At 38.7% G+C, this 71,712-nt stretch overlaps 4 protein-coding genes across 11 annotated transcripts; 2 read left to right on the top strand and 2 right to left on the bottom strand.

Moving 5' to 3' along the window:
* Nucleotides 1-20,865: 20,865 nt before the first annotated feature.
* Nucleotides 20,866-25,129, top strand: LOC122020053 (serine/threonine receptor-like kinase NFP). The gene is made up of 2 exons (XM_042577774.1): nt 20,866-22,122; nt 24,190-25,129. The coding sequence occupies exons 1-2, from the start codon at nt 20,923-20,925 to the stop codon at nt 24,964-24,966; spliced, it is 1,977 nt and encodes a 658-aa protein (XP_042433708.1). The 5' UTR covers nt 20,866-20,922; the 3' UTR covers nt 24,967-25,129.
* Nucleotides 25,130-25,401: 272 nt separating this feature from the next.
* On the bottom strand, nt 25,402-28,936 carry LOC122021970 (ATP-dependent RNA helicase SUV3L, mitochondrial-like). Of its 3 annotated transcripts, none has more exons than XR_006122730.1 (3): nt 26,750-28,936; nt 25,911-26,017; nt 25,402-25,727 (listed from the first exon to the last, which is right to left on the bottom strand). XR_006122730.1 is itself a non-coding variant. In XM_042580158.1 (2 exons), exons 1-2 carry the CDS (start codon nt 28,900-28,902, stop codon nt 26,014-26,016), a joined length of 2,157 nt encoding a protein of 718 aa, XP_042436092.1. In that variant the 5' UTR covers nt 28,903-28,936; the 3' UTR covers nt 25,402-26,013. The 3 variants fall into 3 exon arrangements, 1 of the variants encoding a protein (XP_042436092.1); XR_006122731.1 differs by having other exon boundaries at nt 25,942-26,017; XM_042580158.1 differs by having other exon boundaries at nt 25,402-26,017.
* A 547-nt stretch (nt 28,937-29,483) lies between these two features.
* LOC122021972 (heavy metal-associated isoprenylated plant protein 45-like) lies at nt 29,484-38,954 on the bottom strand. 6 transcript variants are annotated; one of them, XM_042580163.1, is made up of 5 exons: nt 38,403-38,954; nt 32,751-32,914; nt 30,218-30,528; nt 29,942-30,078; nt 29,484-29,852 (listed from the first exon to the last, which is right to left on the bottom strand). In XM_042580163.1, the coding sequence occupies exons 4-5, from the start codon at nt 30,066-30,068 to the stop codon at nt 29,581-29,583; spliced, it is 399 nt and encodes a 132-aa protein (XP_042436097.1). In that variant the 5' UTR covers nt 30,069-30,078; nt 30,218-30,528; nt 32,751-32,914; nt 38,403-38,954; the 3' UTR covers nt 29,484-29,580. The 6 variants fall into 6 exon arrangements, with proteins under 6 accessions (XP_042436097.1, XP_042436099.1, XP_042436095.1 ...); XM_042580165.1 differs by having other exon boundaries at nt 32,751-32,886; XM_042580161.1 differs by lacking the exon at nt 38,403-38,954 and adding an exon at nt 33,006-33,913.
* LOC122021971 (heavy metal-associated isoprenylated plant protein 9-like) lies at nt 31,053-32,737 on the top strand. Its single transcript, XM_042580159.1, has 5 exons — nt 31,053-31,191; nt 31,259-31,400; nt 31,470-31,645; nt 31,721-31,811; nt 31,893-32,737. Exons 1-5 carry the CDS (start codon nt 31,171-31,173, stop codon nt 32,372-32,374), a joined length of 912 nt encoding a protein of 303 aa, XP_042436093.1. The 5' UTR covers nt 31,053-31,170; the 3' UTR covers nt 32,375-32,737.
* Nucleotides 38,955-71,712: the final 32,758 nt, after the last annotated feature.

Here is a 71,712-nt window from a genome sequence, read left to right as displayed (position 1 = left end):
ATTTAAAATAACTTATTTAGTCTTGCTTCAGTCGACTCTAGGTTCAGATAACCTAGTTCTAGGTTCAGATAACCTAGTTGCAAGGTAAGAAAATTAGCTATGAAATCAGTATTTTATTTTCAGCAATGGCACTGTACTGGATTAGATATCCATTGGGTTGGGCTCCCACAGTCGTCCCTAGGTTTAGATAACCTAGTAAACCCTACTAGACTCGGAACTTGCAATCCCGGGTTTAGTTAGGGATGCGTGCACAGCAAGTACAGTTGCCGGGTCCATCAGCAGCATGATTATTATTTTAATCTATTATGTAAATAGTTTTCAAAACTTCACAAATTAGTTATGTGAATACAAGTTAGACTCAGTTTAGCATTAATTAGTTTAGCTTAGGTATCAATTCAGTTTCTTATTGATACACATGATAGTTCTATGATTAGCTTTACATGTTAGCTTTTCAGTTAGTTTCTTCGCTATTTATGAGCATGATTAGTTGTACATGTTTAGTATTTCAGTCAGTATGATTCCTTTATTGGTTTAGGAGCATGATTAGCTATGCATGTTTAGTATTTCAGTTAGCATGATTCCTTTGCTATTTATGAGCATGAGTAACTATACATGTTAGCTTTTCAGTTAGTTGATTTCTTTGCTATTTATGAGCATGAGTAGCTTTACATGTTAGCATTCAGTTTTAGCATGTTTTTATTTATATACATGCATATCGAGTTTTGTGAGTAGGATAGCGCTCACTAAGCTTTTAGCTTATAGATACTATTTTCCTCCTACTGCAGATAAAGGAAAAGGAAAAGTATAAGAAGGAAGGCGACAAGGAGATGCTGTGACAGTGTGTGTGATGCCAGGACTATAGAGAGATCCAGAGTTCGCTAGCGAATTTTCAGGACCTACCTGTTTAGAGTTTTAGTTTATGTTATTATGAAGTTGAGATTGTAATTGAGTTTATTTCCGCATTGTAGTTTGATACCTCCTATTGTTGGAGTGATATGGTTGTTTGCCATTGCTAGAGTAGTTTCATATTTTTATTGTGCTATTATACTGCGTGGTTGTGAAATTATATGTTCCAGCCGCCTGTGGCTGAGTATACATGTTATGTATCCCAGTTTGGGGTCACCGGTACAGGGGAGACTCTGCCGAAATTTTTCGGTAGAGTTTCTATGTGATTTTTAATCATACCGGTTAAGTAGAGTTAGTAGTCAAGTAACGGTCACCTTTAGAGAGTAGTAGTAGTAGTAAGAAGGGTGGTCGTTACAGTTGGTATCAGAGCAGTTCCCATTCTCCAGCATCACACACATCAGCATCAGCCTTGCCGTCTTCCAAGTAAGAATACCTTTACTCTATTTATGTTTCTTGCTTTCATGTTTAGGGATAATTATAGCATGCTTATGTGTGATAGCCTCTAACATGTTTATAGTAGCTAGTTAAACGTGATTAGATTAGTTATGTACATCCTCTATGTCTTTAGAAATGGCACGAGGACGCCCAGCTAAGCAGGCACCAGCTACTGAGCCCCAGCAAGAGGCAGGCAGTTCAGTGCCCCTCCCAGACCTTACAGCATTAGTGGCTCAGTTACAGCAGCCACCTTAAAGGCTAATCAGCAGAATACTCCCACAGTCACCCCAGAACAGTCCAGCCCACAGCACCAGTAGCTCCAGCAGCGGAAGCAAAGAGAGAGGCTTACCTGATCCAGTGGCAGCGAATCAAGCCCGAGAACTTCTCAGGCACCAGCGAACCATGGGATGCTCAAGCCTGGTTCAAAACACTGGAGAGCACGATGGAGCTTCTAAACTGGCCAGAACAGGAGAAGGTGAAGTGTGATGCACGCATGTGGTGGGAGAGAGTCAGAGCGAAGCGCCCAGTGAACCAGATGACATGGGCTGACTTCGAGAAAGAATTCTTCGAGGAGTTCTTTCACATGCGGGTCACAAACCGCCACTACGATGAGTTCACGGAGTTTCGTCAGGGCAACCTATCAGTTGAGGAAGCCGTGAAGAAATTCAACAGACTGGCTCGTCTATGTCCCGAATTAGTCAGCACAGAAAAGGAACGAGTTCGGCTGATGCTCAAAATGTTGAGGCCGGAAATAGCGATGAATGTGGCTGGTGGCATCCATAGGCCACAAACCACAGAAGAACTAGTGAGTAGTGCTCTGATCACCGAGTACTACCAGAACAGCATCAAGCAGCAGAAGCAAGTCTCCTCAGAGTCCAAAGGCCAAGGAAACTCTCACACTCAAAAACAGCAAGGCCACAGCTCTAATTGGAAAGGGAACTCCAACAGCAAGCACAAATCAGGGAGTGACCCAGAAGGAGGACCATCTAGCAAGCGACCCAGTTATCCAAAGTGTGCTACTTGTGGGAAATTCCACCCAGGGGTTTGTCGCAAGGGCACACGAGGATGCTTTGAATGTGGACAAGAAGGGCACATGGCCAAGCAGTGCCCGAAAAAGATCGGTCTCCCTCAGCCACAGCAGATTCAGTATGCAGGCCAGCCAGCTCAGTTATATCAGATGCAGGCCGCCCTAGAAGGTCCACCTATCAGCCAGGGCAGATTAGAAGCCCCTCCAGCGATGGCGAATGCGAGGATCTATTCACTCACCAGAGAGGACGTAGCCAATGCCTCGACAGTTGTCACAGGTCAGATTAACATTTTACAGTATAGTGCTACTGTTCTATTTGATACTGGGGCAACCCATTCTTATATAGCCAGGGCGTTCGCCGAAAAATTAGCAATACCCCCAGAGGTACTCAGTAGTCAGTTTCTGACAACATTACCTTCGGGAGAAGTTATGGCATCCACGCACTGGCTCAGAACAGTGCCCGTCATGATAGCAGACAGAGAACTCTTTTGTGATCTGATAGTGCTAGACATGACTAACTACGATGTTATATTTGGAATGAATTTCCTGATCAGATACGGTGCCTCTATACAGTGCCGTAAACAGAAAGTCATATTCCAACCTGAAGCAGAAGCACAGTTCGAGTACATCGGAGAACCCAAGAGAAAAAAGGGCAAGTTAAGTCCTCGATACGTAGGACCCTACCCCGATCATAGAGAGAATTGGGAAGGTAGCTTACAAGCTAGACTTACCTCAAGATATGTCAGCAATACACAATGTATTTCATGTCTCCATGCTAAAGAAGTGTATTCACGACCTTAGCCAAGTGATTCAGCCTCAGACAGTGTAGATCCAAGAGGATCTTAGCTATGAGAGCAGACACAGATAGTGGACAGAGCAGACAAGATACTAGGAAACAGAGAAGTGTCATTAGAAAAAGTCATCTGGTAGAACCAGAAGCACGAGAAAGTTACTAGGGGAGCGTGGAGACAGCATGAGACAGAAATATATCCAGAATTATTCTAAGTTCGAGGACGAACTTTTTATAAGGGAGGGAGAATTGTAACGACCCAATTTTCCTTATTTCGAGTTCCAAATGTCCATAAAAATATTTGGAAATACTTTTAAAATATTCTAGAGATTTTTAGAAATTTTTAGAGTATTTTTATGTAATTTTTGGAGGTCGTTTAATAGGGTTACAATAAAAAGACGCCTTTTATTGTAACGACCCGACCCTCTTGGCCCATTTGGCGGCCCATTTGGCAACCCTCGGGTCACTTGGTTACCAGGATTCATAAACTCTAATACTTAAGCCTGGAGGTTTAGAGTTCGAATCCTGGGGGAGGCAAAAATCCATTGACCAGGGGTGGAAAGTCCTAGTGAGTAACGATACGGCCAAGGGTCGTCGGTCGACGACATGAGAGGTCGCCAAATGGGCCGACGACATAAGGGCCGACGGTCGACGACCCAAGGGTCGCCAAATGGGCCGCCAAATGGGCCAAGAGGGTCGGGTCGTTACACCGTCGACCTGTCTGGACTTCGTGCCAGCTATCCGGTCATCCCGTCGACCTAGCTGGACTTCGTGCCAAACGTTCAATCAGCCCTTCGACCCGTCTGGACTTCGTGCTAGCTATCCGGTCGGTCCGTCGACCTAGCTGGGCTTCGTGTCAGACATCCGGTCAGTCCATCGACCTGTTTGGGCTTCTCCTGAACACTTTGTAGAAGTGTTAGATCAATATGAAACTAACTTAACCTACTTTGTCATTCATCAAAACTGAGTTAGACCGTTAGTGCTAACCGCACCAACAATCTCCCCCTTTTTGATGCAATGACAATCCGACTTAAGTTAGTAAAAAAATATGCAAGTGAACAAACAATGATAAAGTTTTTAAGTTAGTCTTATTTGGTATTTCGTTGATTTGTTTTTAACTAACTTAAGCCACCTAACCCTCCCCCTTTGACATTTATCAAAAAAATAGCACAGAAAAATAAGGGAAGTAAAAAAAATCAAAGAATTAAAGTCAGATTGACTTGGGGGAGTCTAAAATAGAAAACATATTTTATTTAAAACCTTAGCTTTTAGTTTTCTAAAAAAAAATAAAATTTCAGATTGACTAAGTTTTAAAAAGATAACTTTGTAAAAATTTTGAAAGATAAAATTTACAGATTTAACTTAATTTTTGAAATGAGCTTTGCAAATTTAAAACATAATTTTCAAATATAGCATTTTTACAAAAGGGAGATTATTAAGGCTAAGTCTAATTTTCAAATCAAGTTTTCAAAACTAAGTAAGATTTTATTTTTCAAGACTAAGTTTGTAAAATCTAACTTTTTAAAACAATTTTCAAAATTATGTTTGGAAAATCCAACTTTCAAAATCAACTTTTGAAACTAAGTAAAATATGTTTTCAAACCCAAGTTAGTAACATCCAATTTTTAAAATAAATTTCAAAAAACAATTTTTTTTTAAGTTAAAAAGATTTTTAAAATATTTTTTAAGTTAAAAAGATTTTTAAAATAATTTTTAAAATGATTTTTTAAATAATTTTTTAAAAAAAATTAAAAGGTTTTTTAAAATGATTTTTAAACAATTTTTAAAAGAATTTTTAAAAATATTTTTAAAATGATTTTTTAAATAATTTTTAAAAGGATTTTTCAAATGATTTTTTAAATAATTTTTTAAAGAATTTTTAAACTTTATTTTTAAAGAATTTTTAAAATGAATTTTTAAAGAATTTTTAAAATGAATTTTTAAAGAATTTTTAAAATGAATTTTTTTAAAAAAAATTAAAATGAATTTTTAAACTTGATTTTTAAAGAATTTTAAAAATGAATTTTTTAAATAATAATTTTTAAAACAAAATATAAATTGGAATTGAATTTTAAATTTGATTTGGTTTAGTTTAATTAGATCTAATTCATTTTTGGTTAGATTCGATTCGACTCGATTTGGTTCGATTCGATTCGATTTGATGTCCTTAGTCATCTCACCCGATCTAGATTTTCAATCAGGGAATCCTATAATTTTTGTGAGATGAGTTAGATTGAGTTTCAAGGTTTGGTTTAACTTTGTGTTGGATTCAAATTTAGCTTTGGACTCAACAAATAGGCATTTTTTGGATAAACTTCTAGGCTATGGTGAGTCACTTGGACATCATTAAAGTAATCATGCCTTCGAGGTTTTCTAAATAGTCCTATCCACTGAACTTAGTACAAAACCTTGGTCTAACTGATTAGGATCCGTAAAGGGTAGCTTCGATTAGTTCCACTAAGCCAAATGCACAAAGTCGAAGCCCTATCTTCCTAGACATGCATAGACATAGTTTCCCTAACGTACTATCATCGAAAACTTCACCAGTACCATTGGTCAAGTTAAACTATTTTTTTTTGAACTAGTTCTAATTACCCTGCCGGGCATATTGGTTTTGGTTACCCTGTCGGGTAGATTAATTTTGGAGGTGCCAGCTATTCTGGAGCCTCCCACTGAATTATTGGTCTATTATTTTTAAATTATAAGTTTGTGTCTGTTACTTTATAACTATATTTAACTTGATGATAATCTATTTTTTTATGGGTTCTTAAATTTTTTGATTTTGATTTTATTGATCTAGGTTTGTGTTTTGGTTTTTGATTTGGTTTATTAGATTTTATATAGTATATTTTATCTTTAGGTATGTAATATTGATTAATTCCTACTTGTGGTTAAGCATGCTTTCGGAACTCATGCTTTATTTTGTTGTTTATGTTGAGTTATTAATGATTTAAATATTTTATTTGAACTTGACTTGTAGTCAAGTCCGATTTTGTTGTAAATTACTTTTTGATTATTTAAAATAAGATCTAAATTTTTAGATCTTGTTGTAAATTTTTCTAGAATATCTTTTAGTTTATTAATCTTTATTTTTAATGTTGAATTTTTCTCCTCAAGTGTTAAGTCTTGAGTTGAATTAGAATTTATGATTTGTTCATTGAGGTTTTTGATTTTTCTTAAGGAGCAATTCATTTTCATTTTCTATTGTAACTAGTTTCCTATTTAAACAAGCAATAATTTTTTTAAAAAAAAATTATTCAAATTAGAATATACCTCTTCGGGACCTTCGGAAACGAGTGCAGACTCATGACTTGATTCGGGTTCGGACCCGTCTTTCGATTCGTCCTCCGATACTGCTTCGCAACCCATCAGCGCGAGGTGACTCTGGTGCTTCTGATCTTCAGCTTCCGATTCTTCTGGGGACGAGTCTACCCAAGTTGCTTTGAGAGCCTTCTTCTTGGTTGTCTTCGTCTTGTCGTTCTTCACTCTTGGGCACTCGTTCTTATAGTGACCCTTCTTGCTGCACTCGAAGCACGTTACGTTCCTTGGTTCGGTTTGGGAGTTGATCTTCTGCAGGTCCTTTTTGTAGAAGCTCTTCTTCCTCCTAGTGAACATTTTTCTTACCAAGTTCACCAAGTACTCTTCGTCTTCAGAATCCTGGTCAGACACATCTTCAAACTCAGGCTTGTTTTTCGTCCTTTCCTTGAAGGAACCTGCAAACAAGGCAACACCTTTCTCGGTTCTGGCGTTAATTTGCTCGTGTAATTCTAATTCGTAAAATAATTCATCGAGTTTTAATTTGGATAATTTTTTTTAAAATTTTGTAGGCATCCACGATAGATGGCCACAAAGTATTACGCGGAAAAGCATTTAATGCGTACCTGATTAGATCGCGATTCTCCATTTGGTGGCCTATCACGTGGAGTCCGTTGAGGATGTCTTTAATCCTGGCATACAGTGACTTGCCATTTCTCCTTCTTGCATTTTAATATTAAACAATTTATTTAAAAAGAGATCATGCTTCGTTACCTTGTCGTCGCTTGTTCCTTCGTGTAGTTTAATCAATTTATCCCATAATTCTTTTGTGTTTTGGTGTGGTCCTTCCTGGTTCAATTCTTCCTTCGTCAACCCGCATTGTAGTGTATTGAGGGCCTTGAAGTCTATAGAGAACTTTTTACTCATGTCCAGTGTCCACTGTTCCGGGTCCAGTGGATTTCCGAAGTTGTCGACTGGTGCCTTGTAGCCTCTGGTGACGCTGAACCATTGGTCAAAATCTATCTTTAGGTAAACCTCCATCCGCTTCTTCTAGTATGGGAAATCGTCCCCGTTGAATAGGGGAGGGCGTACTGTGCTGAAGCCTTCAATTTGAGACATAATTATCCTGCACACAAATAAACAAACAGGCAAGAAGTCCCAAAGACTTGGTCTTGGATTAATATTACGGTATTTAAGAAAAAAATAACTAAAGCTGAATTGGTATTGCACCAATTCAAATTAATTGCGACGAGAAGATTTCCAAAAAGGTAACAATACCAGTTTGGAATATAACGAAAAACTAAAAATTGAAAAAAAATAAATAAAAAAGGTTTCACCCCTTTGTCTGATTGGTGGTTGCACCAAATCAGAGCGGTACATGCTCTGATACCACTTGTTGGATCGTGAATTCGATAAGGGGGTGAATATCGATTAAAAACTTTAGTACGCAGCGGAATAAAAAAAACAACAATGCTAATACAAGTATTTTTTACTTGGTTCGGAGCCTTCAGCGACTCCTACTCCAAGGCTCACACTCGTCGAGTGCTTTCGTTGGGCAATCCACTATCAATTTAGAATATTGATTACAAAATTGAATTACAGGAATGCTAATAGAAAAACAAATACCGACAATGAAAAGAAGGAAACAGAAAACAGCACTTTGTCGGCCGTGGAGTCGCAGGAGCACAGCAAAGCACGTGATGAGAGATCTTGTCGTTGTTAATTTGCTCCAGCCTTCACCCTCCTTATATAGGAGGTTCAGGGTGCCTGGATCCCTTAGGAGCGCCCTAAATGTGACGTAGTCGAGCTAGTTAGGGTGCTCCACGTGGCGAAGCTCGTTGGGGATAAGTTTTGCATTTCAAGCGCCTGGACCCGTTCCGAGTGCCCGGATCCCTTCCGGGCGCTCAGACCTCCACTTTACCAGCTACCTACATAAAAGTGTTAGTCCGAGGTAAAATACAAACTACCTTGCAAAACAAAGAATTAGCACAACATAGTCATAAAAATGAATAGTATAGTAATTAGATGTCGTCTCACCGAGACCAAAATCTAGTCAAGATCTCAACTTAGAGTTCTGAAATGGTTTTAAGTTGGATCGACGCCTAAGTTCCCTTCCCGGTAACGTGTCCTCACAGTCACTCCCCTCCAGTGACTTACCTCAACTTACCCGCCAACGCCCGGTCAGCCCGTCGACCCGTCTGGACTTCGTGCCAGCTATCCGGTCAACCCGTCGACCAAGCTGGATTTCGTGCCAAATGTCTGGTCAGCCCTTCGACCCATCTGGACTTCGTGCCATCTATTCGGTCGGCCCGTCGACCTAGCTAGGCTTCGTGCCAGACATCCGGTCAGCCTGTCGACCTGTCTGGGCTTCTCCTGGACACTTCGTAGAAGTGTTAGATCAATATGAAACTAACTTAACATACTTTGTCATTCATCAAAACTGAGTTAAACCGTTAGTGCTAACCACACCAACAAATACCCATATGCAATTTAGAGTACAACTATCTGATGTGAAAAAAAAGAAGAGAAAAGAAGATTGATCCTAACTGCTTTTAGAAGTCTTATTGGGAGCTTGAGATACTTGACTTGTACAAGAACCAACATTTTATTTGCAGTTGGAGTTATGAGTCAATTTATAGAGAATCCAATTGTAGAGAATCTAACTGAGTCTCACATGTTGGCAATTAAGAGGATACTTCATTATATTAAAGGTATTCTTGATTATGGTATTCTTTATTTATCCTCTTGCAACTACATGTTAATGGGGTATTATGATAGCAATTTTGTGAGAGACATTGATGATAGAAAAAATATAATTGGTTTTATATTCTTTTTGGGAAATAATGCAATTTTGTGGAGTTCAAAAAAGTAAGCTATGTGACGCTTTCTAGTTGTAAAGCTAAGTATGTTGCAGATACTTCTTGCATTTATCATACTATATGGTTGAGAAGATTGTTAAAGGAACTACATTTGAAGCAAAAAGTGTTGGTGCGGTTAGTACTAACGATTTAACCCAGGTTTTCATGAATGACAAATAGGTTAAGTTAGGTTTGTCGTTATCTAATGCTTTGATCGAGTATGCAGGCTAAGTCCAGACAGGTCGACCGGCTGACCGGATGTCTGGCACGAAGTCCAAGCGGGTCAACGGGCTGACCAGATAGCTGGCACGAAGTCCAAGCGGGTCGACAGGCTGACCGGACGCTTGGCACGAAGTCCAGCTAGGTCGACGGGCTGACCGGATAGCTGGCACAAAGTCCAGACGGGTCGAAGGGCTGGCCGAATGTCTGGAAGGTAAGTAAAGGTAAGTCACTGGAGGAGAGTGACTGTGAGGACGCATCCCAGTTAAGGGACAGTAGGCGTCGGTCCAGTTTAGGTCCATTTTGGATCCCTAAATTGAGACCCTGACTAGGTTTTGGTCTCGGGAAGACAGGACCTAACTCATAAATCTATATAAAATGTCTATACATATATTTTTCTAACTCTATTTTGTAGATACAAATGTAGAGCTTCAAATTCTGCACGTGTAGCAACTAACAGAGCTTGATTCCGAGTTCGAAGTCAAAAGTTATGACCTTCGGAAGATGACTGTGTCAAACAAGTAGTTGGAAACGACTCGGATCAGCCAGATTCGAACTCTCCTCATCTGATCTGAATTTTTGGGATCCGATAATCTCTGGAGACCCCTCCAAAGGGCTATAAAAGGAGGGGGTGAGCAAGCTTCAAGAACACAACTCTCAGAACGAAGAATCTGCTTCCTTGTGCTCCTGCTGCGCTGCGATCTCCGACAAGCTTTTCCTTTCTGTTCTAAGTCTTTTTATTGTCGGTAATTTTTCCTTATTAGCAATATTGTACTTAACTTGTAATCTATATTTCGAATTGCTAGTGAATTGTCCAACGAAAGTACTCACGGAGTACGGGCCTTCGAGTAGGAGTCGTTACAGGCTCCGAACGAAGTAAATCCACTGTGTTCAATTTTCTTATTCCGCTGCGTTTATACTCGTTGTTTTTCGAATTGATATTCACCCCCCCCCCTCTATCGACATTTCATGATCCAACAAGTGGTATCAGAGCAGGTACCGCTCTGATTTGGTGCAACCACCAATCAGACAGGGGGAGAAACATTTCTTTTAATTTTTTTTTTAATTTCAGTTTTTTCGCATAAGTCCAAACTAGTATCATTACTTGTTTTGGATATTTTCTTTCGTTGAAATTAAGACTAAATTGGTGCAACACCAACTTAGTTCATTTTGATTAAACTCTTCCCGCACTGCTAATCCAAGACGAAGTCTTGGGATATATTTTTTTTTGCTTAATTTCGTGTGTGCAGATTAACATGTCTCAATTAGAAGGCTTCAGCACAGTACGTCCTCCCCTATTCAACGGGGACGACTTTTCGTACTGGAAAAAAAGAATGGAGGTTTACCTGAAGACAGACTACGACCAGTGGTTCAGCGTTATAAAAGCCTACAGACCTCCAGTCGACAACTCCGGAAATCCACTAGACTCGGAACAGTGGACTCCGGACATGAGGAAAAAGGCATCGACTGAGAACAAATCAATTAACACGCTACACTGCGGTCTAACACGAGAAGAACTGAACCGGGTCTAACCACATCAGAACGCGAAGGAGCTTTGAGACAAATTGATCGAGTTGCACGAAGGAACGAGCGACGCGAAGGTAACAAAAAGAGACTTACTTTTAAATAGAATTTTTAATATAAAAATATAGGAAGGAGAAACGGCAAGTTAGCTCCACGCGAGGATCAAGGACATCCTCAACGGACTCCACGCGATAAGCCACCAGATGGAAAACAGAGACTTAATAAGGTACACACTAAATGCTTTTCCACGTAATAGTTTGTGGGCATCGATCGTAGATGCCTACAAAATTTCCAAAAATTTATCTAAATTAAAGTTAGACGAGCTTTTTTGTGAGTTAGAACTGCATGAACAAACTAATGCTAGAGCCAAGAAAGGTGTTGCTTTATTTGCAAGCTCCTCCAAAGAAAAGAAGAGCAAGCTTTAATCTGAAGAAGATTCTGACCAAGATTTCGAAGACGAAGAATACCTGGTGAACTTGGTAAGAAAAATGTTCACCAGGAGAAAAAGGAGCTTCAGCAAGAAGTGTTAGGACCTTCGGATGGCTAGAGAGGGGGGTGTGAATAGCCTCCTTAAAGAAATCCAATCAATTTTCTCACAAGAGTTTGTTAGCACAGCGGAAATAAGTAAAATGAAAACTGATGCAAGGAAAAGAACAAACCACTACTAACAAAACGATGTACGAGGTTCGGGGATAACTTGCCCCTACTCCTCGGCGTGTCCGTAAGGTGGACGATCCCTTGATCTTCCGGTAGATCACACCCCAGACAACATCCGGCTAAGTGTTTCTCCTTCTCGGTGGAGTAACCTCTCCACAAAAGTCACAGAATAGATTTGAAAACAAAGCACAATGACTTACAGAGTTTTGTGGCTAACGGAATGAACAAATGAAACTTACAGCCACGAAGCAAAACGCATGCAAAGACAGAAGGAAGTCTTCAGTCAAGAGCTCAACAACACAGCCTCTTGATCAACATAGAGTTTTTCTAGAACCTTAGCAAACCTCTCTTCTTCCTTCTTCTTATTCTGCTTTCTCACTGTCCCGAATCACTGTCACCTGTGTTGAATCGCTGCAACCAACTCAGGCGTCGCCAATCACTCTTCCTTCTCATCTGGTTCTCTGAACTCACACCAATACCATCCATGGTCTTCACTGGTGTCTCTGAGCTCGAACCAATGAGCAAGAGTCCAACTGATCGCGGCTAGTGAACGTTGAAGCCTGAATTGCATCACTTGCAGTGAAATACAACATAAAGGGCACTTGTTCTTATTCTTCTGATGGAGCTTCATTTGAAATTAACCAATGGCACGATACCTGCAACCTATAACTTAAAAATCTCACAGCAGATGATTTGATCAGGTGAATCAGAAGTTAATCAGAAATATCAGAGAAGCAGCAGAAACAAACGACATGTTGTGGATCGGTCAACAGACCGATCCATAGCTCTCTGGATCGATCAGGACTCATCCTGATCGGTCTGGGAAGAGTCTGATCGGTCTGTGGACCGATCAGCCTATGGGTGGATCGGTCCACAGACCGATCCCCCTATCGCTTTGAGTCCCAGCGTCTTTCCGATCACTTCTTTCTGATCGGTCTGTAAACCGATCAGATAACCCACAGAATGCTTCTGTGTGGTTACTTATCGGTCCCCAGCTCGATTCGATAACCCACAGAGACTTTCTGTGTGGTCACTGATCGGTCACGAGACCGATCAGGTGACTCATGTATCACTGGATCGGTCTGCCGACCGATCCAGACAACCAGAGTATCACTGGATCGGTCAACAGACCGATCCAATGTCCTTGTGTTAGTTTTAGAGCCTCCCATCCCTAAACCCTAACGTCTTCCTGGTCCAGAGAACGAGCTATCAAGCCCTCTCTGACCTAGTCCGGAGAACGAGCTGCCGAGCTCTCTCCGACTTTGTCCGGTTCAGAGAATGAGCTACCGAGCCCTCTCCGACTTTGTCTGGTACAGAGAACGAGCTACCGAGCCCTCTCTGACCTAGTCCGGAGAACGAGCTGCCGAGCCCTCTCCAACTTTGTCCGGTCCAGAGAACGAGCTACCAAGCCCTGACCTAGTCCGGAGAACGAGCTACCGAGCCCTCTCCGACTTCGTCCGGTCCAGAGAACGAGCTACCGAGCCCTCTCTGACTTTGCGTGCCAAGTATCCGTACTTGGACTTTTCCTCTCCTCATGATCATCCTTGATCATCAATCAGTCTGAGTTTAATTAATATCCGATACAAACTTAAATCAGTGTCAACATCAAAACAACAGCCAGGTCAGACTATATCAACAAGAAGGATCTTCAAAAGATCAGTTCTCCCATGGAACAAAAGAACATGACCTGCTTCGGATGTAACAAGAAGGGGCACTACAAGAACGAGTGCCCGAGACTAAAGAACGACAAACCGAAGCCGACCAAAAAGAAGGCTCTCAAAGCGACGTGGGACGACTCCTCCTCAGACGAATCGGAGGTAGAAGATCAGAAGCACCAGAGCCACCTCGCGCTGATGGCCCGCGAAGCTGAATCGGAAGACGAATCGGAAGACGGGTCCGAACCCGAATCGAGCCACGAGTCTGTACTCGTTTCCGAAGGCCCGGAAGAGGTATATTTCGATTTAAACAAAAAAATTTTTTAAAATTATTTCCTGCTTAAATAATAAATTAGTTAAAATAGAAAATGAAAACAAATCACTCCTTGAGGAAAATCAAGACCTCAAGGAACAAATCAAAAATTCAAATCCAACTCAAGATTTAACACTTGAGGAGGAGAATTTATTATTAAAAAAATGATATTAACAATTTAAAAGAGATGTTAGAAAAATTCACTACAAGATCAAAAAATCTAGACTTAATCCTGAATAATCAAAAGGCGTGTTATAATAAAACCGGACTCGGATATAAGTCGAACTCAAATAAAACCTTTAAATCATTAATAACCCAATTCAAACCAACACGTAAAGCTTGGGTCCCGAAAGCGTGCTTAACCACGCAAGTAGGACTTAATCAACTTTACATACCTAAAGATAAAATATATTATATAAAATTTGATAAAGAAAATCAAAAATCAAAATACAAACTTAAATAAAAAAACTCAAAATCTGAACATTTTAAAACTCAACAAAATATAAATTATCACCAAGTTAATTATAACTATAAAAGAAATAGACATAAACCTAAATTAAAAAGGTTAAATTGAAGGCCAATAATTCAGGGGGAGGCTCCAGAATAGCTGGCACCTCCAAAACTAACATACTCGACAGGGTAACCCAAACAAACTAACCCGGCAGGATGATTAGGATTAGTTAAAAAGGGACCAGGTTTAACTTGAATCATGGTACTGGTGAAATTTTTGGATGATAGTACGTTAGGGAAGCTTGGGCATCGCATGTCTAGAAAGATATGGCTTCGATCTGGTGCATTTGGCCAAGTGGAACTGACCGAAGCTACCCTTAAATGGATCTTAACTAGTTAGACCAAGGTTTAGTACTAAGCTCCATGGATAAGACTATTCGGAAAACTTTGACGGCATGGTTACTCTAATGATGTCCAGATGACTCACCAGAGCCCAGAGGTTTATCCGAAGAATGCCTATTTGTTGAGACCAAAGCTAAACCTAAATCTAACACAAGTTAAACCAAACCCTAAAATGAAATCTAATTCATCTCACAAAATAATAGGATTCCCTGATTGATAATTTAGATCAGGTGAGATGACTAAGGATTTAAAATTAAATTTAAATTAGAGAAAATTAAATTTAACTTAAAATTATAATTAATTTAAAATTAAAATTAAAATTAAGTTAAAATTAAAATTAAAATTAAAATTAAGTTAAAATTAAAATTCAAATTACATTAAAAATATTTTTAATAAAAAATTAGTTTTAAAAAAAATTTAACTTAAAAGAAATTATTTTCTTTAAAAAAAATCATTTTACAAACCATTTAAAAATCCTTTTAAAAACTATTTTAAAAATCATTTTAAAAATCCTTTCAAAAATTATTTTTAAAAAAATCTTTTAAAAATTCTTTTTGAAAAAAAAATATTTTAAAAATAATTTTTTTTTAAAAAAAATCCTTTTAAAAACTATTTTTAAAATCCTTTTAAAAATTATTTTTGAAATTATTTTAAAAATCCGTTTCAAAATTATTTTTTTTTAAAAAAAAATTATTTCAAAAATCCTTTTAAAAATTATTTTTAAAAAAATCTTTTAAAAATCCTTTTAAAATCTATTTTAAAAATTATTTTAAAAATCTTTTTTTTAAAAAAAAACTATTTTAAAAATTTTTTTAAATTTTTTTTAAAAAAGCTATTTTAAAAATCCTTTTAAAAACTATTTTAAAAAATTAATTTAAAAATCATTTTAAAAAAACTATTTTAAAAATCCTTTTAAAAATACTTTTAAAAACTATTTTAAAAATTATTTTAAAAAAACTATTTTAAAAATCCTTTTAAAAATACTTTTAAAATCTTTTTAAAAACTATTTTAAAAATCCTTTTAAAAATTATTTTAAAAAATACTTTTAAAAATCATTTCAAAAATTATTTTATAAATAAATTCTTTTAAAAATATTTTTAAAACCTATTTTAAAAATCTTTTTAAAAAACTCTTTTAAAAATCTTTTTTAAAAACTCTTTTAAAAATCCTTTTAAACATCCTTTTAAAAACTATTTTAATTTTTTTAAAAACTATTTTAAAAATACTTTTAAAATCCTTTAAAAAATTATTTTAAAAATTATTTAAAAAACTCATGTAAAAATCATTTAAAAAACTCTTAAAAATTATTTTAAAAAACTCTTTTAAAATCATTTTGAAAAATTATTTAAAAATTCTTTTAAAAACTCTTTTAAAATTAATGAAAAAATATTTTAAAAAATATTTAAAAACTCTTTTAAAAAACATCTTAAAAATTATTTAAAAACTCATTTAAAAATTATTTAAAAACTCTTTTAAAAATTATTTTAAAAATTGTTTCTAAAAATTATTTTAAAACTCTTTTAAAAATTATTTAAAAATTCTTTTAAAAATTATTTAAAAATTCTTTTAAAACTTATTTTAAAAATTATTTAAAAAACTCTTTTAAAAATCATTTTAAAATTTTTTAAAAATCTCTTTTAAAAATCATTTTAAAATTATTTTATAAATTATTTTAAAAATATTTAAAAATTCTTTTAAAAACCATTTTAAAAATTACTTTTAAACTCTTTCAAAAATCAGTTTAAAAAAAAAAGAAGTCTTTTAAAAATTAAATCTTTTATAAATCATTTTGAAAAATTCTTCTTAATATTATTTTTCACTTTAATAAAATTTTGTTAACTTAAAAAAAATTTATTCTTATTGATTATTTAAACTTTAAAAAGTATTATTTAGATTTTAAACTTTTTTTTTACCTTTAACATTATTTTAATCTTAAAATTATTTTTAAACTTAATTTAATCTAACTGAAAATTAAAACTAAATTAAAACTTAATATTGAAATTACAATTAAAATTTAAAAATTTAACTTAAGCTTAAAACTTAAACCTAAATTAATCACTGATATTAATTTAAATCTAAAATCAAAACTGAATTGAACGTATGTTAATTGCCATTAAATAATTATAAAAATCATTTTAAAATCCTTTTAAACACTGTTTTAGAAATCCCTTAAAAATAATAATAATAATAATTCTTTTAAATTCGTTTAAAACTTAGACACCTAACTTAAAAACTTAAATTCCGTTAACTTTAACTTTAAACTTAATTATGTAATTAATAAGTAGAACTTAACTGTTTAAGTTTAACTTCATTTGAGAACTAAAATTGACTTGAATTAAACCTTACTTAACTGTGGCTAATAATTTTAACTTCATGCTAACTTCAAACTAAATTAATCCCACTTAAAAGGAAGTAAATAAAAAAAATAATTATAACTAACACTTTCATTGACAAACTCAATCAATTAATATGAAATTTAAATTATTTTATTAAGTGTTAAATTATTAAATCAAGTAAAAATTAATCAATAAATTATTGATAATGGCCAACTGTTTTTGATTTAATAAAGTTTATTATATTAAACCTTAAACTGAAACTTAACCACCTGAATATAATATTAATTATTGATTAATCAAACTCAAATAAACAATTATGTCAAGGATAGAGAGATAAATATGTAAATAATATAAGTGTTACCAAATCCCCTAGAACACTTAGGTAGACAAATGTGTTAGGGCTTGAAATTTAACACACTCAAACCTTAGCATTATATTAAAGGGGAGTAATAAATAAGGAGGATTAATAAATTAAAGGAGTATCAAATTCAGGGGGAGGTTTATTTTTTTAATTATCTCCTTAAGTGTTATTTTTTAATCTTCTCTTTAAAATCTCTCTAGAAAATTCTACTTCATTTTTTTCTACTTTGAATATTTTTAGCAAATATTTTCAAAATTTTATGTCAGGTTAAGGGAGAGGAATTAATTAAAAATTTCCCTTTATTTAAAATATTTTAAAATTTGTGTTTGAAAAATATTTTCTTAAAAATTTCTTAAACCTATTTTTGAAAACTAACTCTTATAAAACTAAGTTGTTTTTAAGAATTGAGTTTTACTTTTTATTGAAAATTGATTTTGAAAATTAGATTTAACTTAGTTTTGAAAATTGAATTTAAAAATCTAGTTCTTAAAATTTGATTTTACTTAATTTTGACAATTTGATTTGAAAGTTAAATTTTACAAAAATTAGTTTTAAAAATTGCTTTGTTATTGAAAATTGTGGAAATTAGATTTTTCAAAACTTAAGTTTACAAACTAAGATTCTCAAAATCATTTTCCTTAATTTTGAAAATTGAATCTTTTACAAACTTAGTGTTGAAAAATAAATTTCAATCAGTTTTGAAAAATAGATTTTTCAAACTTAGTTTTGGACTTTTGGTTTTGAAAACTTATGTTTGAAAAGCGTTTCAAAGTTGAAACTTGTTTTGAAAATTTAAAACTTAATCTTGAAATTTAGAACTTATACATTTATGTTTGAAAATTAGACTATCTAAACTTAGCTATTTTTCTAAAAGCTAAAAGCTAATGCTTTAAACAAGTTTTCAAAAGTTTAAACTCCCCCAAGTTAACTTGACATCATTTCTTACAATTTTTTACTTGTCTGTATTCTGTGTGGTTAATTACTTGACTTATGTCCTTATTTGATGAATGTCAAAAGGGGAGGGTTAGGTGGTTAAGTTAGCTAAACCAAACTGAAAATATAAACTAACTTAAAAACCACATAAATGCATGTTGTTACTTGTTTTTTCTTGCATATGTTTTCACTAACTTAACCACGTTGTCATTCCATCAAAAAGGGGGAGATTGTTGGTGCGGTTAGCACTAACGATTTAACCCAGATTTTGATGAATGACAAATAGGTTAAGTTAGGTTTGTCATTATCTAATGCTTTGATCGAGTATGCAGGCTAAGTCCAGACAGGTCGATGGGCTGACCAGATGTCTGGCACGAAGTCCAAGCGGGTCGACGGGCTAACCAGAAGCTTGGCGAGAAGTCCAGCTAGGTCGACGGGCTGACCAGATAGCTGGCACGAAGTCCAAGCGGGTCGACGGGCTGACCGGACGCTTGGCATGAAGTCCAGCTAGGTTTACGGGCTGACCGGATAGCTGGCACAAAGTCCAGACGGGTCGAAGGGCTGACCGGACGTCTGGAAGGTAAGTAAAGGTAAGTCACTGGAGGAGAGTGACTGTGAGGACGCATCCCAGTTAAGGGACAGTAGGCGTCGGTCCAGTTTAGGTCCATTTTGGTTCCCTAAATTGAGACCTTGACTAGGTTCTGGTCTCGGGAAGACAGGACCTAACTCATAAATCTATATAAAATATCTATACATATATTTTTCTAACTCTATTTTGTAGATACAAATGTAGATCTTCAAATTCTGCACGCGTAGCAACTGACAGAGCTTGATTCCGAGTTCGGAGTCAAAAGTTATGACCTTCGGAAGATGACTGTGTCAAACAAGTAGTTGGAGACGACTCGTATCAGCCAGATTCGAACTCTCCTCATCTGATCCGAATTTTTGGGATCTGATAAGCTCTGGAGACCCCTCCAAAGGGCTATAAAAGGAGGGGGGTGAGCAAGCTTCAAGAACACAACTCTCAGAACGAAGAATCTGCTTCCTTGTGCTCCTGCTGCGCTGCGATCTCCGACAAGCTTTTCCTTTCTATTATAAGTCTTTTTATTGTCGGTAATTTTTCCTTATTAGCAATATTGTACTTAACTTGTAATCTATATTTCGAATTGCTAGTGAATTGCCCAAAGAAAGTACTCACGGAGTACGGGCCTTCGAGTAGGAGTCGTTACAGGCTCCGAACGAAGTAAATCCACTGTGTTCAATTTTCTTATTCCGCTGCGTTTATACTCGTTTTTCGAATCGATATTCACCCCCTCCCCCCTCTATCGACGTTTCACGATCCAACAAAAAGATGCTACAATGATTATGATTGATAATAAGTCAGCTCAAAGTTTGGCAAAGAAACCATTGTTTCATGAACGTAGTAAGCATATTGGCATAAAATATCATTTTATTTGTGAATACATTGTAAAAAAGAAGTTGAACTTGAGTTTGTGAAGACTATGAATCAAGTTGCTGATATTTTTACAACACACTACTCAAATTTGATGGTTTGTAAAGATTAAGGTTCATGCTGGGAGTAAGGAAGATTCAAGCTTAAGAAGGAGTGTTAGAAGTTGAATTAAACTTAAATACATGAACCATAAATATTTTATGTATATGAATCAAGTAATACATGAATCTTGTAATTCACATATCTAGATAAATAAGTTTATATATCTAATTAATGATCTACGGTCTAGGAGTTTCTATTGAGTAGTATAAATACTCATGTAATATAAAATTATAAGATAAATATTTTTTCGATACAAAATTATTATACTATAATTCCTTCTCTCTTCATAGAAAGCTTTGAAGAGTCCATCACTTACTTTAGAAAACCCTTTCTTGAAAAGTAAATACCTCATTATAATAAATACTTTCTTGAAAAGCTAATCTAAGGCAAGCTACATATTTCTATTGGTTGACTCAAATATGGATTCACATTGATATTTTAGGCCTTGTATTGAATTCAATGGCATTTAGCAACAAAGTTTAACTTGAACTAACAAATTCAAAAAATCTAACTTTCAATACATTGGAAGTCCTAAGTCTATTAAACTTGTGAATTTTGTGAAATCTGAAATGAATCATGTTTTCCTTCTTTATTGTCGGGCATCATATCATATCAAATGTATTTTGATTTCTATGTATGTGAGGATGTTTATTCTGCTTTCTTTTCCATATTATTCTCCTTCCTAGCATTAATTCTTATTTACGTTGCTCGTGTTATTAGATCAACAGAAAATTGGAATTTATATTTGCAAGTCATAGTTTTGATGAATGGGAGAGCTGGAGGCTGGAAGGTTCAGTTCTCAATCAATGCAAGCTTATCGATTGTAGGAAGTCTTCGGTGTGTGCTTCTCCTCATCAGCAAAAAATCAGAGTTAATTCACACTGACTACTTTTCTAACCCATCAACTTTTTTTTAATTGAATCAAATTCATTTTAATATATTAAAATTATTTTTAATAGATTATTTTTTTTTTGAAACCGTATGAAATTTGATTTAAACTTTGGGAGTGTTTCTTGGGTCGAGCTGGACCAGGGCCGAGTAGGGCCCACATATAGTCTAGTCTTCCGTGGAAACAATGTCGTATTAATTGGCATCCATACACTTGTTTGCCACGACTTAGGAAACGACCTCTTTTTCGAAGTCGCGGTCAATGTGGAAGTCAAATTGCTCAACAGCCCCCCACTGCGCATTATAACGAGCCGTCTCTCACTCCCGTCTTCCTCAATCAACTCGATCGATTCCTCGATGGGGAGCGAGGCCAGATCTGCTGCTCCTCCCATCTCCTGCCTCCTCCTCTCCTTCCTACTCCTTCTCCTCCTTTTTACTCCGTCGGCCGCCCAGCCGAATATCTCCGACGGCGTCCGCTGCCGCGCCGACTCCGTCTACCCTTGCCAGGCCTACGCCTTCTACCGAGCCAGCCTTGCCGTTCCCCTCTCCGCCGACCTAGCCTCCGTCGGCGACCTCTTCGGCACCAGCCGCGCACTCATCGCCCGCGCCACCAACCTCACCGTCGCTCAATCCGTCCTCCCCCTCCGCCAGGACCAGCCCCTCCTTGTCCCCATCTCTTGCGGATGCGACCGCGACCGCAATCGCTCCTACTACCCTGCCGCCTACCAGATCGTCTCCGGCAACACCTTCTACCTCGTCTCCACCGTCGAATACGCCAACCTCACCGCCTTCCCCGCCGTCGAGCTGGTCAACCCTACCCTCGTCCCCACTGATCTCGCTATTGGGGACATCGCCACCTTCCCGATTTTCTGTCAGTGCCTCCCCAACAACACCACCGCTGTCAACCTCACCGCCTTCCTCGGCCTGGTTTCCTACGTTCTTCAGCCCTCCGACACCTACGCCTCCGTTGCGTCCAACTTCGGCATCGACTCCGAAACCCTGACTGCGATAAATGGCCCTTTCAATGGCACCTACTCCGTCGTATTCGTTCCCCTGTTTCAGATCCCGCCTCCGCTGATCCGTACCAGCGTCGTATCGGAGGCGCCGGCTTCGCCTCCGACGGCTCCCACTCCCGTGGTTGAGAGAAACGAGAACAAGGGAGTCATCGCTGGGCTGGCCGCCGCGTTGGCCGTCGTGGGGGTGCTCTGCGCGCTGCTATTGCTTCTTCTGGCCTGGTGTCAGAGGAGATGGAATCGAAAGGGGGAAGCAGTGGGGAAGAACGGTCGGCAAAACAGCTTGGAGAGGAGCGGCAAGGGCGGAGGGGAGGAACGGTTCGGGAGCTTATCGTCCGCTGATGATAAGCTGATCGCGGACTTATCGGAGTGGCTGGACAAGTACAAGGTGTTCGATGTCGCGACGCTGAGGGAGGCAACGGCGGGGTTCGACCGGAGCCGGCTGATACAGGGATCAGTGTACAAGGGGACGATCGACGGGGAGGTGTTCGCGGTGAAGAAGATGAAGTGGAACGCCTACGATGAGCTCAAGATTCTCCAAAAGGTCAGACGAGTCTCAAAACACATCTCTTGGTCCTATTTTTCTTCTTCCTCATTTTTTAGCACACAAATTTATTTATTTTTACTTAAATTTTGCCGTCAACGGATTTCATCTATTTATTTAGAAAATTTTCATTTTGCACCTCAAATTTTTCTAAACTTTTCATTGCACCCTCCAAATTTAAAATTTTTGCAATCGATTCTTTTGTCTTTGTAAAATTCTTCACTCCTTGTAATATTGTTAGAACCGACTGATGGTTAATTGTAAAACATAGGTAGAAAATTCTTCACTCCTTAATAGATAGGGAAAGAGAGAGAGAGGGAGGGAGAGAAAGGGGGAGTTTTCTTAATTTGATTGATTAGTACTTATCCCAAAATACTAATGCACAAACTGTGACTATAGGATCTCAAGATATTGTTTTAAATTAATCAGTTGACCACTTATTCAGGATAAATTTAACTATCTGGAACTTAGATGCTAGACCAATATGCAAGCAATATAGTTCATATTGCTTTGATTGATTGAGCTATTTTAGATGAGAGATACATCCCTTTTGGGGTTTTCAATTAGAGATGAAATACATAAAGGAAAGCATTACAAAATTATAGAGAGAGTTTCATTATTTGAGTTTTTTTTTTATGGTTGGATCCTCATATATTCTATCCAAGTAATAGGATCCCATGTACTTGAATGGAAGGGGAGAAAGGAGCTCGGTTAGAGACTCTTTCCCTAGTTAACTCCAAATAAAATGTTGCTGAAGGGTAGTAGTAGCATGTCACTTCTTTGTTCTTCCCATACTCTCACCCAATAGCAACTTCTCGATTCCATCCCTCTTCTATCTTCCTCTTCTTTCTTTGCTTCCCTTTTCCTTCTCTTCTTGTAGTCTCAAGTAAACAGAGCCTAAAAGAACCTAAAACAAGGTAGCCACGGGATTCCACCATTTTGAAAGACCCTTTTGGTTATCCTCCCTAGCACTTCTCGTGAGCAGTTTGCTGGACAGACGAATTAGTCAGAGTTTGGTTTTAGATGATAAAAAGTGAATGGAACCAGTCAGAGAGAGGGAAAGAGAAGGAGGGAGGGTTAAACGCAAGAAAAAAAGCAGATAAAATAGAAGACTCTTTTTCTCGATTGGATTAGTGTTTTTAAAGTTTGTCTTGATTTTTCTAATTGAACTGTCTCAAAACCACTAGATTTGACAAAAGCAAGACTAATGGAAATTGAAAGAAAAAGGAGCTTTATGGTTTGACGATAAAGATGCTAGCGTGGAAAAGTAACCTACGCAGAGACCAACCCTGTAACCTCATATGGGCCAAATAAAACAATTTATATATTTATTTATTTTATCCATTTAAGCTGAATGGAAGTCAAATTGATTCCGTGTGCCTGAAGCCTTTGAAATTAATACTCGAACTAAATGCTAATGAAGTGACCATAGCTGCCACCAACTTGTTCCGGTTGGCCTTTCTTCTTTGACCCTTGGCATATTTATTTCTCTGAAATACTTCTTTCTTACTTTAATATGCAATTTTGCCATGAATATTGCTGATAGAGTTACTAGTAGTCACTCATGTTTTCTAGTTGCCAAAATGATAATTTTCTGGCTATGTTAATCGCCGAGAGATAATACAAAGATGACTAACTTTTTTCTATATATTATTTTCTATTCTTTCATTAATACTCTATAACATTGGCTATAAGTTTACAAAGCAATCCGTTAGATTCTGAAATGGAAGCAAGATCTTTGAACAATCAAGTTAAACTCTTAATGAATATTATAATTTTTGGGGTGTTCTTTCTGTCTTACTCAAAAGTTGCAGCATCTTTTTTGTCTGTTTGTTTATGCATCTTCAATAACAAATGTTTCAAAAGTATATTATTTATACTTTTTTTTTAAAAAAAAATTAAGAATTCTGTAGAAAAGTTAAAATTTATGATAGATTGGTATTGAAAAAGGTCGACAAGTTTTTTCATTTCAGTTTTAAAATTGTTTTTCTCTATAAATTGAAAACTAAAAAAGATGGATTTTTTTTTTTCTGAATATTTGACATCTGTGAGATTGTGATGGCGCAGGTGAATCACAGCAACCTGGTGAAGCTGGAAGGCTTCTGCATCGATGCCAAAGAGGGCACCACCTACCTGGTGTACGAGTACGTCGAGAACGGCTCCCTCGACACCTGGCTCCACTCCCCCGCCGGCGCCGGTGTCAGCGGAGACCGGCGACTAGACTGGCGCTCCCGCCTGCGCATCGCCCTGGACGTGGCCAACGGCCTGCAGTACATCCACGAGCACACGTGGCCTCGCGTCGTCCATAAGGACATCAAGTCCAGCAACGTCCTCCTCGACGCCTCCTTCCACGCCAAGATCGCCAACTTCGGCCTCGCCCGCACCGGCCACAACGCCGTAACCACCCACATCGTCGGCACGCAGGGGTACGTCGCCCCCGAGTACCTCGCCGACGGCTTCGTCTCCATCAAGATGGACGTCTTCGCCTTCGGCGTCGTCCTCCTCGAGCTCGTCACCGGCCGGTCTGCCTTCGACGAGCGCACCGGCGAGGCCCTGTGGTCGGAGGCCGAACGCCTCCTGTTTCGGCCAGTGACCATTAGCAAGGAGGAGACGGAGGCGCTGCTGCTGGAGTGGATGGACACGGCGCTGGTGCAGCAGTCGTGCCCTGTGGATAGCGTGATGAGCGTGATACAGGTGGCGAGGGCGTGCCTCAACAGGGAGCCGGCGAAGAGGCCGAGCATGGTGGAGGCTACCTACTTGCTGTCCAAGGCCGACGAGCACTTCTCCGAGTATTCCGGCGATGGCCTCTCCGTCGTCAGCGGTAGTGATGTCACCGCACGGTGACCAGGTACGCACGCCAGTTTATTTATAATTATAGAGATGCTGTATGGATATAATTAAGGAGTGTGATGCAAGAATAAATTCGGGGTGTTTTTTTTTTTGAATAAATTCGGGCTTGTGTATATTTTTCTGAAGAAATAAAGTTTATGTCTATTTTAATTGAAAACGATTTTCCTATTTCCCCTTGAGGCTTAACAATTTTTAAAATGCTCTTCGAAGTTTTATTAATGTCAAACTGCAACTCTTAATAGATTATCATCCTAATCACTCATTTTTCAGTGAAATGAGGACATTTGAATAATAAAATAACAATGCTGAGAGGCGTTTTGATACATAAAATTTGGAGGTTTTTTTTAAAAAAATAATTAATCAATGGGGGCATTTTAAAAGTTACACAATCCAACAGAACTAAAAGAAAGAGACAATGAAACATTAAAAAAAGAAAGATATTCCTTGTGATAAGAGAATGTCAAAACACGGTTACATCGCATCTCTTGAATCACAAAATCATGAAATAAAGGCAGAATAAATTCCAGGATTGATCAAATTGGATATAAGACAAGTTCTCAGTTTTCTATTAGCTCGAATGCCGGATGATCCATTTGCAAATCAGTTTGGAAACACAATTTAGCTCTTGCTGCTAGCCCTTTTCAACTTCCTTCTTGAGAACACACTGGTAATAAGCTAATCTTCCAAAAGCACCTTCCAGCTATTCTCTGCATCATCTAAACTATTGAATTATGGAAACGCTGGCTTTAAATTCCCTGTTTTATAGAGAAAGATGACTGTAAGCACATACAAACAATAGCTGACATGAGAACGCACTCAACTTCTACCTATCAAAACAGGCAGATAATATGTACAACTTGACAAAAAAAAATGAGGATAGAGTACATATAACAACTGAAGAATCAGATGATTCTTCTTTTTTTTTAAATGACAATAACCTAAGTTAAAATTTGATGAAGGATGCCTTTCCTGGCAGAGTATCTGCAAATTTTGAGTAAACATCCGGAGTCTGCCACCAAGTATTCAAGCGTTTGATGTCTTCTACCTAAACATCAAAGACAATTTATTTTTCAATCATCAATTGCAGAATAAACTAGAATTTGGTCATTTTAGTACAGAAGCATTCCTCCTAGATTTGCCTTTCTAGATTGAAAAGCAACAATTTCTTGAGCAATATGAAGACAAACTAGAATTTACCATCGACCTCAAGCTATTTTAGCTTAATTTATACCAATATCATATGAAACAATAAAACATATGAAGAATGTATTTCTTCTGCTTTGTCTGACCAAGACCAAAGAGTAATGCTATAATATGTTCAGATAAAATAAGATCTCGATCTGATTCTGTTATCTTTTTTTTCTACTGGAAAAAAATAAAGCACCTTGAACCACTAATCAAGGAGGCACATGAGAAATTGTCTCTCGTCAAGACTTTAATTGAGAGAAATATCCACAAACTGAATAAGTACATGGAGAGTAAACAGTTTGCACTGAATCAAAATCCACAAGGTTGGAGCAAAAGAGGAGGTCAACAATGAGGAAAAAATAGCCACAAGCAAACTGTTGTAATGGGATGTTTCCCAATCAAAAATCTTATAATCAATTCATAAGAGAACACTTTCAAAGGCTAACATAATCTTAACAGCTCACATGGACAAGAATTTACCACTAACAACTAAGACCAATTGGAACGACACACAGGTTTAAATTAAATCATCTGAATAAACTAAACCAGGAACTCAACCACAAAAAATGGAGGTAAATGAAGGACTTACATGGTGAATACTTGCACAAGTGATTTTGGACTTTCATAACCCGCTTGGGCACAAGATATTGCCTTGTCAAGACCTTCCTTCTCTGGAGCTACTGGTTTTCCCTTTTGCCTTGATTCTGGTTTCCAGCAAACTTTGGCTAGAGATTTGCTAAGCAAATCAGCTATTCCTGTGGCCATTGTCTCGGCTTTCTGCACATAAGGAAAAGTATCTTTCTTGAAATGGTTTGATAACCATAAGTACATTGAGACAACCTGATGTTTAGTTTCAAGGTCCAACAGCTCAGCATCGTTTTGAGCAGAAGATTTTGGCATCCCCATTGCAATAGTAACTGGGCGATCTTCGCTAAAATGTGAGGCAAATCTCAAGAGATGATACATTGCCTTGGGGTCCCTAATGTTGACAGGTGCAAAACAGAAGTTGAAGCGATCTTCAAGAGAGAGGTTTTGAACCTTCTCCAACATGTTTGCAACTTTTCTAATGCCGTCATGTTGACACAGGAAATAATTTCCATCGAGGCGACAGTTATCCCGGAACTTCTCCAATAGTTCACACAAGGTGGATTTTGGATACTGAGCAGCAAACAGCTCCACCTGCTCAAAGAATGGAAAAAGACCAACTTTCTGCACCTGCTCAAACGGTTGCTGCAAACACTCAATCAGGTAGTCCAAATCATCCTTAACAAAGGTTGTGGTAAGCCCATCAGGGTATACGCTTCCTCTCCGGCCAGCTCTCCCGGCTATTTGCTTCACCTGGGATGCAGGAACTGGCATCATTTTATCACCGTTATACTTGGAAAGAGAATAAAATACCACCCGCCTTATGTTCAGATTCAGGCCCATTCCCACAGCATCACTGGCCACCAAGACGTCATATTCATTGTCTTGTTGATTGAACAAGCTTGCCTGCTGTCGCCTGGTCTCCGGTGGCAATGCACCGTATATAACACAGCACTTGTGCTTGGTGAACTTCTCGATTGCCAATTTCACCTCAAAGATCTCCCTTCTCGAGAAGGCCACAATGCAGTCACCAGAACGCACATTCTTCATGTTGCCTAGCAATGTCTTAGCCTCTACAACCAGGGGCTTGAATCGCTCATATTGGTTCACCTGCAGGTCATCACCCGTTTCCTTGCAAATGCTCTTGACAATTTTTAGCACACTGGGATCTCCACATAGATGAATCTCATCAACCTTGAGGCCGAGCAATGCACGCGTCCAAGCATAGCCCCGAGTGGAATCGGCCATCATTTGCACCTCGTCAATTACGGCAACATCATAGCATTCTTCGGTGGATATCATCTCGATGGTGCAGGCAACGTGGTTAGAGAAAGGCAGCGTCTTTTTCTCTTGACCAGTGTGAAGGCTGCAGTAGATACCAGCCGCATTCACCCGATCAAACACCTCCATGGCAAGGAGCCGTAGGGGGCTGCAATAGACGCCACTACGGGCCTCCATGAAGCGGACGAGTGCATTGTAAGTCTTGCCGCTGTTGGTGGGGCCGCAGTGGTAGATGATGCGGCGGCGCATGGCACGGGCAAACGGGAACCAGGTATGTGGCTGGGTGAGATCAGCAGACTCCATGAGGGTGCGAAAGCCCCGGAGCTTGTCGGGGAACTCTTCGAGGCAAAAATCGGCAAAAATGGGGAACAGAAAACGATCGGCAGCAGCTGAAGGGCCGAGGGCGATGAGATAGCGGAAGGTAGCAGGGGGGCAGCGCTGGAGGAAGAAGAGGCGAAAGCAGCGAACAGCAGTGAGGAAGAAAGAGGAAGGGATGTAGAGGGCGAGGGCTTGATCAGAAACCCACGGAGACTTGGCGAAGGAGCGTAGAACCCCGGAAAGGGCCTCCCAGTCGCGGCGGCCGAGATCGGAGGAGCCGTCCTCCGCGGCGCGAAGCTCCCGGTAGACGGCGGCAGCATCGGGCGGGGGATCGGCGTCGGTGGATAGGGTAACTGTAGGAATCGAGGCAGTGGAGCAGAAATAGTGATGGTGCGGTAAGGAGGAGGGGAAAGGAGAAGGGTAGGACGGTGGTGGAAGCCCCGCCGGTGATTCAGGGAGAGAATTGGAGGCGGAGGAGGGAGAGAAGGAAGCGAGGTGGAGAGGGAGGCGGAAGTGGCGGCGCAGGAGGAGGCGTGGACGGAAGAGAGAGGAAGCCATCGGAGGGAGAGGGGGGCGGGCGGCGGAGGCGCGCTTTTAACTAGGGATTGTTTTTCCCCTGGCTTATGATCATTCCATTCTCCGCCACACGATCGAACGGGAATGAAGGGTCAGGATAGAAATGTGTGGAGCTCCCAATTTTGGCTTCGGCTAAATTTGGTGGCAAACGAAAGTGTAAAGAAAAACGTAGGGTGGTTAATAGTTAAATTTTAAGGGTTGAAATTTATTTGTTAAGATAATCAAGTGAAATTAAATTTAAAATAAATCAAGTCTTTGAAATAGTTATCAAAGGTCAATTTGATTTTTTATGATTTTTAATTTAATTTAAAACTTAACTTCTTAATTCAAACTTATTAATTATTTAAAATTTTTATATTTTAAATTTATTTAAATAATTATTAATTTTAATAATATAAAATTATTTATTCATCTTAAACTTTTACTTAGCCAAACATTAAATTTATTCACAAACATTTAATTTATTTACTTAAAAAAAAAAAAAAAAAAACTAAGGTTCATTAGGAGGAAGGGAGGGGAAGGGGCAAGTCAATTCACGGAGAGGAGAGATGAACAACGCCCTATGGAAATAAGTATCCATACGTAAATTTTATTGGTTATATGTACATAATGGCGAGTAGAGCATTTTTCTTGAATAAACACACATGAAGCTTAAAGATGTTATACGAGTAGAGGGAACAACTTCTTCCATGATCTTTTGAATTTGAAGCCTTTTATGGCTGGAAGACGCGACGAAACATGGTGAATCTCTTTGTCATCTTCTCCCTCCACCTCCTCCGACGGTGGTGCTGCCTGATCACACTCCGACGATTGGTCCCAGAATCGTGCCTCCCTCCTCTTCTTCTTGACGGTGGCGAGAACATCATCCTTATTGCAAATTCCCCAAACCGTCACCTTCTGCAACTCGTAATCCACGCGTACTGAATGAATTCCTGGGTCAACAAGCATTTTCAATCGATATAGTACTTCTAACAAAAGAAACATTTGAGTCGAGTCGAGTCGAGTCGAATCGAGTCAATACCTCTAAGATGAGACACTGCCTTCTTGACCTTCTTCTCGCAGCCATAAGAGTAGAGGGGGACCTTCATCTCCACAAACTGAGCCTCCACAGGCTTGCTCCCTGCTGGCACAATCTGCAAGTGAGCCATGCCTTGGTGTCTGCATAAAATGTAAACCCTGAGATTAACCTTCACTTCCTTAATGCCCAAGGCCCTGTTAAGACACAAACAACAGGCACATCTCTGATCTATATATAGTGAATTAACAAGCAGCTAGCTTCAAGGACCAGTTAACTTACTGATCAAACTAATCAGAATGATTAATCAATGGATATATTCCATGCTTTGAAGAAGAAAACTAAGTGCGGTTGGAGGCTCGTGTGCTGCTTTTTGAGGTTGCTGATGGTGAAGAGAATTGTTAGGTGCTTTGCTGACGGATAAGGGCAGTGGAAGAGGATGTGGAAAGTGGTTCCTGGCTTGGAAACCATGTGGGCTGCTTTCTCCTTGTTGTTCCATTGAATCTTTGGCAAAGGTGGAAGAAACGGCGAGTTGCTTTCCGACCCTCTTTGGTCGAGAGATTTATGTTCGTTCGGCTCCGATAGACGTCCTCCTTTACAGAAAAAGATCATCAGAGAATGATGATGGACCAAGAAATTGAAATCATATAACCTAACACATGACAAAGTGCATGTGTTTTACTTTATTGTACAAATCTTCATAGCACAATTAAGTCCTAAAATAGGCTTCAATCCAAATGTTGTCCGTCTCTACCTATAATTATGGTAGAACAGAGAAAACAATATAAAATTTTGAATCTGTCTTTTAAAGAGAAAAAATATATATCAAAATGGCAAAAATCACAAGGAACCAAACAATTGAAAATATTTTCTCTTCTCTCTCTCCTCTTTAGATATATGCCTTCTTCCTTGCCAACCAAAATCCTCATCCTCCTCCTTTGAATTCAAGAAAAGGCAGTACTAAAGTGATGCATTACCAAATGTCCTAGTTTTGCTCCTACTTTTGCCACCCACCTAATCTCGCTATAAACTTCTTACACCGTTCTATCCTCAATCCCCTCTCCTCTTCCATTCACCTCTTGTTAGATAGCAAGAACTAGTTCAAAAGTTACAATTACGACAATCTCAATTAGTCCAAATCTCCTACCTTCAGCTACCTTTCTTACTACTCTGTGCTTATAAGAGCCACTTGCATAAAACATACTCTGAGGCAGTGTAGGTTCGCCAGTCACACGATGGGGGAAGAAGCTAAGCAGGTAAGGAGTTCTTTGTGATTGTTTGCTTCTAAAATGCAGCTAAGATTTTTCTTCCTTCTTTTGGCAGGAAGCGGAGGCGAAACAAGAAAATAAAGAAAAAAAGACAGAGGAAACAAAGCCAGGGGCTGCTCCTTCAGTCGTGTTGTCTCTGGATTTGCACTGTGTTGGATGTGCAAAGAAGATTGAGAAGTGCATGCTCAAGTGCACAGGTAAAGGTTCCACCTAATTCTGAGTTTTATGTGCCATGCGGTGTTGAGTTAATGGTTTCTTCGAATCAGGGGTTGAGAGTGTTGAGGTGGACATGGTGAAGAACCAGGTCACAGTGAAAGGGGTTGTGGATTCTCAATCTCTGTGCTCCAGAATCCACAAGAGAACACGGAGGAAAGTGCAAGTAGTCTCTCAGCCGACTGCAGAGACCGAAGGGGACTCCATGCCGGAAGTTGTTCCACCTCAGGTAAATAAAATTCAAGGTTGAGATGAAACAATAAGTTTTGAATTGCTTGGAGGATGTAACTTGAGTTTGTGACAGGAGAGTAGCATGGCAACAATTGAGCTCCTTGTCTACATGCACTGTGAGACATGTGCAGAGCTGCTGAAGAGGAAGATACTAAAGATGAAAGGTGAGTGCGTGAAATTGCATGAATGCATCATGTGGAACAAACTATAATTTGAAGGTTTTTTTCTATGATTATTGAAACTAGGAGTGCAAAGAGCTGAGACTGATACAAGTGCTGGGAGGGTGACTGTAACTGGAACAATGACTGTTGAAAAGCTAGTTGAGTACATACACAGGCGAACTGGGAAACTAGCTACTGCTGTTCCTCCACCACCACAACCCCCCAGCGAAGAGGAGAAGAAAGAACAGGACAAGACACCTGAGGAAGAAAATAAAGAGGAGAAAAAGGACAAAGAGAAGGCACCTGAAGGACAAGGCAATGACGATGATACGAATGGTGATGCCGAAAAAGAAAAGACAAAAGAAAGTGAAGAGATCGATACCGCCACAATTGTTGGCCAAGAGGACATGATGAGGAGAATGATGTATTGGCATGGCAACTTCATCAGGGAAGAAGAGATGGCACAGAAGATGATGATGCATTGGATTCCAGTATTGATCAACCAACCTCCCCCACCACCTCAGTTCTTCAGCGACGAAAACCCCAATGCTTGTTGCATCACATAAAACTCAAAACAAGATCATGGCAAAACTAATCCTTGTGGATTGGTTCTTTCTTGGTGGTTAATGTTATCTATGAATTGTAATTTATCTAAAATAAGATCTCAACACAAAGGCTTGATTAATATAACAAACTATTTCAGAATCAAAATGAACATTTGAGTTGTAGCATACTAGGCAATGTCAGCAACAAAAGCAACTAAAACTTTGATACTAAGATCATAAGATTCAGCTTTTGGGCGTAATGTAAAGATCATAACTGACAATTTGACAAACAAAATATGACGAATAAATTATGAGAACAATACAAAAAAGCATAAAGCCATCGCATGTGGAAAAATAGGTGCAGATGTGAACAATTACAGTGAATGGGTGTCGATACCTGGATTGATCATTCATTGTGTCACATTGGCCTTCCAACTCCAACTTCCCATGAGATCAGAATACACTATGCCTCTTTAAGGAACAGATATCTGCTTGGTTGCGATGTAAGAACTCCAACTCCATTGAAAAAGATTCTGCACAGGCAAGAAGGGCTCAAATCTCCTGCATCATAGTTATCATGGAAGAATAAATATGCAGGTTTTTACAGAAATAGCACAAGTAATGAAGCAGATGTGGAATACATTTTTCCTACCTGCAAAGAAGAAAGCTACTAGAGTAATGTATCACAAATATGGGATAGTGCTGAAAGATTGAATGTGAATCTGTTCATGCTCATCTAACTTGATACAAAAATTAGTAACAATGCTTCTTTTCGATGAGTTTAGGTTACTCATCCAATAGGAAAAATTTCTGGCAAACACAATGTTAATCTACTCTTTGTTGGGTAGCCCAACGTTTATCGGAAACACAATGTTTATCGGAAACAAGTCGATCCGATAGAGGGATCTAGGTCTGATTGGTACCCAGCGGCAATTGCAACCAAACAGTACAACTCAACAGGCGACTACCACCCTTGTAGCCCCAAGGAACCTCAAACTCGCTGCCAACAGCGAGTGCAGCAACACCTCAGTTCCGGAGGCAACTATTGCTGGTCGGAACAGTGTTTCCAACGCCGGAACAGTGTTTCCAGCTGCAGGGTATTCTGAGCCAGCTTGAACAGCAACACTTGCTGTTTTCCAGGGCAAGGAAGAGGAGCTTCAGCGGAAGGACCTCTCAGCCGTCAGGGACAGCCGGCTGTAGAGTCCTCCGGCAGCCGCAGCAAGCGGCGGCACTCGGGCGCGGCAGGCGCGCGGGCAGCAGCTGGTAGCTGCTGTCCGGTGTTGCTGGAAGGTTCTGCCGGTGTCAGTGGATGGTGACAGTGGGCTCCGGACGGTTCGGAGCAGAAGGGCTGAAAGGCGACGACGGCGGGCGAGCAGTAGTGCGCGGGCAGCCCTCGCAGCCAAGGGTGGCGCCACAAGGAGGGCACTCCTCCTTGGTGCTTGCTGACCGGAGGTTGTGCTCGGAGGTCCGGCATCAGCGGCGCAACTGGAAGGCGGCGGCGATTCGGAGCCGAAGGAGAAAAGAAAAAGGATTAGGGATTCTGCATCCTTAAAAAAAACAAAAAACAGAGAGAAAGCGAAAGAGTTTTAAAAAGAAAAGGAAAATGAATAAAAAGGAAATAAAATGGAAAATTAATTTTAAAATAAATTTAATTAAAAAATAAATTTAGTTTCAAATTAAACTTATTTACTTATTACATCCCTATCCTATATAAATCTCACATCCATCCACTAACCCGGAATTCATACCATTAACCTTAATGTTGGTTCAAAATAAAATTCAATAACCAAATCATTTACTTCAATAACTAATTCTCTTTTAATTAAACCAAATCAATTTGATTCATTAATTAAACTAAAAAGGATTCAATTAGTCTTCAAAAGACATGGCTCATTGGCACTTTCGTTCTAATAAAATATCTTCTATATTTATCTTTCGTCTAGTCCAACCAACCTCAATCTCTTACGATAAGAGAATCCAATTCTCAAATAAGTCTTTTGAATAAACTTATAATGTATGTGACTCAATATGTTCCAGGTTATATTAGTCGTCCATAATTAACTATTAATTATGGATCGATCATGAGTGACACCGAATAGTACATCGTAATCCCTAATCAAAAAATTAATGGTTGATCTCAGAATCATTTTTGAACCTTTCAGTAGTTACAGTGGACTGTGTTTCGTTCCTTTGACTTATCTTATACCTACTTGGTTCATGACATGTCTATGTGTCAATCTTCACTAGGCTAACTAAGTCATACCTAATTCAAGTAATACTTCCTGTAAGTACCCAATGGTAATTTTGATGTGATTAACCAAATCAGAGTTAGATTTTGTTGTCTTTTGATGCCTTATGTCTAAGTGTGCAGGAACTTAGAAGCACAGGAAATCAAGAAAAAGACACAGCTAGCGAGAAGGACGGCACGGGAGAGAGTCGATGGGCTCCGTGTGTTCGAGGGGCGAGGTGCTACAGAAGAGTATGTTGGCATACTAGAAGGAAGCACGTAGTGGTTCCGAGGGATGAGAAGCCGGAGCAGAAGGTTGCTCGAGAAGGCTGGAAAATGAGTTCGGGTGAACCCTATTCCAGATAGCCTAAATCACCCAAACAAGCGAAGCCGAAGCGGAAGATCCGGACTGGAAGTCTGTGGTCTGGGCACCCGGACTCTGGGAGCCTGGACCTAGTCTAGGTGCCCGAATCACCCAAGGCAGCCAAGGTGCCCTGGGTGGGTGCCCTGGTCGAGGGTTGGTTTAGCTCGGTCCGGGCGCCCGGATCTGGTCTAACGCCTGGACTAGAAACTTCATCGAGTCACCAGCTGTTGCGATCCGTTACGACATAGATAAAGTTTTATCCACGCTCAGGCACCCGGAAACCTTCTAGGTGCCCGAAATAGGGCTATAAATACAACTCTAATCCCAGTAGCTAAATACAACACTTGTAAAAAAATTCTCTTTCTATTTAGTTGTGTAATCAAGTGCTTTAACTGTTGTAAGAGGCTTCTCCGCCTGAAGGAGATTTGATAATGAGTTTTCAACGTCTTGAACTAGCAATCCCCTGATTACAAACCAAGTAAAAGATATGTCTCTTCTTTTTCTTTGCAATTAGTTTCTTTGTGTACAAGTGTTTATTTTAATCAAGTCCAAAGATCGAGAAAATTATTTCTTGTTTTTATTGTGCAGGGTAATTCACCTCCCTCTTGCTGGTCACAAGGGACCAACAAGTGGTATCAGAGCGAGAATGCCTTAGAAGAACTAACCGTCGACTAAAGCAAACAAAACGATGGTCGGATCGAGCATCTATCAACATAAGTTTAAGGGGGAATTCGCGAATTGGAAAAAGAAGATAGAGGTATTTTTTTTAAAATAGATTTTGATTTATTATTAATAATGAAGTTTGGTTTCGTAGTACCAAAGGACAAAGAAGAACATCAGTGAACTAAAAAAAGAGCAAGCCGACTTCATGGCAAATGACAAGGTAGAATTTCATCTGCTAAACATTCTACCGCCACAAGAAGTTTATTGGATCGGAGACTACTAGTCAGCCAAGGAGCTCTAGGAGAAATTCTTGGAACTACACGAAGGGACCTTGGAGGCAAAACTCGCCAGATGAGATATGCTCTAGAACCAGATTAGCAACCTCTGGTTAGAAAAAGGCGAAACTGTCGCACACCTCCACTCAAGAATCAAAGAACTCATCACTGAACTCACAAATCTCTGAGAAAAGTTAACCAACCAAGATTCACTAAGGTACATGCTTAATGCTTTTCCTAGGACTCTTGAATGGTCAACCTTAGTAGATGCATATTATATCCCTAAGGATCTAGAAGTAAGTACATTATGTAAGTACCTCGTGGTAATTTTGATTTGATCAACCAAGTCAAGTTAGGCCCTGTTATGTTTTAATGTCATGTGTCTAAGTGTGCAGGAACTTAGGAGCACAAGAAGTCGAGCGAAAGACGCAGCTAACAAGAAGGACAACACGAAAGAGAGTAGATGGGCTCGGTGCGTTCGAGGAACAAGGTGCTGCGGAAGAGTACGCTGGCGGACGAGAAGAAAGTGTGCGGCGGTTCCGAGGGACGAGAAGCAGGAGCAGAAGATTGCTTGAGAATGTTGAAAATGGGTTTGGGTGAACCTTATTCTAGATGGCCGAAATCACCTAAGCGAGCAGAGCCGGAGCGAGAGCCCGAATTAAAAATTCAACACGGAAGTCGACTTCGGTCCGGGCGCCTAGATCACCTGGGCGCCCCCAAGGCGGCTCGCCCAGCGGGGGCCATATCAACACCGTTCAGGCGCTCGGAACCCTTCCAGACGCCCAGACTAGAAAGTTTATCAAAACTCAACATATCGTGATCCGTTGTGACTTGCATAAAATTTTATCCACGTCCAGGCGCCCCGATCAGATCTATAAATACAACCCTAATCCCAGAAGCTATATAGAACACTTGAAAATAATTCTATTTGACTTTAGCTTTGTAATTGTGTGCTTTGACTATTGTAAGAGGCTTCTCCGTCTGAAGGAGACTTTAGTGGACTTTCAACTTCTTGGATTAGCAATCTTCTGATTGCAAACAAAGTAAAACCTCTGTGTCTCTCTTCTTTTAATTTGCTTACTATTTTTTTTTGTACAAGTGTTTATGTTAATTAAGCTGTAAAGTTCGAGAAAGGTATTTATTTTTTATTTCAAGCTATTAATCCCGTCTAGCTGGCCGCAAGGGACTAACAAGTGGTATCAGAACCAAGTCACTTCAGAAGGTTTATAAAATTTCTTACTATTTTTTTGAGCTCATAAACCATTTTTAAGAAAGTTTTAGCAAAAATAAATCTTTATATAGAAAAGAATTTATTACTGCTTAAATTTAATCCAATTTTTCTTAAATATTTTATTTCAGCTTTGGATATTTAATTTTAACTGTTAGAAAAATTCTTAAAATTTTTGAATAATTAAAAATTATTTTAAAATTATTTTTTTTATAAATGGTTTATAAATTATAAAAAATCTAGATTTTTGAAATTTAAAAGTTCATGATTTTCTAGATAATAATCACCTTATTTTTATCCCTTATGCTCTAATTTAAATTTGTTTTAAAGTTATTTTGATGAAATACCCCATTTTTAATGTAATCAAAGGGGGAAAACTAAAGGTTAAGTCTAGGGGAATGGTACATTACTTTTTGTACATTTTCTTCTTAAATGCAAAATATGTACTTGCCATTTCTATTTCATTTATTTTTAGTTTACCCTAATTTAACTTGGGGTTGCTGATTATCGCCCAATTTTGTCGTGAATTGGGCATCAAACAATGAAGTACCAAACCCCTCCTACGCTAATGTAGCATAGAAATGACTCATGTCGTCCGCCAACGAATGTAACGATAGGATGATAATCTAGGATTATATGTTATTTCTATTTTTGGAATTTTTAATATGGAATTGGGGGTTTTGGATTTTGATTTTAAATCTAATAAATGAAAAGCACAACAAGTAGGAAACTAATATAATGCTGGAATGAAATCTAAGTGTGAATAATTAATCCACAACGCATTGTCACACTACGCTATGAATTAACTATCAACATAATTAAACTAAGGACTGAAATGATAAAGCATTAAATAAAACCTAATCTAGTAAATGAAAGATAATGCAAGTAATAAAACTAAGTCTAACCTAACTACAATTGCAGAAAATAAATGGCAACATGAAGTAAAGTAAAGCAAAACATTTAACGAACCCTAAAGCATTAAAGAAATCTAATTTAACATAACATAATTGCATTCAATCAAAGATAGAACTTAAAGAAATTAAAAGAACAAGACAAAGCAAAAATTAACCAAACTAAAATGCATCCAAATAAACATAACTATTGGTTGAAGCAATTCATCGAATACTTTGTATGCGTTAAGCTAATTAAGCATAATATGTGCAATTTAAACATAGAGAATCAAGTTTGAAACAAGCATTCAATCAAAAGCATCAACACAAGTATATTGACAAAATTAACAAAATTAAACCAAACTAATCCATCCACAATTCACACGTCAGCATCCAAATTACCAACGACTATCCTTCATCATCCGGAACCCCCAAAACTGGTGGACAGAGCACTCTGCTGGTGGCTGCTTGCTTCAACAACAATGGGATGATCACAATCTTCCAACGAAGAACCCCTTCGCTGAAAGTTGATCGGAGATGAGAACGAACTGCTGTGAAATGGAAGAACCGCCGCTCCTCTGGAATCTGCCGCCTGAACCCCAGTCAGAAGACACTGTCGGAAGGTGGATGTCTTGCTTGAGAAACCCTCTCCGGCGAGGCTGATGCTCGGAGTCGTCTTCAAAGTTTGCTGCCCCCTGCCGAGTACTTGCTGCCGTCGCTGATTGAAATCTAGAAGAGGAAGTGTGGGCTGTGGATGACCGACCAACGACGAGGGAAGAGAAGAGAGCCACCGGCCGGTGGTGAAGAAGAAGAGAAGAGTGGCCACCGGTCGGAGAGAAGGAAGGAAGAAGAGAGGCGCGGGGATCGCGAGCCCTAGCTGCAGAAACACCCGAAGCAGAGATCGCGTGGAGAAGAGATGATGGCTTCTGTTACCGTCGCGTGAGAAGAAAAGGAGAGGTTTCTTAAGGGGTTGCGGGGTTTGGGTTAAGGAGGTGAGGATTTTTGGATTTGGTTGATGGGATCCGGATCTAATAAGAGAAGGAAAATTGGGGTTTTGAAATTGGACTTGAAGAGTGAACTTTTGGATTGGATTTGAATTGGAGCTCCACTTCTTAGATGAACTCTTGATGCCTTGATCTCTATGAACGGTCCATATCACTTTAAATCAGAATGAAGGGCTGGATCACTTAGATCTGAATGAAGGAATAGGATCTCACTGATCTAGATCAACGGTTCACACTAATTCAGCTTGATCTCCTCCGTTTTACCTTCAAATCAAGCCAAATTTGATCCAACTTGACTCTAATCCATGGCTCTTTGAATTTCCTACAAAACCACATAAAAAAATATAAAATTAAATTCCACAATTTGTAGAAAATTTACAATTAAGTCTAAAATAAATCCGTACTCGTAAAACATGATATTAACACCAAATTTATCATACGAGAAGATAAAAATGCTAAAAATAAGAGCCACAATAATAGATAAAAATGCTCATTATCAACTCCCCCACACTTATTCTTGCTCGTCTCGAGCAAACAAACAAAATAAGAAAAATAACTAAAATGAATTCCCCTAGCAATTCTTACTCATACATAGAAAATAGTGAAAAAAGAGTTACCTAGGATTGCCCAATTCAAATGACCAAAGCATTCATGGATTCAATTCATTCACTAATTAACAAGCATGATAACTTCAATCCATAATAGATAAAATGAGAATGATAACAAAATAACCTCACAAGGAAAGTAATAGTGACTCTACACTCATATAAATGCAATAATGGAGCTCACTCAAGCTACTCATGATTTATGCACTACCATATGCTTGCTTTGCTTCTAATCTCCACCACTATAAACATAAGAGTGCATAATAAAATAAAGAAGGCATCTATTATGTAAGAGAAGCATAGATCAAAACAAATGATAGTGTAAGAAAAGAGATGAAGAAGAAAAAACAAGGTAATGGTGGAAGATATGGACATATTAAAATGTACATAGATGAATACAAGAGAACAATGCCCAAAAAGTATCTCATCCAACTTCCAAACTAGCTTTCAACAACTTAATAAAAATGTGAACAACCATTACTATAGCTTTTCACAATAAACATCCACTCATGATCTACAATAAAGTCTAAATTTTGCTACAATAAAGATTGTCACTAACAAAAAGTTCTACTATATATGAATACAATAAAAATGTGAACTAACTTCTACTTTAGCATTTCACACTAAAAATTTACACATGATATACGATAATACCTCAATATCGCTAAAGTAAAAATTGTCACTCACAAAAATTCTATCACAAATGAATATAAAATAGCACAACATGTTAAAAGTATTTTTCTCTTTTTTTTTAATGTTTTTTTCTTTACTGTTTTTTTATTTGTTTTTTTTCGTTTCTGATTCTTTTTTTTTTTATTTTTTTTCGTTTCTGATTTTTTCTTTTTCTTTTTTTTTCCATTTTTTTTTCTTTCAACATGTTGTGCATCACTATACAAAATCATTAATAGCTCAAATAAAAAGATAAATAGCATGGTTTACCTATGTGATCAAGCATGGTTCACCTATGCTTCTCCTAAATTCCACTAAGCTATTTCTCTCCCCCCACTCTTAAATTTTTGTCCATCTCGAGCAAAATATTCATCATGTAACATCCAAAAATATCCATATCCCAAGAAGAGTAAAGTGAAAATGATTGGAAGAGAGAAAAGAATGAAATGTCCAAAAATAGGGGGATTATTCAAGAAAAGTGTGATAACAAAAAGAATGAATAAAATAAAGTGAGATAGCCTTCATAAAAATCATGCAAACATATGATAATGTGGTCTCGAAAGAATTAAGCAAGTTCTAGAGTAGCATTAACCACAAGTGCATCACACATCAATAGGAATAATAGGCTCAAAAATATCCTCACTAGGTATATAAAAAATTATCATCTCAATCTACCAACATGAAATCCATCATTAAGTTGTAATCACATGTAATACAAGAATCCAATCATGACAATAAATCATCAAATTCGACAATCAAATTTAACTAACTTTCACAATTTCTAAAATGATAAAAAGAATGCATAAGAATTTTATTACGAAAACTTAACTAGACAAACTAAAAATGAGCTACCAAGTAAAAGCAAACCAAGCAAATAAAGTAAAGAAATATATACAAATAGAAAGATAAAGAGAAAGTAAGATGGAACAGACTCCCCTGATTTTCTGGCGGTCGAAGTCGATTCAATTCTAGAAGCCATTCTAGAAGTGGGAAGAATGTAGATGAAGTGAGGATCGCTCCCTCCACCTTCGACTCCTCAAAAATTTTCTCCGACGATCGAAGATGGTTCAGTTGGAGTGTCCACTCCAGAAGCTTCATTATTGCATACAAGGTTAGGGCTTTCTTCAATTGATAGAATGCATCCTTACGTGATTGACTGCAAATAAAATGTCTGAAGAAATCTTGTGCACTAAAAAGAGGAAGTAAATCCTGCACACATGCTGAGTAAGATGTATCAGAAATAATATCCATAGCAACAGAGCATGAATCAAAAGATGTGTCACATTCATTATAATTAAAATGAGTTACCTCCATGGAATTTTCTAAAGATTCAAAATAAATATTGACCTTACCATCCTGATGGGTACCTGGAGGGTCTAAAATAGTAAACTTGGCATCATCTTGGTCAGGTAAAAGATCTGGCTCTAAATCAGGTACAATCAACGGAAGTGATTCTTGAGTTTTCCCTACACTTCCATCGTCACTAAGTAAAATAGCAGGCTCCACTGGCTCAAATGGTGGTAGAATAGTCATTGGAAGTGATTCTTGGGTCTCCCCTACACTTCCATCATCATCAATAATACCTGCAACATCAAGAATATCTGGAACAGTAATATCATCAATAAAAATATTATCAGGATCAACAACAACATCACAATATAAAAAACTAGAAGAGTCAAGTAGAGTAGTTGAAACAAGATTAGGAATATCACAAACTCTACAATCCATCTTCTCGGGAATTGATGCAGTAGGTTGATTTGATAGCAATTGTAACGGTGTCGATGAATATGTCCTTGGCTGAAATTGTGTTTCTTGATGTTGTACAAGTTGTTATGATTGCTCCCAAAAATGCTGCTCAGGCTGATGCTGAAGATATGACTGATAATGTTGGGACCAATTAGAATTCCCTTGTTATATGTTCCTATACCCGAATCCTGTAACAAAATTATAGCTGTCCTGTTGATGGATCTGATAAGACTAAGGATCAGGCTGATGATACTGGGTTATGGTTGGAAATACACTGACAAAGGAATGAACATCTTTAGTAATCATCGGTCTAGCCCCATACTGCTGATAATTTACAGCCATAATCTTAATAAGTTCTCTGGCCTGAGTAGATGTCTTGTTAACTAGAGCCCCTCCACTAGCTGCATCAACCATACTCTTGTCCATGGGAAACAATCTCTCATTGAAGTACATAATCAGTAGTTGATCGCTTATCTAGTGCTGGGGGCAACTAGCAACAAGTCTTTTTAAATCTATCCCAATAATCTTGAAACGATTCTCCTGTGAATTGTTGGATTCTACAAATACTCCTCCGAATAGCTGCAATCCTAGAAGTAGGAAAGAACCTCGCTAGAAATAATTTCTTCATCTCGATCCAACTGGTGATAGAGTTGGGTGGGAGACAATACAACCAATCTTTTACTGAATCTGCTAATGAAAATGGAAATACTCTAAGTCTAACATCATTTTCTGATACGCCATGTGGGTTCCATGAAGAGCACACCATATCTAGTTCTTGCAGATGTCTGTTGGGATCCTCACCAGAAAGTCCATGAAACTTTAGTAAAAGATGTACTATAGTCCATAACTCGAAGTCTGCCTCTAAATCAGAATATCTGATGCAAAAGGAATCATCTGAAAAATCTGGTGCCCATAGCTCTTTGAGAGTCTTTTCAGTCTTGTTATCCATTTTGCTTGACAAATCTGAAATCCTGAACACACTGAAACTCTAAAACTGCTAATATCACATAAAAAAAATCCTGATCTTACCTAAAATACTCAAGCAAATACCATCAAAAGACACAGGAAAATATACAAGATAGAATGCGGGCATACAAGAGATGAAATAATTAAACCCTAACAATATTTTTGAATTTAGTTTACCCTAACTTAACTTAGGGTTGCTCACATAAAAAAGGAGGAGATTGTAAGTGCCTTATGGTAGTTTTGATGTGATCAACCAAGTCAAGTTAGATCCTGTTATATTTTGATGCCCAGTGTCTATGTGTGTAAGAATTTAGGAGTATAGGAAGTCAAGCGAAAGACGTAGCTAGCGAGAAGGACGACACGGGAGAGAGTCGATAGACTCAGTGAGTCCGAGGTACGAGGTGCTGCAGAATAGTACGCTGGCGGACAAGAAGGAAGTGCGCGACAATTTTGAGGGACGAGAAGCTGGAGCGGAAGGTTGCTCGAGAAGGCTGGAAAATGAGTTCGGGTGATCAACAGGAAATCACCCAAGCAAGTAGAGCCAGAGCGAGAGCTAGACTGAAAAGTCAACAGGAAAGTTGACTTCGGTCTATCGGCCCAGATCACTTGGGCCCCTCGGGGCGCCTCACTCAGCGAGGTCGTATTGACACCGTCCGGGCGCTCAGAACCCTTCTGGGCGCTCGAACCAAAATATTTATTGAAACTCAACGTGTCACAATCTGTTGTGACCTAGATAAAATTTTATCCACATCCAGGCGCCTAGAATCCTTCTAGGCTCCCTGATCAGGGCTATAATTACAACTCTGATCCCAGAAACTATATAGACCACTTGAAAATAATACTATTTGAGTTTAGCTTTGTAATTGTGTGCTTTGACTGTTGTAAGAGGCTTTTCCGCTTGAAATAGACTTTAGTAGACTTTCAACGTCTTGGATTAGCAATCTTCTAATTGCAAACCAAGTAAAACCTCTGTGTCTCTCTTCTTTTAATTTGCTTACTATTTTTTGTACAAGTGTTTATGTTAATTAAGCTGTAAAGTTTGAGAAAGGTATTTATTTTTGATTTCACGCTATTCACCCCTTCTAGCTGGCTGCAATGGACCAACACATTAAAGGGATTATTTTCTACACATAAAGTGCATAAAATTAGATGTACAGATCTGAAGAAGGAGCACAAGCACAACATTGCCTTAAGGGCAAAAATAGACGAATCAAAATCCGAAACATCTCTTGATGATGATGAAATGACTTTTATGGTAAGAAAGTTTAAAAAGTTTATTAAAACTAATAAGTTTAATCAAGTGCAGGGTAAAAGAAGGAAAATAAAGGTAAGATGCTACCACTCTAATGAAGAAGGACACGTTAATGACAATTACCCAAAACTGAAGAACAAGGAAAAAGATAAAGAAAAAGACAAAAGGGCTACCCAGAAGAAGCACAAGAATTTAAAAGCAACATGGGGCGAAACATCATCATTAGATTCGGACGTCGTAGCCTATGCCGGACTTGCATTGATGGCAAGTCACGAAGAAGATGACAGAGCAAGTTCATCGAAGATGAGCATTGAGAGTATCGATGAAGAGGGAACAACATTAGAAGAAAGCTGCTCTACAGGGAGAGCATCAAAGATTGATAAGGTAAGTCAGATACAGTCGCTATCTCCTAATCAGTTATTTAAATTTATTAAAATTTTATCAAAAAATTCTATCAATTAGAAAATGAAAATAAAAAATTATTAAAAGAAAATGAGAAGTTAAAATTAACCTTTGCAACATCTTATTGATTAGAAGATTTTAACAAGATAAAAATAGAAAATGAAAAATTGGAAGTAGAAATAAGAAATTTAAAGAATTTTGTATGCTCATATGTTCAATAAGTTCGAAATTATAATGGACTAAATTGACATTTTAGATACCATCAGAGCTAAATTAGAAAATTATCAAGAAAATATATTCCTAAAAATTCTTAATTAATTCAGTTGGTAGGAACCTATATTGAGTTCCAAAATCATGCTTAAATAAAATTTTATGCATGTCATACTTATAAATTGATTTAATTTTTTGTTTACTTAGAATTATCTAAATAAATTGTTTCATATAATTTTTGTTGGAAATTAATGTCTTTTTCAATTTTCCTGAGAAAAAGAATTTCATCACTTATTTGTAGGAAAATTTTCAAAATTTTATAATAATTATATTATTTTTTATGAATTTTCTAACAAAAATCATTTTTCTCATTTTAAAAATACTTCTCAGGATTATCTTTGTGAGCTTTATTTTTTTTATGAAACCTTATTATTCTCTCTAACTTAGAAAATTTTTCTAAAATTGTTTTACCATTGGTGAATTTTCTATGAATTATTTATCCAAATACTACCTTTTAATATTAAAAATTCTTTATTTTAAAAAAAATTATTTTTTTACAAAGCTACTTACTATAATACACACATTTTTAAAGATTTTTCAAACTTAAAAATTATTTTTAAGAATTTTTTTGTGAAAATATGCTTTTATATAGAAAAAATTTATTACTGCTTAGATTAATATCAAGTTTTAGTTGAAAATTTTATCTCTGCTTTGACTATATCTGTTTTATTGTAATAAAAAAATTTCAAAATTTTCTCATGATTAAAAAATATTTTTCACATTATATTTTCAAAAAATTATTTATAAATTGTAAAAATCTAGATTTTTCGAAATTTAAAAACTTCATGACTTTCTGGATGCTAGTCGTTGCTTTTTTTTTATCCCTTAGATTCTAGAGAATTAGAGGTTAAGTCTAGATGGATGGTACATTTTTTTTGTAAATTTTTTTAATTGCAAAATTTATACTTGTTATCTTACTGTTATTTATTTTTTTGTTATCCTAATTTAACTTGGGTTGCTCATATAAAAAAGGGAGAGATTATAAGTACCCCATGGTAGTTTTGATGTGATTAACCAAGTCAGAGTTAAGTCCTGTTGTCTTTTGGTGCATTGTGTCCAAGTGTGCGGGAACTTAATGTTGGTTGCTACTCGGAATATTGTACCGGTTTCCCTGTACAAAAATTTTGTACAAGTCCTGAACCATTCCTAACAACCTATTGTGTTCTTTAGAAATTAAATTTGGAATCGCAAACGGAACTTAACATTATTGATTCCAAATTCAACTTATTTGTTCTTAGTAGTTTAGACTTGGATCACAAATGATGCTTAACATTATTGATCCAAATCCACTCATGTTACAAATTCAATTAAATATTAATTTCAGAGATCAACTTCCAGGTTAATCATGGCGAGACACTAGACCTTCTTGGGTATGGGAGCATCCATCACTTCCTAGACAAAGCCTTTCAATGAAATTTAATATTTAATTTCCTTATAGTAATCCTAGGTTTAACCAAAAAGAACAATCGAATCACAAATTCGAAAAATAAAAGAAACACAAAATCGAAAACATAAATTCGATTATCTAAATTCATTAGCCTCTTGTGTTTGGTATTTCAAAATCTAAATAAAAGGATGAACTAGTTATGATGCGGAAACTAATAACTAGTTATACCTTTTATAGCTTATAGACCTCACGATCTTTTGTCGTATTCCTCTTCTTATCTCGGACATCATGTGGGCGACGATCTACCGAGACGAGAATCCACCTAAGCCTCCTTGTTCTCTTTGCAAGTTTCGGCCACCAAGAAACTTCTTGAGATGAAGAACTTTGGCCACTAACCAAACTCCAAGGGATGCAAAGAAACAAAGCCTCCTTTCTCTACTTCTTCTCCAAGCAAAATCCGGCCACCAAGGACTCCCCAAGAGGTGATGCCGCCAGCCACCAAAGAAGAAGAAAAGGAGGAGAGGAAGAAGATAAGGGTCGACCACCACAAGGAAGAGAAGAGAGGAATACTAGATGTATGTTCTTGTTATGAGGTGAGGCATCTGTACCCTCTCTTTTATATTCCTTCGTCTTGGTAAATAAGGAAAGTTTTAATAAAAACTTCACTATTTTCCTTGCCATTGAAAAGGAAAATTTAACTAATTAAAAATCCTTTTCTCTATTAATGTGGCCAGCCATATATAATCTTCCAAGGAAGGAAAGTTTTGAGCACAAAATTAAAACTTCCTAATTTGTTTCCGAATATTTTTAAATAAAAATTTCTCTTTTAAAAATTCCCTTCATGGTTGGTCATAAAAGGAAGCTTTTATAAATTAAAATATCTCTATTAAAACATGTGGATGATTTACAAAATAGAAAGTTTTCTCTAAAATTAAAATCTTCCTTTCAATTTACAAATAAGGAAATATATCAAATCTTTTCTTAATCTTTTGTAGAAACTATAAAAGGAAAGATTTAAAAATTTAAAACTCTTTTTTAAAATCATGTGGATGGTTAAAAATGAAAGTTTTATCAAAAATTAAAATATTCTTTTTAATTACAAATAAGGAAAGATATCAAACCTTTCTCTTAATATTTTATAGAAAACTATAAAAGGAAAGATTTAAATTTTAAACTCTCTTTTAAAACCATGGCTTCCACATAAGAAAGATTTTAAAAAATAAAATTCTTTTAATTTATTTTGGCCGACCACACCAAGCTTGGGTTCAAGCTAGGGTCGGCCACCATCTCACCTTGGTTTGGCCGGCCCTAGCTTGGGCTCCAAGCTAGGCTTGGCCGGACATCTTAAAGTGGGTAAGAAGGTGGGTATGAGTGGGTATGAAACTTTATAAATAAGAGACTATGATAGGGACCGAGAGGAGGAATTGGTTTTGGTCTCCCGATGAACTTGGGCTTCCCATGTTCGCCCCAAACACCCAACTCGAGTTCATCAATAATATATAATTCCACTAAAGAGTTATTATTGAACTACCGCACCAATCCCATATTACTATATGAGCTCCTTCTTATAATGAGTGTGTTAATCTCCTTGTGTTTAAGATATCGAACTAATTAAATGAGTTACTAACAACTCACTTAATTAATATATAGCTCCAAGAGTAGTACCACTCAACCTTATTATCATGTCAGACTAAGTCCACCTGTAGGGTTTACATGACAATCCTTATGAACTCCTCTTGGGGACATTATCAACCTAGATTACTAGGACACAATTTCCTTCTATAATCAACAACACATACTATAAATAATATCATTTTCCAACTTATCGGACCTCTTGATTTATCGAACTAAATCTCACCCATTGATAAGTCAAAGAAATAAATACTAGATATATGTGCTTGTTATTATATCAGGATTAAGAGCACACACTTCCATAATAACAAAGGTCTTGTTCTTTTATTCAGTCAGTATAAAAAGAACTTACCTTAAATAGTCCTGCTCAATACACTCAGAGTGTACTAGTGTAATTTTATAGTTAAGATAAACTAATATCAAATTACACTACGACTATTCCAATGGTTTGTTTCTTTCCATCTTAGTCGTGAGCCACTGTTTATAATTTATAAGGAATTGATAACATGATCTTCTGTGTGTGTCACCACACACCATGTTATCTACAATATAAATTAATTGAACAACTACACTTAGCATACAAATATAGACATTTGACCAATGTGATTCTTTATTTCAAAATAAATGTTTATAAAAAGCTAGGCTTTTAGTATATACTCTAACAATCTCCCACTTATACTAAAAGACTATGCTGTCATAAACGCTGTCATGCATCTGATTCTCATTCCTTCATCATGCCCATCAAAAGCTCTTGCCTTAAGGGCCTTAGTGAAAGGATCTTCTGGTTATCATCTGATGTAATCTAGGTGACAACAACTTCTCCTCGTTATACGATGCCCCGTATTGGGTGGTACTTGCGCTCTATGTGTTTACTTGCCTTATAGGCTCGTGGTTCTTTCGAGTTTGCTACTGCACCACTTATTTTTGGACAAACCAAGAATCACATCTAAGTCCATCATGAAGTTACTGAGTCATTCAGCTTCTATGGTTGCCTCAGAGGTTGCCACATACTCAGCTTCCATGGTGGAGTCCGAAAAGCATCTATGCTTAACACTTCTCCATTGTTATGGCTTCACCTCCTAAAGTAAACACAAAACCCCGAGGTTAACTTACTATTGTCCCTATCTGATTGAAAGTCCGAATTCGTGTATCCCATAGGGAGCAAATCATCTGCCTTGTAAACTAGCATATAATCTCTAGTCCTTCTCAGGTACTTTAATATATGCTTTACAGCAGTCCAATGCCCCTGTCCTGGATTACTTTTATATATGCTAACCATGCCCACGGTAAAATAGATATTCGGTCTCGCACACAACATCGCGTACATTAGGCTTTCGACAACCGGCATAAGGAACTGTCTTCATGTCCTCTATCTCCTTTGATGTGTTCGGAGACATCTCTTTAGATAAAGCTACTCCATGCCTAAAGGGTAGAAAACCTTTCTTGGAGTCTTGCATGCTAAAACAAGTTAGGATTGTATCGATATATGAAGCTTGAGATAAGCACAACATTCTTTTCTTATGATCACTTATTACTTTGATCCCGAGAATATGTGTGCATTTACCTAAATCCTTCATATCGAATTGCTTGCACAACCATACCCTTACTTCCGACAACACTTTGATATTATTTCCAACCATCAAAAATGTCATCTACGTATAGTACAAGAAATACCACCACGTTTCCATCACATACACAAGACTCATCTGGACACTGAATAAATCCATACGATTGGATTACTTCATTAAACCGGATGTTCCAAGACCTTGAAACTTGCTTCAGTCCATAAATAGACTGATTGAGCTTACATACTAGATGCTCTTTGCCCTTTGCAATAAACCCCTCTGGTTGCTTCATATGGATGTTTTCTTCAAGACTTCCGTTAAGAAAAACTGTCTTGACATCCATTTGTCACACCTCATAATTCATATGAGCAGCAATAGATAATAGTATCCGGATAGACTTAAGCATAATTACTGGTGAAAAGGTTTCCTCATAATCGATTCCCTCTTTCTGAGTCTACCCCTTCGCAACAAGCCTTGCTTTGAAGGTTTCCACCTTCCCATCTATCCCTCTTTTCCTTTTGTAGATCCACTTACATCCAATAGAGTTTACACTATTTGATGGTTCTACTAGCTCTCAGACTTTGTTAGAATACATATATTTTATTTCTGAATTCATTGCTCTTTGCCAAGATTCTGTACCTATATCTTGGAGTGCTTCGTCATATGTTCAGGGATCAGGTTCATGCTTACCTGGGACCAAGGCCGACGACTTTCCAAAAAAAAAAACATGAATCTTTCAGGTTGCCTAACAATCCTCCCACTACGACGAGACACTGTCTGTTGTTGTGTATCATTTGTGATATGTATTACAGTTTATTGTGATATTTCATCTTGCACTGTTGGTACGAAAGTAGGCGTGTCCTTTCTCATTTCTTCTAGAACAATTTCACTCATGGGCTTATGGTTCATTACATAATCTTCCTCTAAAAATCAAGCATTGGTGCTAACAATGATCTTCTGATTTTTAGAATTATAAAACAAACCACCTTTCGTTCCCTTAGGATATCCTACAAACAGACAAACTTCTGTATGTGATTCCAACTTATTAGTATCTCCCTTTAGCACATGTGTTGGACTACCCCATATCCGAATATGACTCAGACTAGGCTTATGCCCATTCCACAATTCTATAGGAGTAGAGGGTACTGATTTAGAAGGTACCATATTCAGAATGTACACTACTGTTTCCAGAGCATATCCCCAAAACGAATGTGGTAATTCTGAATAACTCATCATCGATCTAACCATTTCCATAAGAGTCTTATTGCTTCGTTCTGCCACACCATGCTGTTGGGGTGTACCAGGTGTAGACAATTGGGATTGAATCCTAGCCTCTGATAAGTAATTCCTAAACTCTCCAAAGAGGTATTCGCCACCACGATCAGACCGTAGTGTCTTGATACTTTTACCATGACGTTTCTCCACATCAGCATTGTACTCTTTGAACTTATCAAAGTATTTAGACTTACGGCGCATCAAGTAAATGTACCCATATCTCGAATAGTCATCTATAAAATATACAAAATATTCGAAATCACCTCTTGCTTGGATAGACATAGGACCACACAAATTAGAATGAACCAGTTCTAACATATCTTTGGCTCTATACCCCTTGGCCTTATAAGGTCTCTTGGTTATTTTACCTTCCAAGCAAGATTCACAAGTTGGAAAGTTTTCCAACACTAATGAACCCAAGAGTCCATCGGCTATAAGCCTTTGAATCCTACTCAAGTTAATATGACCAAGTCTTAGATGCCAAAGATATGTTTGGTTCGTTTCCGAAGGTTCCTTTCCCTTATTAGAATTAGAAAATGTGTCATTAATTTCCATTTGTTGCTTTGTGGGAGAAATTGGATTTAAAGTATACAAATTGCCTACTAATGTACCAGAACAGATAATAACCCTATTCTTCTTGATAACTACTTTGTCATCAAAAGAAACAGAATATCCATCCAAAAATAATTTAGAAACTGAAATTAAATTTTTTCTAAAAGTTGGTACATAAAGACAATTTCTCAAAACTAAACTTCTATTCCTATCAAATGATAAGTAGACGTCTCCCACTGCAACAGCCGTCACTTTCGTAGCATTGCCTATATAGACTGTTATCTCTCCCTCATATAGTTGTCGGGTTTCTTGAAACTCCTGCAATGTATTACAGACATGATCAGTGGCTCTTGTATTTACACACCAGGTACTGGTAGATAACACCGCTAAACATGTTTCAACTACAAGAGAATAAGATATACATCTATTGTTTTGATTCCTACGAGGACAGCTCGCCTTCCAATGTCCTGACTGCTTACAGATGAAGCACTTACCCTTTAGCTTCTTCACTCCAACTTTAGGCCAGTACCTAGAGATCTTTTCACCTTCTTTGCTGAGCCAGCCTGTTTCTTCTTTGTCTTGCCTTTCGACTTAGAAGTAGAAACATTTTTAGCAAAGTGAATTTGAGAACTATGACGAAATATACCTTCTGCTGTCTGAAGTTCCGTCAAAAGTTCTGCCAACGTATAAGCCATTTTGTTCATATTATAGTTTAGGCGGAATTGCTCAAAACTTCTGGGTAGTGTTTGGAGAATAATATCGATTTGGGTTTCCCCATCGATTTCAGCTCCAAGGATCTGTATTTCGTTCAAATAAGTCATCATCTTTAGGATATGATCCCTTACGGGTGTCCCCTCTGACATGGTGGCTGTCATTAATTTTCTCATTGCCTCTTGCCTAGCAGCCCAATTCTGGTGTCCAAAGAGTTCTTTGAGATTGTTCATCATATCATAAGCAGTTGGTAAGTTATGATGCTGATGTTGCAGCACATTTGACATTAAAGGCAAAATGTAACACCGCACCATCTCATCTGCTTTTACCCATTTCTTATGATACTCAATCTCCTCTTCACTAGAATCGCTATTAGGTGCATTAGGGCAGGTCTCTAACAGTACAAACTTATAGCCTTCAGCAATTAGGACAATGTTCAGGTTTCTTTTCCAATCTATATAGTTGGGATCAATAAGTTTATTCTCTTTCAGTATAATAGCCAGTGGGTTGAAAGTCATCCTAAGAATCACAAAATAAACTTTTGGTAAAGACTCTAAATTTAGAATAATATTGATTCCTCAAACAATACTATTTAAATTTACCAACACCTCAAAACACCGTGAATTTTGCATACCATGTTAGTGTGGACGTATACAAATTCAACATTTGTAAGAGGAGGTTTTATCCATTAATTTTATTATCTTGTTATCCTAACTTTATGACAAATAAAATTAATAGTTGGTATCCCTTTGGTCACACAAATAATAACAGTGACTCTGTTGGGGTGGATACTATTAAATGTGTCTAAGTGTATACCATTACTTGATACTTAGTCCATTAAATAGGATTGTGCCCCTTCAGTTAGAGAAGATCACATGCTCCTAAATAATTTTCTATAACCATCCATAAAGGAAGTTTGACCTAGTGATCCGCAAACAAACTCATCCGTTGTGGAGGGAGACACTCAGAGCCAACACGCAAGTTTGTTGCATCACTTACAAACCAGTAATGGAGACCATGAAATTTATTTACTAATCCCTCTCCCACTTAGTTATTTAAGGTGAGGAATTTTAACCATGCAAGCACATATAACACACATCACAGCAAATAAAGCAATAAATATGGAAAAATAATTTTCCAACTATTATGACCTTTTTCCATCACTGTCCTCTGTGTGCTGCCAACCCTAGCTGTTGCCACCTTTAGCCACCGCAATCGGGTCTAGTCACCACATCTATCTTGCTTCTTTTTCCGCTGCACCTCTGGTCCACAAATAGTACCACGCCTCGCAAGGATACGATCCGCGACAAAAATAGAATTTTACATATATTGATCCTATATTCTACAAAGGAATGTACATGTAATCTAGATCGAAACAAAAATATAAAATCCTAAAACTAATACAGCTTCTGCTGTATTTAATACATACAATCATGCACACATATAAATGCCCTTGACATGTCCAAGGGTCCAATCATACACAATCTCTGTAAGCCATAATAGTTGGAGCCTACAACCACAGAGTTAGCACATCCTATTATTATCCTGCCTAAGTTATGTATGACATGTACATAATTAAACTGAAAACTAAACACACAGAGGCAAACCCTAGCTCTGATACCAATTGTTGGTTGCTACTCGGAATATCGTACCAGTTTCCTTGTATAAAAATTTTGTACAAGTCTGGAACCATTCCTAATAGCCTATTGTGTTCTTTAGAAATTAAATTTGGAATCGCAAATGAAACTTAACATTATTGATTCCAAATTCAACTTATCTGTTCTTAGTGGTTTAGACTTGGATCGCAAACGATACTTAACATTATTGATCCAAATCCACTCATATTACAAATTCAATTAAATATTAATTTTAGAGATCGGCTTCCAAGTTAAAAATGGCAAGACACTAGGCCTTCTTGGGTGTGGGAGCATCCACCACTTCCTAGACAAAGCCTTTCAACGAAATTTAATATTTAATTTCCTTATAGTAACCCTAGGTTTAACCAAAAAGAACAATCGAATCACAAATTTGAAAAATAAAAGAAACACAAAATTGAAAACATAAATTCGATTACCTAGATTCATTAGCCTCTTGTGTTTGGTATTTCAAAATCTAAATAAAAGGATGAACTAGTTATGATGTGGAAACTAATAACTAGTTATACCTTTTATAGCTTATAGATCTCACGATCTTCTGCCGTATTCCTCTTCTTATCTTGGACATCGTGTGGGCGACGATCTACCGAGATGAGAATCCACCTAAGCCTCCTTCTTCTCCTTGCAAGTTTCGACCACCAAGAAACTTCTTGAGATGAAGAACTTTGGCCACCAACAAAGCTCCAAGGGATGCAAAGAAACAAAACCTCCTTTCTCTACTTCTTCTCCAAGAAAAATCCGGCCACCAAGGACTCCCCAAGAGTTGATGCCACCGGCCACCAAAGAAGAAGAAAAGGAGGAGAGGAAGAAGATACGGCCGACCACCATAAGGATGAGAAGAGAGGAATACTAGATGTATGATCTTGTTATGAGGTGAGACACCTCTACCCTCTCTTTTATATTCCTTAGTCTTGGCAAATAAGGAAAGTTTTAATAAAAAATTCATTATTTTCCTTGTCATTAAAAAGGAAAATTTAACTAATTAAAAATCCTTTTCTCTATTAATGTGGTCGGCCGTATCTAATCCTCCAAGGAAGGAAAGTTTTAAACACACAATTAAAACTTCCTAATTTATTTCCAAAAATTTTTAAATAAAAATTTCTCTTTTAAAAATTCCCTTCATGGTTGGTCATAAAAGGAAACTTTTATAAATTAAAATCTCTCTATTAAAACATATGGATGATTTACAAAAAGGAAAGTTTTCTCTAAAATTAAAATCTTCCTTTCAATCTACAAATAAGGAAAGATATCAAATCTTTTCTTAATCTTTTGGAGAAACTATAAAAGGAAAGATTTAAAATTTTAAAACTCTCTTTTAAAATCATGAGGATGGTTAAAAAGAAAAGTTTTATCAAAAATTAAAATCTTCCTTTTAATTACAAATAAGGAAAGATATCAAACCTTTCTCTTAATCTTTTATAGAAAACTATAGAAGGAAAGATTTAAATTTTAAACTCTCTTTTAAAATCATGGCTTCCACATAAAAAAGATTTAAAAAAATAAAATCCTTTTAAATTTATTTTGGTCGGCCACACCAACCTTGGGCTCATGCTAGGGCCGACCACCATCTCACCTTGGTTTGCCCGACCCTGGCTTGAGCTCCAAGCTAGGCTTGGTCGACCACCTTAAGGTGGGTAAGAAAGTGGGTATGGGTGGATATGTGATAACTATAATCTTTATGCATTATTTTTGGCTCTTATACTTAATATTTTCACCTTCTTACATATTTATTATTGTGTTTATATCATGAATTGCGAGTAGGAATCTATTTTAGACTTTATTATAAATTTCCTATAATTGTGGAATTAATTCTCATATTTTTAATATGGTTTTGTAGGAAATCAAAAGAGCCATCAATTAGGGTCGAATCGGATCAAATTGGACTTGATTTGGAGGTCAAATAAGGGAGATCAAGCAGAATTAATATGAGACGTTGATCCAGATCAAGAGAGATCTTCCTTCTTCATTCAGATCTAAGCCATCCAACCCTTCATCTAGATTTGAAGCTACATGGACATTGGATCCATGCAAGAAGACAACTAGATCCGGATCACTCATCTATTCATGAGCTAGATCAAATGGATCCATCTTCATCAAATCGGACGACCCAGGTTAAAAGAGATTAAAAAAAACCCTTTGCTTTATTTTCACACGGCACAATACCGAGGAGGAGATCTCTGTTCGTTTTTTCTCCCGTTCGCTTCTCCTAGCAACAGAGCTAGGGCACCGACGACCGACGACCACTTCTCCTCATTCACTGTTGCCGGCCGGAGCTTGTCTCTCCTCCATCATCCCGCGGCCATCCCTATCTCCTCTTATTCTTCTTCTCAATTCCATTCGACATTCTCCTGCTCAGATCCAAGCGGCGACGACAGCAGTCTTCACCTCACTAGAGAGGGTTTCTCCGGTGTGACCTCCATCTTCCGACTTCCTTCCGAAGCTTCTACCAACTGGGGTTCAGGCGGCAGAGCAAGAAGGAGTGGCAGTTCATCCAACCTCACAACACCTCACCTCCTTCATTTCGGCACCATTGATTCTTCCGACCATCCCTGCCCTTTTCACAGCAGTTCTTCATCTGGTTCAAATCTGGACAGTAGCAGATCTTCTTCCGAGCAGCAGCTTCTTCTTTCACATTCCGAGCAGCAGCTTCCTTCCAACATTAGTTTGATCTTCATGTGTTGGTTGTGTTGATTTTGTTATGCATTGGTTTATTTCTGTGGATTGTTATTGTTGAATGTGAAATGCTTGTATTGATTTGAACTCCCTATGCTTAGATTGCATACACTTTGACTAGTTTGATTTTCGCACACAACATGTTCGATTAAATATCCCAACACCTTTTGTTATTTCAATTGTTGCATTTAAGTTTGTTAAACTTCTTGCAATGTTTATTCTTGTCTTGTTTTAGCTTATTTGAATGTTAGTTAGAATTGTGTCTTTCATTTTCATGCCATTAGGCTAGGGTAGATTAGGTTTCATTAATGCTCTAAATTTCATTCAATGCTTACTTTATGTTGTCTTTAATTTCCTTGCAATCATAGTTTAAGTTAGACTAGGTTTTCTTATTTACATCATCTTTCATTTACTAGGTTAGGTTCATTTAATGTTTTGCTATTTCATTCCTTAGTTTAATTCCGTTAATGGTGAAATCGTAGCGTAGAGTGACAATGCACTAGGAGATCACTATTAATGGATAGATAGGATGTCTTTCATTAATTAGGGTTAGATTTCATACTTGTATTGCTCTTTTGTTCCTTAGGTTAAATTTCATACTTGTTTTGTTATTTCATATCATAGTTCAAAATTCAAAACTCAAACCCCCAGTCTCATATAAAAAATTCAAAAGCCATAACCAATCCTGAAGTTATCATCCTATTGTTACGTTCTTTGGGAGACAACCCGAGTCATTTCTATACTACTTTAGTGTAGAGGGGTTTGGTAACTTTAATTGTAATTTGATAAGCTCCCGTAGTACGACACTTGAGCTCACATCAAATTTTGGCGTCGTTGCGGGGGAATCTTGTAGTGATGTTTGATAATTTTAGGATTGCTTTCTTATTTTTCTACAAAGTTTTGTTAAAAAAAATTGTCAAATGCTTTAATGTTCATAGATTCATGTGTTCGATATCATATACTCCTGTGTCTTCTAATCTTGTCTATTAGTGTTTTAGTGTAAGACCAGGACAATTTTTTTTCAGTTCAACATGGATCTTTATTTTCAACAATTTGGAAGCTTCAATAAATATCACAATTTGGATACTGGGCAAGTGAGACACATATGTACTAATTGTGGCAGTCCTTCTCATCCAGTTGCTATATGCCATCTCATTCAAAAGACTGCTAGATTTCCTATGGAACCCCAGTATTTCCAACATCAATATCAACAAGCATATACTCCAGCTCCTAGTACCTATGGTCATGACTGGGGTAATTATTCGACTCAGTACTTACAACCCTAGATTCCAGAGCAACATGGATACTTCCAATCCCAAGGCTATCAACCTCAACAAATTCTTGAGCAGTATGGGAATACACAGTAACAGGCTATTGAGCATCCTCAGTGTTATAATTCAGACTGGATGGACCATAAAAATTTCATGTATGGGGAAGAGCAACAACAATTGAATCAATCTTTTTCAGCATATAAGATGCCACAAGGATTTCAGGATGATCCTATGCCCACATGGTCACATTCAGTCCAGCAGACCGAACCAGCTCCTTGGGGGGCATTTCAAGAGAGCACTAAAGAAGTTCATGCCCCTAGTCAATCAATATTTCAAGATTTGAAGGATGTAATACAACAGATGCAGCAACAACAAGAGGCATATGTTAGGATGTATACTAAAAGCCTAGCTTTTGGTATAAACATTTATCTAGAAATAAGAATCACATAGGTCAAATGCCTACATTTATGATAAATGTAGTTGTTCAATTAATTTATATTGTAGATAACATGGTGTGTGGTGTCACACACAGAGGATCATGTTATCAGTACCTTATAAATTATAAACAGTTGCTCACGACTAAGATGGAAAGGAATAAACCATTGGAAGGTCGTAGTGTAATTAGGTATTAGTTTATTTTAACTATATAATTACACTAGTACACTTAGAGTGTATTGAGTAGGACCATTAGAGGTCATCTCTTTTATACTGACTTTATAAAGGGACTGATCCTGTCCGAATCGTCGAACCAAAGGACGCTGGGCATGTGGCGCTCTCCTAGTCGATGACGCAGGCCTCCAAAGCTCCGGCGATCCTGCACAGAAGTCGGGCCGGGAAGGGGTTCCCGGCGGCGACCCTCCGACGCTCAAGTCAGGTAAGCGGACAGAAAAAAGGTGGCTCCGAAATGCCTAGAATGCGTACCTCCGGCAAAGGAAGAGGCTCTTTATATAGAGCGGTGAAAGAACTAGTGCACGTCCACCGAGGCGTATACGTGTCCGCAGCCCATACCTCGGTATGTACCTGTCAGAGAGCTTACCTGACACCATACTGCTACAGTTTAGTCATGTCTTCGATGGGACAACAGAACACCTTGTTGTCAGACTTAAAGTATGGCCTAGCCATAGGACTTGACGGCTGTCAGAAGATGTTCCTATCCTTCACCCACCGCCCGGCTGGGACGTCCGTCCGGCCGACCGGCGTGAATAGTGTCGTCCGGATGGCCCTAATTTCCCGCGCCAGCCGGGCGGCGCACCCATTATATCCTGCCCTCTCTTAGCCCTTCCGCTCGACCATTTACTACTTCATTGAGCATCGGAACCCCGACCCCTGTCAGGGCGTCTTTCACTATCAGACGTGTACGGGCAGGCCGATCGGCGTGCCCTTTTTCCATGCGTCCGGTCGGCTCGCCCTTCTTCGACGGACCACCTGGCCTTTTGACCTCCACGTGGCATTGACCCTTCGTTAGGGGTTCCCGGGCTCTTACCACCGGATCACTTGCCTCCCCCTCGAGTCTAGTCGAAGGAGGCGAAGTCCGACTGACTGGACTGCCGATCTGACTGAGCCTTGATTGCTGCATTGGGCCGATCGGCCAGGCGTAAGGATGCTCATCCGTCCGGCGGTATCTTGTCCATGCCTTGTGTTTTCTTGGCATCCATGTCTGATGCTCTCCCCTATTACCCATCACGTGCGCTGAGCACGGTAAGGGGAGCTCATTAAATGCGGCCAATATCCTGCTGACACGTGGCGATCGTGCGTTTGTCAGCGTATGGCGGTGGCGTCACTTCCGATGGGACAGCCGCCGTTTGAAATGAACAGCTGTATGATGACCTTGTTAGCAACGACCTGGATCGGACGGTGGAGGTTGCTCCCGGGCGGCGATATAAAGCCCACGCCTCCGTTTCCGCCGCCTTATTGGTTCCTCCTCCTCCGGCGCTCTTCTGCCCGTTTTTTTCTCCGGCGACCTCGTCCCTCAACTCTTCGGCAACCCCAGGCCCCCGTCGATCATCTTTCTTGCTCGTAAGACCCTCTTTCTCGTTCCCAACGTTTTCTTCTTGCTGTTAATCATTTCCTTCAGGCGGTTTTCCTCCATTTCTTGCTTGAACCTTCCCCTTTTGTCCCGCATTCCTGTCTTTCGATCATGACTAGTACTTCGCAGTCAACCGGCGGTGCTCCAGGTCTATGGTACTCGACCATGGAAAGTCGTTTTGACGAGGAGGACGCGTTGCGTCTCGCTAGGACTTACGACATTCCTTCCGACCACCAAATAGTATTAGCCACACCGGCCGATCGGCCTCATGAACCGCCGATCGGCACAGTTCTTTTCTTCCGAGACCAATTTCTGGCCGGACTACGCTTCCCACCCCATGAATTTTTCCTGCAAGTCTGCAATTACTTCCGCATTCCGCTCGGCCAGGTAGTTCCCAACTCTATTAGGCTGCTGAGCGGAGTAATAGTTTTGTTCAAACTGAACGACATCCCCTTAGATCCAAAAATCTTCCACTACTTTTACTATCCCAAGCAAGCCGAGTGGGGTACTTTTGTTTTTCAATCTAGGATAGGTTTCATACTCTTCGATAACATGTCAAGCTCCAACAAACATTGGAAGGAGCATTTCTTCTATATACGTTTTCCCGTGCGGCCAACTTTTCGGACCAAGTGGCAGACGGCGATGCCGGCGCAACCGGAGCTCGACAAATTTAGAGGCGACGCAGCCTACCTTCATGCAGCCGAATGGCTAGTTGGCCAGCGCTATCATATTGACAAGCTACTCCTCCCGGGAGTAATGCACATATTCGGCTTGTCCTCTACCACAGCCGACCTGCCCTGCAACATGAGTAAGTTCCCTTATCTTCCCGTTTGTTTTGTTCTAACTGATTTATTTTTTGCTTCTGCAGCTGAAGTCATGTGGCGCGCTAAAGCTACCGAGAAGCTCAAATTGAAGGCCGCCCAGATCGAGGCGGTGACGAACAAGGAGGCCGCTGAACAGGGCCTTTCTCCAGCTGATCCGGCCGGTGAAGAAGGTGAGGGGACACCAACTGTCCCCGATGCCTCAGACGCCCCGGCCTCTCCCGAGGAGGCAGCGGGCGATCTGGAACCTCCTACCTAAGCCGAGGTGGAGGGCCGCTCGACGGACGATGTTCCGCTAGTCACTCGGAAGCGCCGCCGACCAGAATCTACGTCTGCCTCCACTCCACTTGATGAGCCACCGCCCGAGCGGCGCACGGATGCTACGATGCTGTCCGGGACGATTTCCCTCGAGAGTACTCCGACCCCTCATGGCTCTCCGAGGGCCAGCTCTGAGGTGCCGCCATCCAGCCCTTCCAGAACTCAGCGCCGTATCAGGCGTTTGGGCGACCTCCCCTCCTCGTCCACCGGTAAGGCCGATGCCTCTCAGAGCGAGCCGAGCGGCTCGAATTTGATTAAGACCGTTCTGCGCCTCCCCTCAGAGAGATACATGGCTGCTGCTGATCGGCCCGTGGTCCCCGAGCAGCAGATCACCTTGACAGGCCACCTTGCAAAAGCTTGGGAGGACGCTCGGCGTCGCATAAAAGAGATGACTCTTGGGCAGCTCGGCGACAGCAACCTCCAACAGGCCACCGGGGTATGCCCTTCTTCTTTATTCGTGTAGTTGAATTAAGTTTTTAACCTATTCACCTTTGATCATAGAACTGGGTAAAGCAGATTGCTATTAGCAATCGGTTGGCCGAGCTGGAGGACGAACTGAGAAAACTTAAAGCCGCCGGGGACAACCAACAATCGACGGCCGCTCTGGAGAAGGCCAAAAAGTCACTGGAAGCCGAATGGAAACGAGCTACTGATCTAGCAAGCAAGGTAGTTCGTCTCGAAGCGATGGTCAAACAAAGAGATAAAGATATCAAGACGGCGACCTCTTGGAAGCTCCAGGCCATCGAAGATATGGACCGAATGAAGGTGGAGATCAGAGGGCTGGAGCAACGCATTAAGGATTTGGATGCTCTGCTGGCCACCGAGAAAGAGAACAGCTCGGCCGATCTCCTTAGGTTTGATGGAGAGTTGAAGGTTCTCCAAGCTGCCAGCGACGCTGCCCACGCCGCGCTCAAAGAATATCAAGAGGGGGAGTCGGCCCGTTCAGACGAAGTGAGGAAGGCGTATCTCCGCTCGGAAGATTTCGGAGAGAAGTTTACTGACAAGATATCCATCACTTTCGAAGAAGCGATCAAGGCGGCGGTAGATTACTTGAAGACCAAGGGACACCTGCCTGCCGAGCTAGCCATCCCCCCTGAGGACCTCGCGACCGTGATGGGCGCCATCCCCGACACTCTTTTTAACTTTGACGCGTGATAAGCGTTTTTTCTGTGTATGAACTTTTTTGTATTCCAGCCGTTCGACCCAACTTTTTTGGTTCACCCAGTGTATAATAGATAATCTTTTCTGTTCCTTCAACTTCTGTTCGGCAAGAAATTTTTCTCTCGTCACGACTGAAGCGTTCTTTAAAGCTCTTCCGCTCGGACGTTTATAGACGCCGGCTCGTCTCTCAATATTTAACGTCGGAGCTCGACGGCCTTCCGCTCGGACGTTTATAGACGCCGGCTCGTCTCTCGATATTTAACGTCGGAGCTCGACGGCCTTCCGCTCGGACGTTTATAGACGCCGGCTCGTCTCTCGATATTTAACGTCGGAGCTCGACGGCCTTCCGCTCGGACGTTTATAGACGCCGGCTCATCTCTCGATATTTAGCTCGTCGGACGTTTATAGACGCCGGCTCGTCTCTCGATATTTAATGTCGGAGCTCGACGGCCTTCCGCTCGGACGTTTATAGACGCCGGCTCGTCGATATTTAACGTCGGAGCTCGACGGCCTTCCGCTTCGGACGCTTTATAGACGCCGCTCGTCTCTCGATATTTAACGCCGGAGCTCGGCGGTCTTCCGCCGGACGCGTTTATAGACGCCGCTCGTCTCGATATTTAACGCGTCGAGCTCGGCGGTCTTCCTTCCGGACGCGTTTATAGACGCCGACTTCGTCTCGATATTTAACGGAGCTCGGCAGTCTTCCGCTCGGACGTTTATAGACGCGGCTCGTCTCGATATTTAACGTCGGAGCTCGGCGGTCTTCTCGGGCGTTTATAGACGCGGCTCGCCTCGATATTTAACGTTGAGCTCGACGGTCTTCGCTGGGCGTTTATAGACGGCTCGTCTCGATATTTAACGTCGAGCTCGACGGCCTTCCGCCGGATGTTTATAGACGCCGGCTCGTCTCTCGATATTTAACGCCGGAGCTCGCGGTCTTCCGCTTGACGCGTTTATGAGCGGCTCGCTCTCGATATTTAACGTCGAAGCTCGACGGTCTTCCTCTCGGACGTTTATAGACGCGCTCGTCTCGATATTTAACCCGAGCTCGATGGCCTTCCGGCAGGCTTATAGACGCGGCTCGTCTCGATATTTAACGTCGGAGCTCGACGGTCTTCCGCTCGGACGTTTATAGACGCTGGCTCGTCTCTCGATATTTAACGTCGGAGCTCGACGGTCTTCCGCTCGGACGTTTATAGACGCCGGCTCGTCTCTCGATATTTAACGTCGGAGCTCGACGGTCTTCAAGGCTAATTTTAATACTGCCGATCGGCGGACCTATGGGCCATCCTTTGAACTAATTTTGATTCCTGCATTACAAGGACACGGGCAACTAACATATACAAAAATAATTTACATTCGTGCACCTTTCACCTCGCTCGATAAGGCTGGAGATGATTCGCACTCCACGGTCGATCCAGCTGCCGCCCGTCTTCATCCTCCAAATAATATGCTCCCGATCGGAGCTTCTCAATAACCTTGAAGGGGCCCGCCCAGGGAGCTTCTAACTTGCCAACATCGCCGACCGACTTGACTTTCTTCCAGACAAGATCGCCGACCTGGAATGATCTGGGGATTACACGGCGATTGTAATTTTGCTTCATCCGTTGCCGGTACGCCATCAGCCGAACGGACGCCTTGGCTCGCTCCTCATCGACCAAATCCAGCTCCATGTTCCTCGTTCGAAAGCGTCACCACGTGTTGTCGTCCAGCCTCATCCATTGTTCCCGTTCGGATGCAGGAGCGTTCCCACAGACGGCGCCAAATTGATTCTGTCCGAATCGTCGAACCAAAGGACGCTGGGCATGTGGCGCTCTCCTAGTCGATGACGCAGGCCTCCAAAGCTCCGGCGATCCTGCACAGAAGTCGGGCCGGGAAGGGGTTCCCGGCGGCGACCCTCCGACGCTCAAGTCAGGTAAGCGGACAGAAAAAAGGTGGCTCCGAAATGCCTAGAATGCGTACCTCCGGCAAAGGAAGAGGCTCTTTATATAGAGCGGTGAAAGAACTAGTGCACGTCCACCGAGGCGTATACGTGTCCGCAGCTCATACCTCGGTATGTACTTGTCAGAGAGCTTACCTGACACCATACTGCTACAGTTCAGTCATGTCTTCGATGGGACAACAGAACACCTTGTTGTCAGACTTAGAGTATGGCCTAGCCATAGGACTTGACGGCTGTCAGAAGATGTTCCTATCCTTCACCCACCGCCCGGCCGGGACGTCCGTCCGGCCGACCGGCGTGAATAGCGTCGTCCGGATGGCCCTAATTTCCCGCACCAGCCGGGCGGCGCGCCCATTATGTCCTGCCCTCTCTTAGCCCTTCCGCTCGGCCATTTACTACTTCATTGAGCATCGGAACCCCGACCCCTGTCAGGGCGTCTTTCACTATCAAACGTGTACGGGCAGGCCGATCGGCGTGCCCTTTTTCCATGCGTCCGGTCGGCTCACCCTTCTTTGACGGACCACCTGGCCTTTTGACCTCCACGTGGCATTGACCCCTCGTTAGGGGTTCCCGGGCTCTTACCACCGGATCAGGGACAAAGACCTCAATTATTATGGAAGTGTGTGCTCTTAATCCTAATATAATAACAAGCACATATATTTGATATTTATTTCTTTAATTTATCAATGGGTGAGATTTAGTTCGATAAATCAATAAGCCCGATAAGTTGGGAAATGATATCACTTATAGTGTGTGTTGTTGATTATAGAAGGAAACTGTGTCCTAGTAATCTAGGTTGATAATGTCCCCAAGAGGAGCTCATAAGGATTGTCATGTTAAACCCTGTAGGTGGACTTAGTCCGACATGATGATGAAGTTGAGTGGTACTACTCTTGGACTAAGATATTAATTAAATGAGTTGTCAGTAACTCACTTAATTAGTGGACATTCGACATCTTAAACACAGGGAGACTAACACACTCATAATAAGAAGGAGCCCAAAATGTAATTTGGGATTGGTGCGGTAGTTCAATAATAGTTCTCTAGTGGAATGAATTATTATTGATAAAATTAAGTTGTGTGTTCGGGGCGAACACGGGATGCTTAATTTTATCGGGAGACCAAAACCAATTCCTCCTCTCGGTCCCTATCGTAGCCTCTTGTATATAGAGATTTATACCCACCACATACCCACCTTCTTACCCATCCAATGGGACAGGCCAAGCTAGCTTGGAACCCAAGCTAGGGCCGGCCAAGACCAAATGGATGAGTCAAGTTGGTGGCCGGCCAAAGCTTGGGTCCCAAGCTTAGGTGGTCGACCACAAGAATATTAAAAAGGATTTTTATTAAAATTATTTCTTATGTGGATATCATGATTTTAAAAGAGAGTTTAAAATTAAAAATTTCTTTTTATAGCTTTCTACAAAAGATTAAGAGAAGAGATTAATCCCTTTCCTTATTTGTTGATTAAAAGGATGGTTTTAATTTTTGGTAAAAACTTTCCTTATTTGTAAATCGTCTACATGTTTAAAAGAGAGTTTAAAATTTGAAATCTTTCCTTATTTGTTGATTAAAAGGTGGATTTTAAATTTTAAGAAAACTTTCCTTTTTAACCATGTTCATGATTTAAAAGAGAGTTTAAAAATTAAATACTCTCTTTTATAAGTTTCTACAAAAGATTAAGAAAAGATTTGATATCTTTCCATATTTGTAGATTAAAAGAGATTTTAATTTTTAGAGATAACTTTCTTTTTATCCACATGTTTAAAAGAAAGATTTTAATTTATTAAATTTTCTTTTTATAAACCAATCATGAAGGGATAAAAATTATTAGAGAATTTTTTTTTAAATTTCCGGAAACAAATTAGGAAGGTTTTAATTCTTGATTGAATTAAATTTCCTTTGCTTAGATTATTATGGCCGACCATGTTGATTAATAAAAGAGAAATTGATTTTATATCAATTAAATTTATTTTTCTTGGCAAAGGAATTAAGGAAGTTTTTATTAAAATTTCCTTATTTGCCAAGACCAAGGATTATAAAAGAGGGGGTAGAGGTGCCTTCATGATAAGAACTCTATTCTATTTTCTCTCTCTTTTTCTTCCTTGGTGTGGCCGGCTATCCTCTCCTCCTCTCTTCTCTTTGATGGCTGAACCTCATCCTTCTTGTGGAGATTCATATGGTGGCCGGATCAAGTTTAGAGAAGAAGAAGAAGAAGGAGAGAAAGAAAGCTTTATTTCTAGCATCCCTTGGAGCATGGTGGTGGTTGCCGAACCTCTTCATCCTAGGAGAAGTTTTGATGGCCGAACCTTGCAAAGAAGAAGAAGGTGCCTTGGTGGTTCTCGTCTCGGAAGATTGTTGCCTACACAACGTCCGAGATTAGAAGAGGAATACGGTAGAAGATCAAGAGGTCATTATCTACTAAGTAAGGTATAACTAATATAGTTTTCCGCATCATGTTAGTTTTATCTTCATGTAAAAATATCAAATACAAGAGACATGTGATTCTAGTATTTCGAATTAGTTTTCGATGTTGTGTTCTTTTATTTTTCTTTTCCTTGTGATTTGATTGTTCCTTTTGGTTGGCCTAAAGTTATTTAAGAAAATTAAATATTAGCTTTCCTTAAAAGGTTTTGTCTAGGCGGTGGTGGTTGTTCCCATATCCAAGAAGGCCATGTGCCTCGCCTTGCAGTCATGGAAGCTAATTTTAGAAATTAATATTTAATGGAATTAATAACCTAGGTGATTTGGATCGAACGTGTTAAGTTCCGCAGGAGATCCAAGTCTAAACCTAAAAGAACAAATAAATTAAACTTAGGATCAAACGTGTTAAGTTCCGCAGGCGATCCAAGTTTAATTTAAAAGAACACATGGTAGCTAGGAAAGGTTCAGACCTTTGTACAAAATTTTTGTACAGTGGAACCATTAGGCTTTCCGAGTAGCAACCAGCAATTGGTATCAGAGCTAGGGTTTTGCCTCTGTGTATTTGGTATTAGTTTAATTATGCACATGTCATACATAATTTAGGCAGGATAATAGTAGGATGTGCTAACTTTGTGGATGCAGGATCCAACTATTATGACTTATAGATATTGTGTGTGTGATTGGACCCTTGGACATGTCAAGGGCATTTTATTGTGTGTGCATGATTGTATTATAAAATACAGCAGGAGTTGTATTTAGTTTTATTAGGATTTTATTTTTTGATCTAGATACATGTACATTCCTTCGAGGAATATAGGATTGAAAAATGTAAAATTTGATTTATGTCGTGAATCGAATCTTGCAAGGCGTGGAACCTTTTAAGGATCAGACGCGCAGCGGAACAAGGAGCAAGATGGATGCAACAACTAGACCCAGTGGCGGTGGCCAAAGATGACAGCAGCTAGGGTAGGCGACACACGGAGGACAGCAATAGATAAAAGCCATAATAGTTGAAAATTAGTTTTTCTATTTATTATTTTTTATGTTGTGCTGTGTGTGCTTGTTAGTATGCATGTTAAGTAGGCTAGCATAGTCAAAATTCCTCACTTTAAATAACTAAGTGGGAGAGGGATTTATTTTTAAATAAATTTCACGGTCTCCATTACTGGTTTATAAGTGATGCAACAAGCTTACGCGTTGGCTCTGAGTGCCTTCCTCCATATCGGATGAGCTTGTTTGCGGATCACTAGATTAAACTTCCATTTTGGATGACTATAGGAAGTTAATTAAGAGCATGTGATCTTCCCCATCAGAAGGGGCACAATCTTATTAATGGACTTAGTGTTAAGTAATGGTATACACTTAGGCACGTCTAATAGTATCCTCCCCATCGGAGTCACTGCTATTATTTGTGTGACCGAAGAAAACCAACTATTAATTTGTCAAATAAATAGGTTGACAAGATAATAAAATTAAAAACTCCTCTTACAAATGTTTGATTTTGTATACGTCCACACTATCGTGGCATACAAAATTCACGGTGTTTGAGGTAATTTTATTTTGTCATAAAGATTTATTGACAAGATAATTAATGGGTAAAACCCTCCTCTTACAAATGTTTAAATTTTGTATATGTCCACACTATCGTGGCATGCAAAATTTACGGTGTTTGAGGTGTTGGTGAATTTAAATAATATTGTTTGAAGAATCAATGTTATTTTAAATTCAAAAGTTTTGACCAAATATTTGATCAAATACAGATCAACTATTAATTTTATTCGTCATAAAGTAAAGTTGATGAGATAATAAAATTAATAGATAAAATCTCCTCTTTGATTTTGTATACGTCCACACTATCGTGGCATACAAAATTCATGGGAATTTTAAGGAGTTGATCTTGAACAAATATTTTTGTGACTCTTAGGATTTAAAATGTTTGTCAATCCCCTAGTTGTTATACTATAGAAAAGACTTAGTAGTCCCAATTGTAATGATTGGAAATAGGACTTGGACATTAAGGTAGACTGTCTTCTTAGAATTAAGAACAAGATAGGTGTATTTTATTCATACATGTTTAGTGGTATTATCTACCGGTACCTGGTGTATAGATACAGGAGCCACTGATCATGTCTGCAATTCATTGCAGGGGTTCCAAGAAACCCGATAACTATATGAAAGGTAAATCACCGTCTACATGGGCACTACTGTAAAAAGTGGTAGCTATTGCAGTGGGAGATGCTTATCCTCTGATAGGAATAAAATATGGATTTTAGAAATTGTCTTTACGTACTAAGTTTAGAAAGAACTTGTTTTCAGTTTCTAAACTATAGATATTGTGTCTATTTTGATAAACAAAGTTGTTGTCAAGAAAAATAGGGAAGTTATCTATTCTGGTACGTTGGTTGGCAATTTATAAATCCAATAACTCCCACGATGCAACAAATGGAAATTAGTAACACATCTTCTAACTTTAAGAGAAAGCAACCTTCGGAAATGAACCATTTATATCTTTGGCATCTAAGGCTAGGTTATATTAACTTGAGTAGGATTCATTGGTAGCTGATGAACTTTTGGGTTCATTAGTAGTGGAAATCTTTCCAACTTGCGAGTCTTACTTGGAAGGAAAAATAACCAAGAAGCTTTTAAGTCTAAGGGGTATGGAGCCAAAGATATGTTGGAATTGGTTCATTTTGATTTGTGTGATCCTATGACTGTCCAGACAAGAGGTAGTATCAAATATTTCATCTATTTTATAGTCAACTATTCAAGATACAAATACATTTACTTAATGTGCCGCAAGACTAAGTGCTTTGATTAGTTCAAAGAATACAAGGCTGATGCGGAGAAACGTTAAAGTAAAAGTATCAAGTCACTATGGTAAGATCGTAGTGGCAAGTACCTCTTGAGACAATTTAGGAGTTACTTATCAAAAGTAGGGATTCAATCCCAACTAACTGCACCTGGTACACCCTAACAGAATGGTGTAGTAGAAAGAAGGTATAAGACTCTTATGGAATAATTAGATCGATGATGAGTTATTACCAAATTTGTTTTAAGGATATACACTGGAAACGGAAGTGAACATAGTACCTTCTAAGTCAAAACTCTCTACTCCCATAGAATTGTAGATTGGGCGTAAGTCTAGTCTAAAGCATATTCGGATTTGGGTGGTCTAGCACATGAGAGACACTGATAAAGTTGAATAGGAATTCACTTATTTGTGGGTTATCCTAGAGAAACGAAAGTAGGTTTATAGTCTTAAAAATCAGAAGGTCATTGTTAGCATTAATGATCGATTTTTAGAAAAGGATTATGTAATAAACCACAAGCCCATAAGTAAATTTGTTCTTAAATAAATTATAAAGGACACGTCTAATCTAGTACCGACTGTACAAGATGAAATATCACAAGAAACTGCAACACGTATCATAAATGATACACAATTATAGACAGTAGATCATCGTAGTGGGAGGGTTGTCAAGCAAACCTAAAAGATTTATGTTTTGGGAGAGTTTTTGGACTTGATCCCAAATGAACATGAGCCTGATCTCGGACATATGATGAAGCACTCCAAGATAAAGATGCAGCATCTTAGCAAAGTGCAATGAATACAGAATTAGAATATATGTATTCTAATAAAATCTGGAAGCTTGTAGAACCACCAGATGGTGTAAAAGCCATTGGGTGAAAATAGGTCTACAATAGGAAAAGATGAATAGACAGGAAGGTGGAAACTTTTAAAGCAAGGCTTGATGAAAAAGAAACTTTTTCACTGGTAGTCATGCTTAAGTCTATCCGGATTCTTTTATCTATTTGGCAAGTGGATGTCAAGACAACATTCCTTAATGGAAGTCTTGAAGAAAGCATCCATATAAAGCAACCAGAAGGGTTCATTACAAAGGGCAAAGAGCATTTTGTGTGCAAGCTCAATCAGTCTATGGACTGAGGCAAAGCTTCAAGGTCTTGGAACATCCAATTTATCAAAGTAATCCAGACCTATGGATTTATTTAGTAACCAGATAAGTCTTGTGTATACAAAAAGTATGATGGAAACGTGGTGGTATTTCTTGTACTATACGTAGATAACATTTTTGGTAGTTGGAAACAATATCAAAATGTTGTCAGAAGTAAGGGTATGGTTGTCCAAATAATTCAATATGAAAGACTTGGGAGAATGTATATATTCTTGGGATCAAAGTAATAAGGGATCGCAAGAAAATAATATTTTACTTATCCCAAGCTTCATATATCGAAAAAATCTTTTCTCGTTTTAAGCATGCAAAACTCCAAGAAAGGTTTCTTACCTTTTTAGCATGGAGTAATTTTATCAAAAAGAGATATCTCCGTAGACATCAAAGTAGATAGAGGAAATGAAGGCAGATCTTTATGCTTCGGCTGTGGGAAGCCTAATGTATGCTATGCACGAGTTCAGAAATCTGTTTTGCCAAGAACATAGTTAGCAGATATCAAAGTAACCTTAGACAAGGACATTGGACTGCAGTAAAGCATATATTAAAGTACCTTAGAGGCACTAGAGATTATATGCTAGCTTATAATGTAGTTAATTTGGTCCCTGTGGGTTGCATGGATTTTGACTTCCAATCGGATAGGGACAATAGTAAGTCAACCTCGAAGTTTTGTGTTTACTTTAAGAGGTAAAGTCATAACTATGGAAGAGTGATAAGCATATGTGTTTTTCTGGACTCCACCATAGAAGCTGAGTATATGGCAATCCTCTGAGGTAGTCATAAAAGCTGAATGACTTAATAACCTCAAGATAGACTTAGATATGATTTCTGGTTTGTCCAAAGATTATTACAATTTATTGTAATAATAGTGGTGCAATAACAAACTCGAAGAAACCATAAGTCTATAAGGCAAGTAAACACAATAGAGCGCAAGTACCACCCAATACGAGAAATCGTATAAACGAGGAGAAGTTGTTGTTACCTAGATTGCATCAAGTGATAACCTAGAAGATCTTTTCACTAAGGCCCTTAAGGCAAGAGCTTTTGATGGACATGTTGAAGGGTTGGGAATTAGATGTATGGCAGCAGATATGGCAGCTTAGTCTTTTAGTATAAGTGGGAGATTGTTAGGATGTATACTAAAAGCCTAGCTTTTGGTATAAATATTTATCTAGAAATAAGAATCACATAGGTCAAATGTCTATATTTATGATAAATGTAGTTGTTCAATTAATTTATATTGTAGATAACATGGTGTGTGGTGTCACACATAGAGAATCATGTTATCAGTACCTTATAAATTATAAACAGTTGCTCACGACCAAGATGAAAAGGAACAAACCATTGGAAGGTCGTAGTGTAATTAGGTATTAGTTTATCTTAACTATATAATTACACTAGTACACTTAGAGTGTAT

Source organism: Zingiber officinale, chromosome 9A, assembly GCF_018446385.1.
Source record: "Zingiber officinale cultivar Zhangliang chromosome 9A, Zo_v1.1, whole genome shotgun sequence".
Classification (NCBI taxonomy): Eukaryota; Viridiplantae; Streptophyta; class Magnoliopsida; order Zingiberales; family Zingiberaceae; genus Zingiber; species Zingiber officinale.
Note: the sequence above shows the minus strand (reverse complement) of the source record. Positions and strands in the feature narration are given on the sequence as shown.

Excerpts from the sequence above, each read along its gene's own strand:
- LOC122021972 (XM_042580163.1), bottom strand. The coding sequence starts at position 30,068 with ATGGCTCACTTGCAGATTGTGCCAGCAGGGAGCAAGCCTGTGGAGGCT. Across the intron at positions 29,853-29,941 it reads GGCAGTGTCTCATCTTAGAG|GAATTCATTCAGTACGCGTG; the intron begins GTATTGACTCGA and ends TTGTTGACCCAG.
- LOC122021971 (XM_042580159.1), top strand. The coding sequence starts at position 31,171 with ATGGGGGAAGAAGCTAAGCAG. Across the intron at positions 31,192-31,258 it reads TGGGGGAAGAAGCTAAGCAG|GAAGCGGAGGCGAAACAAGA; the intron begins GTAAGGAGTTCT and ends TTCTTTTGGCAG. Across the intron at positions 31,646-31,720 it reads CGGAAGTTGTTCCACCTCAG|GAGAGTAGCATGGCAACAAT; the intron begins GTAAATAAAATT and ends AGTTTGTGACAG.
- LOC122021970 (XM_042580158.1), bottom strand. The coding sequence starts at position 28,902 with ATGGCTTCCTCTCTCTTCCGTCCACGCCTCCTCCTGCGCCGCCACTTC.
- LOC122020053 (XM_042577774.1), top strand. The coding sequence starts at position 20,923 with ATGGGGAGCGAGGCCAGATCTGCTGCTCCTCCCATCTCCTGCCTCCTC. Across the intron at positions 22,123-24,189 it reads AGCTCAAGATTCTCCAAAAG|GTGAATCACAGCAACCTGGT; the intron begins GTCAGACGAGTC and ends GTGATGGCGCAG.